The sequence below is a fragment of the Eumetopias jubatus genome, unplaced genomic scaffold (assembly GCF_037043125.1).
Source record: "Eumetopias jubatus isolate StellerSeaLion01/CBP00866 unplaced genomic scaffold, mEumJub1_p1.0 scaffold_32, whole genome shotgun sequence".
Lineage (NCBI taxonomy): Eukaryota > Metazoa > Chordata > Mammalia > Carnivora > Otariidae > Eumetopias > Eumetopias jubatus.
The window spans coordinates 467,690-528,637 of NW_028274838.1; the positions used below are offsets into that span (position 1 = coordinate 467,690).

Consider the following 60,948-nt stretch of genomic DNA (forward strand, 5'->3'; position numbering starts at 1 on the left):
ATGTGACAGGAGGATGCTTGTTAGTGTGCAAGGATCCCTGCACTAAGTGGGAGGTTCCCAGAGTCAGCGTGGTCTGTATTAATTGTGGGTGAGAAAGTGAGTTTTACTTTCTCCATATCTGTCTCCTCATCTGGAAAGTATATCAAATAACCTGTTGATACTGTAGTGATCAGATAGGGAAAATTCATGAATGCATGTCAGGAAAAAATAATGCTCCTGACTGTGTGGAGTTGGATGAGGTCCTTGATGCAGTAGGACTTGGAGGTGGGAGTGCTGTTTAGACGGGACCGCTTTTCGTAGACGGATGTCCCCTTGATAACACTGAAGCCCACGTGGGGGCCCTTGAAGTCCCCGGTGGAGGGATGTGGGACAGGGTGGTTGTCCTGTCGTGAGGGCAAGGAGGCGGCTCTATGTGAGAGCTGTGAACCCACAGAGAGTCTGTGGCTATGGTGGGACCTGTGGCACTCTGCAAGACACGGTGCAGAAATGAAGCTGACAAGCATTCCCTGATATGGACAACAAGAGCCGGTAGAACGTGTTGCCCAGGTTCAGTGATGCTGATCCTCAGAATCAGAGACACACTGCCTGACGCATCAGAAATCCATGCCACAGCAGTTCTTAAAGACAGTGCCCTAAACTCAGTAGAATACCTAGTCATTCATAGACCCTTAGGTCTCCAGGGACATAGAAGCCGCTGTGTTTATAGTGGTGATGTGGGAAATAGCTGATGGGACATTTCTGAATTTATTTGCAGAAAATTATGAGGATGAGGAGGATGAAGAAGAACAAGGAACCCTCACTCCCAGGTGACAATGAAAATTCTGGAACCAATAATGTGTGGGTCAAAATGGACAGGGTCTCAGAAAGTAAAGTAAGTGAGGTCAAGAGAGTGACAGATGTCAGATGCAAGGTTAAGCAAAACTGCAGATGGTCCCCAAAGGATGGCCGTTTTGGCTTGGTTGCCTGTTGTCTCTGTGGTGTTGTAAGACCGAGATGAATTCACCAGCCTTAGGATTCCCCGTGGGGACAAAAATACCCATTCTTTCCTGTAAATGGACACCGGGAGGAGATGCATATCTACTTCCTACACAGTTCTCTAAGGTCCTTGGTAGGAAGGTAACTCACCAAGGAATTGGTAAACAGACAACTAGCAAAATTAAAACCAAGAGAAGTACCTAACCAAACTCCAAAAACTTGGGGTGTCATGTGACACTATTAATGACAAAGTGCCTAGAAGGCACACATTTCTGCAGTCTGCAGGTACTCCAGAGCTGTAAGTAATTGACCAATCTATGTAAAAATCATCCTGACTCAGGCCCGTGGTGGTTGCCCCTGGTCTGGTCTCCACTGTGCTTCTTGTTGTGACCGCATCCTGCTGGGAGGGTGGAGTCTCATTCCTAGTCAGTGCTTCTGTGGCCAGTGCTCTGAGGATCAGCTCCTGCTCTCCCAGCCCCGGGCAGCCACACTCTGCCTCTTATAGGTTGGTGTGCTTGTTCCCTCTCCAGCCGGTGCCCTGTGCCTCTTGTGACCACTCCATATAACTCCCATCCAACCAGCTAGGAAGCCACAGTGTCTGATCCTCCTGGTTTGATCTCTTGTCATTCCTGTCCTACCCGGCACAGCATGGAGCAGCAGCAAGTTGAAAAGAAGGAAGCCCTACAGGACACAGTGGATGAGTTTGTTTTGACTCCTTCAACTCTGCAAGAAGAGTGTGACAACGACCAGTCCTACAGTGCTGGCGAATTCCCATTAGATGAACAGGAATTCGGCTCTGCTCTGGATTTCGCCTGTGAATGCTCCCACACCCAAGGGGATGAAACGTCACGTGGTCCCCCAGGTAGTGTCCATGTTGTTTGTTCTGCACACCTTGTCTACACTGAGGAAGGTCATCTCTATACACGGGCGTTACAGACACACTTTGCTTTAAATCAGGACATAATGGATGTGGAGACACAGACATCAGGTGGGTCAGGGAGCCTTCAACCATCCTAGGCAGCGGCCATGCCTCTGTCAACCTGGCCCCCGTGTCAGGCCATTGAACCTATGTCATGGGTGACAAGCTCTACCCACCTCAGTAGGACATCCACAAAGTCTTGTCAGATACCCTACGTGGATCAACTGTCTTTTGTTCCATGCAATGACACTTTCTTTTTAGGATCAATATCTCTCGAGGGCCTAGACCTGTCCAATGTTTTTGGCTCACATACCTGCATATCAAGGAAAGGTGCTTTCCCTGGTTTCACTGCTCTCAGGCCCAGGCACAATCTTCTCTATGTGGGTTCAACTTAGCCAAGTGGTCATCTGAAAACAACTGTGTCATTACCTTGCCTGGATGTTCCTATGAAGCCAAGCTGGGCTCTGGCATCACTCAGACCAAATGGCTTTTGTGTCGGTAGAACACCAAAGATTCTTTTTGATTTGAGGTTTTCTACAGTTGATTCATTAGTCTAGTTTCAAGAATAAATTCCTGGGAAGCATCAAGAGCCATGGTATGTCATGGAATAACCCCATTTTGCAGCAACACTTCAAGAAAGTGCTTGGACTCCTCCGCAGGACCTCTGGGGAAAATATATTCGGAACTCTTTTTACAGACTCCCATCAGAGGAGGATATTGGGATAATTTGTGGGGGAGAAGAAAGTGAATTTCTGCAGCAGGTTAGGGAGCAGTCCTGTGCACTGCTCGTAAGACTTAACCTTGGCCATCCTGGAATATCCCTGCCAGAGCACTAGGGTCTTGCCCTGAGAATCTTAATGTCCTTGCAGTGTGGGTGGTCACTGTGTTGGTAATATGGGAAGTATGATTTCCTTAGTGTCACCTGCTGTCTTGGAACTGATTTTCAGAAAGTCAAGATGATCGAAGGGAAAGAAATGGACAACAGCCAATGTGCCCCAGGTAAGTGTGAAGACTGTGGACTACGAATTTTCCTGGTGACCTCTGGAGACCTCACATCGGGGATAGAGAGAAAGTGCTGCCTAGAAGTATTCCATCCATTCAGTCAATAGCAGAATATGGCCTTTAACCATGTCATCTATTTTCATGTGGTAGTTGTGTAGGTGTCACTTTCTTACTCCCTTTCATGTTGAATAACCTACAGAGAGTGGACACACATGAATTGACCAAAGCCAGGGATTCCGGTAATCAGCTGTTGTCTCCTGTGTGGTTAAAACCAAAGTGAGATGCGTATTAACTTTGTGTCTGTTTGACATCATCATGTTGGAGGAGTTTGGATAGCAAGAGAGGAAGTTGAAGAATAAATGCATGTCCCATCAGAATATTGAGAAAATATTCCTTGGAGTCAGAATGTCTGAGAGGCAGTAAGGCCTCAGGATATTTAGTCCCTTGGACACTGCATGTACAAGTCAATGCAACGTATGCAGAAGGGTTGAAGCCACTTGTTTTGATAACCTCTGTGTGCTGGGAGTCATAATTATGACATGAGTATGACAGGGATGTTTTAGTCTCCTCCTCCGTCACCTGGTTGTGAGGCCAGTACACAGAATATCTCCTGCTCTGTCTCCCACTGCTCCTCATATCGGAGGCCACACTCTGCTCCTTACATAGGGGGATAGTATTTTCCCTCCAAGGGGACAGCCCCATTGCTTTCTGGGACCACTCGCTATCACACCCATCAACACCAGCTAGGAAGCCATGGTGTCTGATCCTCCTGGTTTGATCTTCTATCATTGTTGTCTCCCCCGGCATAGCATGGAGCCCCAGGATGTTGAAAAGAAGGAATTCCTACAGGACACAGTGGATGAATGTGTTTTCGCTCCTTCAACTGAGCAAGAAAGGCATGACAGCGGCCAGTCTTACCGTGATGGCAAATTCCTGTTTGATGAACCTGAAATTGGGTCTACTCTGGATATGGCCTATGAATGCTCCCATTCCAAAGGGGCTATAACTCCACGTGGTCCCCCAGGTGGTGTCCATATTCCTTGTTCCTCACACCCTGCCAGACTCATACACCTCTCCAGCCCAGGCCCACGAGGTCACTGCCAGACCTCCTAATTATGAATTCAGCTCGTGTCCTCTCTTGCAAGGCTCTAATTTCCATTCTTGAAACATGCCCCTGAATTTGGATGCCTGCCAAGGCTGTTGGCAGCCTTTTCTATATCTCTGGAGATGGCACTCCCCTGGTTCACGCTCTTCACTTCGTCTATGTCTTCATTTGTCTTATCTCATCTCAAGTCAGCTGAGAACCCGAACTGGACCACTGCTATGGGACAGTGTATGTTTCTCTGGAGCAATGCAGGGTCCTGAAACTTCCCTACCCCATGAGTGTCCCCTGTTTCTTTGTAGCTTTCAAGATTGTTCTGATTTGATGGCGTGTAGAATCCATTCATTGGTTTAATCTGCATGGCTGATTCCTCTAAACCATTCACCTGTTGGAATTTCAGATGGAAAAAGCCTCAATATTGCAGCAACTGTCTAGGAAGCAGCCAGGGAGTTCCCCCAGGATCTCTGAGAAACAGAATCGGTTTGTTTGCCTAGACTCAAGATTTAGGATGCTATGAGGATGGCTTGTTTTATCAGGGATATTGGTTTAATGACTCAAGAGTACCATCCCAATTTTTGCCCGCGAGGCCTTACCTAAGCGCTCCTGGATGTTTACACTCACAGTTGCCTGGTATTGCTGTGCTTATATGTCAGTCCTGTGCTATGCAGGATATAGGAGTGGGCATCTGTGAAGGCGAATGTGCTTAACGTAATTGTTTCTCTTCATTATTTGCAGAAGACCGAACTGATCAGGAGGGTCTGGGAAGACAAGAGCCGGCTGCCCCCAGGTAATTCTGGACACTCGGGGGCTGGGGATTCAAAAGTGGCACCCGGGGAGAAGCAGAAAGTGCTGACGAGCACGGTATTATCCATGCGGTCCAGGACAAATTACCAGTTTCACAATGTTCTCTGTCTTCACCGTTGTACTGGGATTGTTTCCCATTTCTTAATGACTTCTCGAGTTGAGTAAGCCACAGTCCGCTGACCCGGGTGAACGAATATGTCACAGGGACCACGGTGCTTGCTCATTCTTGTGTGCTTTAGAGAGCCATGCACATCTGCTCTCTGTCTTTAGATTTCGTGTGGACAAGTGTTCATAACATTAAAATATCATAGCAAGTAGACAAACATGTTCTATGATGCCACAAGGTTGAGAGAAAGAGGGCTTCCTGGCATGAGATTTCTGTGACAGTCCACTGCCCCCAGAGCTGCCCGTGCTTGGCCACTACATGCAGAACTCAATGCCATTTGCATGGAAGGGGAAAGGCCACCATTGTGGGACTCGTGTGGTATGAGTCATAAGTGGACGGCACAGAGATAATTCAGTCTCTTTCGCCAGAAGCTTGCTATTTGGCCCGTGCACGAGCACTTATTTTCCTTTCGAACAGCTGCCCCTGTGTGAAACACAACGTGTCCCACGAAAACAAGAATCGTTTCTCTTCTTAATGGGTCCTTCCCCTCTTTGCTTTCTTGACCACTCCCTTCCGCCTTGCATCAAAGCCTGACAGGACTTATGACTTCAGATCCCTCTTAGGTTAATCTTCACTTGTCCCTACCCTGCAGGCTCAGCAGACAGCTGGTAGAGGTGGTACAGCAGGACGTCTCAAGGGACTCTCAGGATGAACACTACTTGACATACTCAGTTCTTCCCGACCTGTCTGACTCCTACTGGCCTTACAGGAGCACCAACATCTTCCTACCCGAGGAACTGGAAGTCTGTTCCTCTCTGGAAGTGACCAGTGAGTACTCCATTGTCCAGGTGATCAAGCTCCACCTGGACACCCACAAAGATCTCCTGTTCTTTGTACCCCAGACCTCTGCTGTGCCGAGAGAGGTCATCCCTGTGGGCAGGCCCTGTAGAGACAAACTGATCTGCACTGGGCTCTAGGATTGAGTTTTAAGCACAGACATCAGGTGGGCGAGGCACATTTGCTCTCTTCTTAGTCCCAGGGCATGCCCATGTTACCTTGAATTCTCTGTCACTTCGTTGTTGGGCCAAGGCAGGCACGACAAGCTCAACTCACCTCAGCAACACGACCATAAAACCTGTCTGTCAGACCTAATTTGGATGAAATGTCTCTTTTCACCTCTAATAAGCTCTATGTTTCATCTCGGAGGTGGGTCCGTTAAGAATCTGTGCCTGCCGCAGTCACTTGGCATTCTTGTCCAGGGTTAACTGGTTTTGCTATTCTTAGCCCCATTCTCTGTCTCCTTTAGGTTGGCTTGTCTTCCTAAACAGTTGTCTGAAAACCCACCCTAAGTGTCTCTACTGATAGCTTGATTGTGTGTTTCCAGAAGCAGAGCTGTGCCTTGGCATTCTCCCACCACATGAATCAGGCCAATGTTCTGAGTAGCACCAAAGACTCACTTGAATTTCAGTGTCTGTAGTTGCATTCCATCTGTTCAGTCTCAGTGTACAAATTCCACGGAGCCTTCAACAACCAGGCTATCTGACGAGAGAAGGGTGAATGCTGCAGCGATCCTTTTAGAATGCAGGGAGGCTGGCTCCCCAGAATCTGTGTCAAAGAGAGAAGTTCAAGTGCTTGCACAGACGACAGGGGAGACTGTGATGTTAATCTCCTAGATAGAATAAATTTTTCCAAATGGCTCAGGCCGGAAATCAAGCCAGTTATCACATGACAATATTGGAGGCACCCTGACATATTCTTCTGACTGAACCTGTTCTCACATGGAACGTATCTGAGTGTGTGGGTAACATGAGACCCTGGATTATTAACGTACCGAGAAGGATCTCATTCATGACCAGCCCTGTCTCTATATAATTACAGAAAATCAATTCCACCATGAGGAGGAAGAAGACCAGGACCAGGCATGCCCCAGGTAACTCTGATGAATCATGGGTTGTTATTTCAGTGGTTAAACTGAAGGATTGCATCTCGAGGAAAAAATAGAAATGGCCGAACATATCTATTGCATCCATTCTTCAATTACAAAGTATCTCTTTTAACTTTGATGTATGTCTTCACCGTGTAACACGGTTACGTTCCTTTTATTGACCCCTCCGTTTCAATAACCTGCAGTCAGTTGAACTTTGTGAACTAATCCTTCACAGGGATTCTCCGCATTCCCCTCTTCTCTTTTTGGTAAAACCAGAGTGAGAGGCATATCTGCCTCTAACTCTTTGGTGTTACCACATTGAGGATATATTATAGGAAAAGAACACCTCCTGTCACAGTAGTTAGAGAAAGAGACACTGAAGACACAAGATGTCTCCATTTTGAAGATGCCTTTTAACACCCGCGTTCACTTGGTCAGTGAAGGTAGTATCGACAACATTTACGTAAATGTGTTGAAGTCACCTTTAGGATTATCCATGCAGGCTGTGAGTCATGACTTCCTTTCCACACTAGTTCAGGTTGTTGCTCAGAAGCTTAGTTCTGTGGCCACTGCCCTGAGCACCTTCCGTTCTCTATATCTACTGCCCCCACAGCACCACACTGCCGCCTGAAACAGGAGCAGAGTTGTTGCTGTCAAAAATTGGTGTGCCCCTTTTTTATGAGTGTAATTCCCAGCTGCCCATCAAAACGGTTAGGATGGTGGGAGGTCCACCTTTCTTGTCTTAATATTCAGATCTCCCCACCCTACCAGGTTCAGCAGGGAGCTGCCAGTGGTGGAAGTGCAGGACAACCCATGGGACTCAATGGATGAATGCTGTATGATTTCCTCAGCATTTCCTGGCCTGTCTGACCCCCACGGGAATTCTAGGAGGGCTGACATTCACTCTTTCCAAGATCTGGACATCTGTTCTCCTCTGGAAGCCGCTCGTGAGTCCTCCACTGTCCATGTGATAAAGCTCCAACTGGCCTCCCAAGTTGCCCCGCTATTTTTGGTATCCAACCTCTGGTTCCGCTGAGATGTGTCATCGCTGTGTAGAAGCCCGCTAGACATAGGGATCTGAGTCAGGCCCCAGGATAGACTTTTCACCATAGACATCAGGTGAGTCAGGGACCTACCGTTTGTTCCGCATCTCCGGCCATGCTTACGGCTCCTGACAGAAGTTAGGACATTGGAGTCAAGGCAGATATGACGAACTCACTCTCAGTTGAGCTGCATATGCAGAGGTGTCTGTCTTTGTTCCTGATTTCCTTTAAATGCCTCTCCTCATCTGCACTGCTCTCCTTTGTAGACCCGAAAAACATCCCTTGAATTTTTGTGCCTGTCCAAAGATGTTGTCAGCCTTACCTGTATCTTTGGATTTGTCATTTCCCTGCTTTCACTGCACCGATCCCCAGTGTCTGTATCCTCTGTGTTGTCTGTCTACACTGAGTCATCGTCGGAGTATTGCACATCAACGCTTCTACCATCAGCCTCCTTGTATGTTTTCCTCGAAGCAAAGCTGAGCCTGGGCATCGCCCCTCCCCATGCATGGCTCATATGTCTGTGTAGCACAAAGGACTGTACACAATAGATTCCTTTTGCTGTGAGGGTTTGCAGATTCCATCCATCAGCCTGGTCTTTGTGTCTAAATTCCCTTAAACCCTCACACCTAGAGCATCTCATACTATACTATAAGGGAATGAGAGTTTGTTCCAGTAAGGTTTTAGAATGCATGTAAGCTGTTCCCCAGAATCTGTGGTAAAACAGATGTTTCACTCTGTACACAGACACTTGAGATGTGGCCCTATCACATTAGGGAGCTCATGCCCAATGGTATAGGAAAGCAAACCAAGGCACAATCCCAAGGTACTACCTGAGGCCTCCAGGAGGATTTCTCTCAGAGTATCCTGCTGCCCCACTAAGGGTAATTATGCCCATGCACTAGTTGTATTGGATACTTAATTTTAACGTACAAATGTTCTGTTTATGTGACTGGACCGGTCTGTATTTGTTTGTAGAAAATCATAATGATCTTTTGGAGGAAGACCAAGACCGGATATGCCCCAGGTAACTCTGAAGAATCATGGGCTTTAATTCAATGGTGACATCTCGTGATCTCAGATCTAGGCAAATCTAGAAAGTGCTAAACGTACCTATTTTACCCATTCAGCCACCCACAAAATCTTCCGTTAGCAGTGTTCTCTGTTTCACTGTGGTACTTCTAGAGGCCCCTTTCTTAATCCCCCCCCAAAAGCAGGAACCTCTTGTCCATTGATGCAGGTATCCTAAGCAGTCACAGGGACACTTTGTATTGGATCCATCCAAAATGCCCATCTGTCGCTGCGGGTTTCGCATTATGATGATGGCAGGAATTCATGGCAAGGGAAGTGTTTAGGAAAACGAAAATTCATGTCTCAGTATTTAGACAAGTAGGCCTTGGACATACGAGCTTTCTAGGAATCTACAATGCTGCCAATCTGGGGTTGTCTTGGTGATTTCTGTAAATTTCAACAAAATGTATGCAAAAGTGTTGATGCCGGTTTTATTGTTTTCTGAGTGTGCTATGTGTTGTGACTGTTGTGCACAGGGCTGGTTCAGGCTCCTTCCCTTAAGCTCCCATTCTGTCCATGCTCTGAGCACCTCCTGCTCTCGCTCCCTCCCCGCCTCCGTGATCTCTCCCCAGTGCAGCCACACTCTGGCCCCAGATAGAGGCAGAATGGTTCATCTCCCTTGATGGGGACTTCCCATTGGTTTCCTGTGACCAGTCCCTCCTCCCTGCCACCAAAACCAGCTGGGACTCCGTGTTGACTCAACCTTCTCGTTGCATCTCCTGTCCTCCCTGTAACACCAGGTTCCCCAGGGAGCTGCCAGTAGCAGAAGAGAATGAAGTCCCACAGGACTCACTGGACGAATGTTGTTTGACTTCTTCAGTTGGCCATGACCTGCCAGACACCTGGAGGCCGTATGCAAGTGCCTCATCCATATTTGATACTCTGGAAACTTTCTTGGGTCTGGATGTAGATGGTAAGTACTCCCACGTGAGGGGCACAAGGTTCCTGGGGCGGGGGCTCCAAGGAAGCCTGTCTTCTCTGTATCCAACACCCTAAATAGGCTGAGACATGCACCCGTGGCAACAGGCCCTGTAGACTCAAACTGGTTTGAACTTTGCCCTTGGAGTTAATTTTGAAAACACTGGGACACCTGGGTGTTTCAGTTGGTTATGCATCCAGCTCTTGATGTCCACTCAGATCTTCATCTCAGGGTTGTGAGTTCAAGCCCCAGGTTAAGCTCCACACTGGTTGTGGAGCCTACTTCAAAAAAAAAAAAGTGTGTTTTGAATCAGACAAATTTCCTTTCCTTCTGTCTCAGACTACCCTCTGTCACCCGGCCCCCTCACAAGTGCAGGCTGTTGGTACCAAGTCAGGTTGGAGAGGAGAAATGGAGGGAAAAGGGCAAAAACTCAGCCACCACTATCTCACCTGGAGACATCTGGGTCACAGACCTCTTTTTATTTCTTGCAAGAAGAATTCTGTGCTACCCATGAAATTCTGTTGCCAGTTCTATTTCCTGTGTGCTTCCTGCAAAGTCTCTGGCTCTCCACACAGGTTTCCAGTCAGCTCCATATTTGTAGCATCGGAAATCAGCATTTGTTGCTGATTTTAAAGTTTTTGCTCCTGGGGTGCCTACGTTCCTCTGGAGCATATAGATCGAAAATCCTCAGCCTCGAATCCTGTCTGTACACCATGGTTTCAGTGAAGCCAGAGCCCTAGCCCCGGTTTTCCATCCTCCACGGATGGCGTGCTTTTTACCCTTCCTGCAGCGTCAGTGACTTTTCCCCCATGTGGATATGTTTTCAGTCAAGTGTCTGCTCAGTGGCATAATGTCCTATCAATGATCAATGGCCCGTGCACCTGACGTGGGCGTGGCCTCATTCAGGAGCAAAGCAGAGTTGTTCCCCTCTCCAGATTCTTCAGAAAATGCTGCCTGCTGAGCCAGACCCCCTTGGGGCCACACTCTCAGAGGAGTGCAGGCTAAAACCCAATTTCCCTTTCTTCCCACTCAGGGTATTTTTCGGCCTTCCCTTCTGGGAGAAGCATTGGCATCGTTAGGAGTCTTTCTTTGCTCATCAAATCACTTTGAAGGAGCAGCAAGGAGTATAAGATGTTCCTTGCCGTGTCAATGTTGTATAGTGAAATTGGCCGTGAAACGATTTGTCCCTCAACTTATTTGGTCAGTAACATCCTTTCCACACTAGGACCACTTTCTCCCCTGTTTCCTATCCCTCTCCGAGGGGTAAGGAAGCCAAGGCTTCCTAGGGGTTACAGCAATTCAGGAAGCAGAAATGAAACACAGAGTTATTTACTCTTGTGCTCTACCATGCCCCTCCCCGTGCCCACTCAGCAGCACCTCTATTTCTCTGGAAGCATCGGGTCCTCACAGGGACACTCTCGAGTCCATGTGGCATCTCCTGTGACAGCTGAGGGTGCTGAGGCTCAGCAAGGTCACGTCACTTGCTCAAGACTTCTGGCCAGTGGGTGGTGGGACATCAGACTCACCAGATCAGGCTGTCCATTGATCTCAACTCAGTCCTGTCAGGGAGTAGGTGGGGAGGAGCTCACACTTTCATCTCTGCTTTTGTACCAAATTATTTGAAACAGTTGTGAATGTAAACAAAAATGTTGCAAGACTGCCCCAAAGACCCCTGTGACTCAGCCATGCATCTGCCAACCCCTACCCTGTGTGTCACTCTGTGGTGTAAGCAGAACCAGCGGCTCGTCCAGCCCCTCTGCGAGATCAAGGTCTCAAAGAGGCTCTCCATCCCAAAGCAATCAGGGCTGAGAGGTCCCCAGGCTTTTCTGTTTTCACCAGGGGTCCCATGGAGGCTCCTCACTTGGCTGCCTGTCACCCTTGTAAGGCTGCACATTCCCTCAGAGATGCTGACGGCCAAGTGTGGGTTCCCATGGGCAGTGGGATGAGAAAGGTTCAGACACATGTCTCAGAAGGCAGGTGTGTGTGATACGGCCTTCCATTCACCCTGGACCATGGGGGCAACGTTCAGCCACGTGGATGGGCTGAGATGAGTGAATGCAGCGTCTATATTATACACGGCCCGTCCAGGGTAGGGGTTCTGACGGCAGCGTGTGATCAGTGTGCATAGGCTGTGATTCCAGCAACAGGGCCGCAGGAGGGCTACTCAGGCCCATCCTGCCTGCACAGGGAGAACCCTTGTAGAAACAGGCCAATCTCATGGAAGTGCCAACCTTAGCTTTCATCCAGGGCTTTTCCCCACTAGCCAAACTAAAAATAGTGGACGGTCCTTCAGAGTTTGATAAAATATTTTCCCTTTCTTCTGCATGTGCAAAGCACATTGTTTGAGTAGATTAAATGAACCCTAGTAGTTGAGAAAAGAGTCATAAAAGAACGTGAGGAAATTAGGAGTCATAACTTTAAGCACACTTAGACCTTCATTCAAGATAACATTTGAGAATGGGGAACCTGGTTTTGACAACTCCTTCTCCAACCAGATTTGCTAATTGCAGATGATTTAGCCTTTCCCCCAGTAGGAAGTATCATAAAGTCATATGACATGTCCTAAATTGTGCTTAACAATGACTGGTGACAGTGTGCCTCGAGGAATGATGGAAGGCCTACCCATCTGAGAGACGGCTTGGGGCAGAAGCCCTGGGAGCTGGGGAGGCACCTGGTGTGGGGTGGGGAGAAGTGATTCTGGAGGACAGAGAGGGACCAGAGGACCAAGCGACCCCAGAGGCAGGGTGAGGAGTGGAGAGTATGTGCAGCAGAGAGGAGACTGAGCGTTCCCCAGCACGGTGGGCGTTTGGGAGGACAGGACTTGGGGGCGTTGCTAGCGCAGGCAGGAAAGAGCAGATAGAAGGAGGTGGGAGAACGCACGGTGAGAGGAGATACAGGGCGTTGCCAGGGAGGCTAAACAGTCATAGACTCATGGAATCGTTTGTAGTGACAGATGAAAAGACTAGGGAGAATGAGATGCACACAAGGGACCAGGAATCATGGCAGGGAGCCGCCAGGCCCCGCTGAGGCTGACCTGCTCTGGCGAGAGGCTGTGGCACGTCTCTGGTTAGCCCCCTTTCTGAGAACACGGACTCCCTTCACAGTAGCAATCTGAGTGGGTTTGATTACGGAGTGCGGTCCACACCTCACTGAGGGGTGTGTGATGCGAGGACTGGGTGCTGTATGCCCTCCCTGAAGACCCACAAGTCTGATCCTGTAGTACTTCTGGCCTGGAAGTTTCCAAAGGGACTCAGACCGCTGCTACGTTACTCAGAGCTCTTAGCCCCTCCTCCAATGGCAATAGAATATATCGCATACAGATGTGTGGGTGGGGGGAAAGCAATCAGATATTGCAGATAAGAAACCTCAAAAGGCTCCAGAGCTGTGAAATGTTCCCATAAATTGGTCCGTGGTCCCGTCTCTAGTGGTACCTAAAGCATCTAGAGGTACCCTTCGCAACTCCCTTCTCTAGTGGTACCTGAAGCCTGGAGGTCGAACTTGTTTCCCTGTTCGTTTTCTTGAGGGGGAAACAACCGACAACTCCTTCTCCACATGCCCTGAGGCCTCTCTAGGATCTTCTCCCTAGGCTGTAGGACCAAGGTTACTACTAACTGAATGATAGGCATGAACTCATGTGCCCATCCAAAGGCCCGGTGGCGTCAAGGGGGTATTTTCACCTCAGGGACTTTGCCGGCTTGGAACCTGCCATCCCAGCATCCCCAGGCTGGGGCATAATGGTGACATCTCCTTCATACATATCATGTGTGCCTTTGTGCTTGCTCACAGTGTGGTCTTAAAGGCAGACGGGGACATCAGACATGGGTGGTCTGGGAGTGCTCAGCTAAGGAGCCCGGGGATTGAGCCCATTGAGATCTCTTCTTGCTTCAGCTCCGATGCAGGCTCCCTGTCACCAAGGGCCATCAAGCGGAAACTGGACTTTCCAAAGGGCAGAGGTGCAGACTTCAGGAGCACGGACACAGCCAAGCACCCAGGTGGCCAATATTCTGCCACTGCAGTTGGACCAGCAGTTGGATTGTGGTGACAACAGAGCCAGGCTCGGGCTCTCCTGCACCCTCGGGAGCCTGGACGCCGAGTTGGGTCCTGGGAACCAATGGCCGCCCTTCCAAGGTGAGTGGGGACAGGAGTAGGCCGTTCTGGTCCCCGCATTGGTCATCACCGGCTCATGGCTGGAGGCCACAGTGGGGTGAGGTCAAACCCCACGATGCTCCAATACAGCGAGGTGAGCAAGAGCCTGTGTTTAGTGGCAGCTGTGTCCCAGGGCCTGGGCTTGCGACTTCCTGGCTGTTTAACTTAGTCATCTTCTTACGTATTGTCCCCTCGGTCCCCTCATCAGAACCTGTGCAGATGGTATCTCCGTTCCATCAATGCTGGGAGCATGAAACCACATCGTTTCTAGGGGGGCTGATTCAACAACAATTGCTTGATAACATCTGTGAATTTGTCATGTCTAATTTTGGGGTCTCTGTGGTGCTTGCACACTTGGAAAATGGTGTCAGGGCATGATTCATGGGGCTGGAGCGGTTCCTACTGGCCCCACTTCCACGGACCCCATCTCCCCTGGCTTTCTCAGGAAGGCTCCTGTGCCCGGTTTTCTCTCCGTCAGCATCTCCAAGCCCATCTTCCCTATTTGGCGCTCACATTCACAATAGAAATACTGGTCTCCGGCTTATTTCTGTTTTTTCCCTTTTCTAAACAAATAAGGGGCCACTTTCTTACATAAAGTGCACACGTCACTCTCTCCTCTGATCCTCCGTCTAGTTCGTCATCTCCCCTCATCTCTGGGGCCTCGTTCCCAGCTTCCTGCTCATCAGAATCCGCCTCTGCTCGGATTTCCTGACGTCTGAGCTTTTCCACCCTCCCCTGGGTCGTGTCTTCCTTACCCTCCCGCACTCAGTGTCCCTTCCTGGAGCCTGGGGTGGCCCGGGACTCCTCTGTCAGGCGCCGAACTACCTGAGAAATGGGGAGGCGCCGTTCCCACGTGGCGGAGACATAAGCAGCAGCTCGGTGGCACCGGGGAGAGGCCCCCGAGAAAGAGCTCAGTGAGTTTTCGGGGATGCACAGCCCCAACAATGGCCTTTGAACGGGACCTACTTACCGTCTTCCCCCTTGAGCCTCTCTGTCACTTCTCCTTGTCGCCCACGGTCCGGGTCCCGACTCACCTTGCTGGCTCAGTCCCTCTCTCGGTGACTCACCTTCCACGGAGGCCTGAGCAGGAAACCAGGCTCCATGCGAGATTCTTTGTCCTTTCCGGCGATTATAACAGAAATGCCACAGACAGGCTGAGTTGTCAACAGCAGAAATCAATAGCTCACAGTTCTGCAGGCGCGGTAGATCCACAATCCACCTAGGTGCATATTCGGTGCTGTTGACACTGCCTTCCTGGTTCAGAGGTGGCCACCTTCTTGCTCTGTCCTCACAGGGCGGAGGGGACAGAGAGCTCTGTGGGGCCTTTTTGTAGGGCATGAGTCCCGTTTATGGGATGATCTGTCTCCCAAAGTCTCACCCCACAACACCATCCCATTACAATCACATCACATAGGTTTCAACTCATGAAATGGGGGTGAATACAAACTATCTCTCTGTGGCAGGTGGTTTTACTCTCTTTTGTTCCCACCTGCTCCCCCTGAAATCCATCCATGGTGTTGAACAGGTCACCTGTTTCTTACCACTGCTTTTCTCATTCTTCTTGAATTTGTGTATTTTTTCCACTTTCAGCTGACCAGGAAGGGGGTTAGAATGTCATGTTCCATGTCCCCCAACCCCTATTTAATCATTTTCTCCATTAGATACATACGTGCATACAGACACACACCTTTATATCTTTAGTCACATACATGACATATATTATACCTGGTGTTCCTATAGGAAATATACCACACGTTGGGGCGTGCTGTGTAAATTCCCCAGCTTTCTCTTCCCTGGTTGCTCCCCAAAGGCTTCCTTTCAACTTGGTCTTTGGATGGTCTCTATAATCTCTTCCCTCCAATTGTACAGCCTCGTTCCAGCATGATTTCCTTGCCTTTGTCTTCTCTTCCCCGGAACTACTTCTCTTTACCAATTCTGTTTCGCTCGATTTCACTTTTGTCGATTGTGAGCACGTTGGCCTCGTGGCACTCTTATCCTTACAGACTAGTGTGAGAGAGAAGAAGAAAACAGGAAATAATCAAAGTCTGTCCACTGGCTTCTCCTTTCTTCTGTCCTGTCGGATGGCCTTTCTCATTCTGCCCACCGTCCTTCTTTGGCATCATTGCAGGTGGAGGCTCAGAAAGATCATGAATAACAGCGCATCCTGTTAATGTGCTTTTCTTTTCAGAGCTGGGTTTGGAAGCTTCCATCTGCATGAAGAACCCTCCCATGCCGGACGGTGATACTACAGAGGGATCGAAGGACAGCCAGTGTGCGTGTCAAGTCTTTAGCCCAATGAAAGCCCTCGGTGCCATGAAACGGAAGATTATCAAGAGAAAAGTGCAGTTTCGCAAGTGGAGGCTCGCATGCATATTCCGTGGCCTTCACGCTAGGGCACAGAGGTAATCACACATTTGTAGCTCTGGGGCATGGATTCCTATTGCTCTCCTTCTGATTCTACCTCCACCCACCCCCAAACACACACACTGTTCTCTTCCTCGATTGGACACTCTCACAGCTGGTGCCACCTCTGTTTCCCACGGGGCTGCCTCCTCGCCTTTGAGCCCCCTTCATCAGAAACCAGTGGCCCGAAGGCCCTTCCATCTCCATCACCTGGTTGCAGCTGGCCGTCCTCAGCCGAGCGGCATCATTGACACAGGTCGCCGCGCAAGTGGGACTTTGCGGGAAATCGCATAATTCCTTGGCCTCTGCCTTCCTTCCCTGCTTCCCCAACTCCAAGGCCCTGTTCTCCCAGGAGCATTGTCTTAATGAATGCCTTGCACAAGGATTCTCCTCGGGGGTCTATCGGGAAATCTGACCTAGGAGGACAAATAACCCTCAACTTCTCCATGTGAATAAGAAGTGTTAAAGCTGAGGAGAAAGAGCCCCCCTTACAAAGTCTAAATGAGAACCCAAGTCACAGCTGGGAGTGCCACACTGGACCCGCTGGAGTCAGGTTTCTCCTCAGCCCCTCTAATATAGGATACAGGAGAATTACATATTGCATAAAAAGCCACTGTCCAAAACCTAATCCCTTCCCTGATCAAAGGTGAAGGAATTGAGTGCTTTCTTTCCTCCTACGACAATGCAAACGACAGTTCCCTGGTCACTGAGTGGATTGCACAGCCCCTGACAGGTTCAGTGCAGACTGAAAGACAATATTTTATTCCAAATTTGTCCTTTTCCACCATCTCAGTAAAGAAGCTTAGGTCTCACTCCCCTATTAATCCATTTGCAGGCCCTTCTTTACACTAGTGAACACTGAGAGGCTCTTTCCTTCGGAAAAGTTTGGAAAAGAAGGGATGAGGCCCTAGAGAGCTCAAACTAATGCTTTCTCATTTTCACTTCCGCGTTTGCGAGTCTAGGTAACGAGCATATTCCTAGAAATGCCCTGAGGTCTATCCTGCTGAGATTACCTTCCGAGGATGTGGGTGTCGCTGAGTGAAAATGACTAGGGCCATGGTTACACCCCTGCTCTCTTTTTGTGGATTCGCCCTTGAGTTTCTCATTCTTGGGTTCTTCCCTCAGCCCCTCTGGCCTTGTTCCTGTCCAGCCAAGTGACCAACAGTGTCTCCTGCCGACCCACGACTCCAGATCAGAGGCTTTGCTCTCCCTTCACCCACATGTTTGCACAGGGCCTGAGCCTGAGTTCCAGTCCAGGGGTTTCAGTCACAGGTCACATGGCTTTAGGGGGTCCTTAGTCCTTGGACCACGGCTCCTCATCTGCACATGGCAGAAAGGAACTTGGAGATATTCAGAGGCCCCTATTGGCTCTCACAGTCTGGGACTCATTCCGTAGCCTGGACTTCTTCTCAGGAGACCGGGACAAGGGTGAGAAGGGGGTGTGTTTGTCTGCCAAGGGTCTCCTCCTTCCTACAGCACTCTGTGTTTGAACGTATGTGTGGGTGCTAGGTGCATCCCTCCCTGGGAGGCGTGAGAAAGCCATCACTTGGCTTCTGATGAAGGGGGCTCAAGAGTGAAGTGGCTGCTGAGGGAGAGGTACTTGGGATCTGGCAAAAGCTCACAGCAGCCTTGAGCTGTGATATCACCAGGCTCCCGCTGGGGGAGCACAGGGGTCCCTGGATCCTGCAACACAGGCTGCCTGTCAGTTTGGTGAGGTATTGCTTCTGACCTGTGGCTCTCACTCTCCCGCTCAGCCTACCTGCGGCTCCCCCTTCAGCTTCTTCTCTGGACAAGGGTTCAAGTTGCACCTGGCCTCTGTCACCATGTAGCCACCCCTCCAGGCTCAGCTATCAGCAGGATCTGAGCAAGACTCACAGTTGAGTTCTCTCTCTCTTCCTCTCTCAGATACCAAGTACTTCAGAAATGAAGAAAAGAGATTCTTCACTTGAATGGAACCCCATTATAAAACCCCATCATAAAACCCCATATTTTCCACTTGATGAAGTAAATCTAGAGCAGCACATCAAGTTAAAGGCCAAACAGAGCACAGGAGGGATCCTTTGCTGAGAATCAACAGCACGATCACAAGCCATTCTGTATGACGTTGGCTACAAAAGACCGCTTTGAGGAGAGAAGTTCTAGCCCTTCAGCTGCAGTTGCGATCGATAGCGAAGGAGACCAATGCCTGAGTAGATCACACACAGTTTTGAGAGACCATAAGTCTCGCTGCTCTAAATTTCATCCTACAGAGAATCAGAGTCAGGAGCACCATGGAAAAAGACCACATGTCAGACTGGACACTCTGGGCCACCAGATGGGCTGCGCTATGAGGAGCCAGCGTGAACGATGCAGTGTTCTTGCTGGAGAGCTTTAGCTTGAATTTGAGCACGAGGTAGTTATCAGACAAGTTCAGAATGTAGACCACTGAACAAGATGACCGGCCTGTGTCTTCAAACAGTCAATGTCACCACAAATAAGAAACAACCAAAAGGAGAAGAGATATTTTGGGTTTCAAAGGAGTAAAAAGAACGTGTGACTGTATTTATTTAGTCCTTTTGAACGCAAAACATCTCCTCACCTTTAGGTGGCTGTCTGTGGTGATGGTGACATTCCCTTGTTTGTAGGGGACAGGCCAAAAGTCCAGCTTAATGGCCTACATCCTGAAGTTGTCTGATCATGTCCTCCTGATTAAATTCAGCCTAACCCTTTGGCCAGGACACTGCATAGTTCCCGCTGTGTGTGTCCTAGCTCAGCCTACCCCGAGAGCACGAGTGTCCCGTGGGCCCACCACCATTCTTGTGATAGCAGCACTGCTTACTTTGCTAGGGAAGGGCCTATCAGATCTGTGCAGAGCGAGACACCTGATTTTCTTTATAAAATTAGTGATTTGGTAAGTGATACTCTGAGAATGTATGCAGACCCTCTTCTCTACAGTCTTTCTCTAAAACGTCGCCATCCTTTAAGGATCCTGACGGTGTGTCCTAACCCTGTGTGTGTTTGTACATTGGAAGAATTCTAACTGTGCCGTTCCTATACAACGCGTATTTGCTGGCAATGTGATGTGGAAAAGAACATTCCCTCCCTGTTCATTATCATTAAAGTTTTTGTTTTGACAATCCCATGGACTCATGATTTTTTTACATTGGATGCTCTAATCTGTTCCTATCGTGGTGATTTGGTGGATCTGGATACACAGTAATGGAAATATTCTTGGTTCTCTTCGTCATATTTAATGCTGAGTCTCCGTCTCTTTTCGGCTAAACGTACCCTACGGGGAACTAATTTTGGCTGTGTTTGTCTCTCTGTGGTACGGGGTTTCTTTCCTGTGTGTGCACCTATGTGTGTCTATATGTGAGTCTGGGGTTTAGGAAGGTTGTGTAGGTAGGGCTGAGCCCTGCACCCAAAGGTTTTGGACATGTCTGGTTCCTTATTAGCTTCTGAAACTTTTCACATTCAGTCTCTAAGTTTTAAGTGATCTCTTAACCTCAAACCGTTGACATTATTCTATTTTCTCTTTCCTTCTGTCTTCACCTGCCTCTTCTTATGCTCTTGTTTTCACTGGGTGGAAACCAGCCAAACAGATGCCATTTACATCCTATTTTTCCCACACGCTCCACCCCCAGATTTTGGTTTTAGATCCACAGTTAAGTAGCTTCAACAGTGATCAGCTGTTTGAAAGTCGAAATTTCCTCAGTCATCTCTCGTCAGGTGAAGTTCACCTTCGAAGGTCTCCTAGGGATGGAATCAGGACTCCTTGGGGGTTGCGTATCGGACACTGTTTCTCCTGCCTGTGTACATGGACATCTAGCTGATTAGAAAGTACTGGCACAATGAGTTTTGACTGAGCTTTAAAAATAGAGTGCTTTCTCAGGGAAATTCAAGTCAAAACCACAGTGAGATACCACCTCACAGCAGTCAGAATGGCTAAAATGGCCAACTCAGGAAACAACAGATGTTGGCAAGAAGAGGGAGAGAGGGGAACCCTCTCACACTGTTGGTGGGAATGCAAACTGGGGCAGCCACTCTGGGAAACACTTTGAAGTTTCCTCCAGCAGTGAAAAATAGGAATGCCTGGGTGGCTCAGTTGGTCAAGCATCTGCTTTTTGCTCAGGTCATGATCCCTGGGTCCCGAGGGGAAGCCCCCCATCAGGTTCCCTGCTCAGCGGGAAGCCTGCTGTACCTTGTGCCTGCCATCCCCTCTGCTTGTGCACCCGTGCTCTCTGTCTGGCAAGTAAATAAATAAAATATTTTAAAAAATTAAAAAGTTAAAAATAGAGCTACCTATTAAGCTGCAATTTATTTATTTAAAAAAAAGGTATTTATCCAAAGGATACAAACATGGTGTTTTTTTTTAATTTTTTTATTGTTATGTTAATCACCTTATATTACATCATTAGTTTTTGATGCAGTGTTCCATGATTCATTGTTTATTCACAACACCCAGTGCTCCATGCAGAACGTGCCCTCCTCAATACCCATCACCAGGCTAACCCATCCCCCTACCCCCCTCCCCTCTAGAACCCTCAGTTTCTTTTTCAGAGTCCATCAGCTCTCATGGTTCGTCTCCCCCTCTGCCATACTCACCTTTTCTTCCAAACATGGTGTTTTGAAGGGGCACCTGCACCCCAATGTTCATAGGAACAATGTCCACAACAAACTATGGATAGAGTTGCGATGTCCATCGACAGGTGAATGGATAAACAATATGTGGCGTATATACGTACAATGGAATATTACTCAGCCACCAAAAAATGAAATTTTGCCATTTGCGACGACGTGGTTGGAACTAGAGGGTATTATACTAAGTGAAATAAGTCAGCCAGAAAAAGACAAAATACCATATGATTTCACTCATAGATGGAATTTAAGAAACAAAACAGAGGAATATAGGGAAAGACAAGGAAAAATAAAAGAGGAAAACAAGAGAGGGAGACAAAGCATAAGAGACTCAACTATAGAATAGAAACTGAGGGTTGCAGGAGGGGAGGTGGGTAGGGGATGGCGTAAACTGGGTGATGGGCATTAAGGAGGGCATTCGATGTCATGAACCCTGGGTGTTATGTGCAACTGACAAATCACGGAATTCTTTTGTAAATTATTTCTTTATTTGAGAAAGAGAGCATGAGAGAGTGAGAACACAAGCAGGTGAGGGGGTAGAGGGAGAGGGAGAAGCAGACTCTTTGTGGAGCAGGGAGCCAGATATGAGCCTTGATCCCAGGATGACCTGAGCCCAAGGCAGACTGACTGAGCCACCCAGGTGCCCTGAATCACTGAATTCTACCTCTGAAACTAATAATACAGTATATGGTAATTAAATGGAATTTAAATACAAAATTTTAAAAGAAAAATATATATATTGCCTTGTTTTGTATGTTTGATTGGGATATAGAATGTAAACTGTTTTTCTTTCCAGTGGATATAAATTGGGGTTTTTTGGTGGTTGGCGGGGGGCAAGTCTGTAGCTTCAGAGGAGATTTCTTCTTTTTCTTTAAAATCTATTAGTTCTGGGGTGCCTGGGTGGCTCAGTTGGTTAAGCAACTGCCTTCAGCTCAGGTCATGATCCTGGAGTCCCGGGTTCGAGTCCCGCATCGGGCTCCCTGCTCAGTAGGGAGTCTGCTTCTCCCTCTGACCCTCGTCCCTCTCATGCTCTCTCTCTCTCATTCTCTCTCTGTCAAATAAATCAATAAAATCTTAAAAAATATCTTTAAAAAACAATAAAATAAATAAAATAATATCTATTAGTTCTATGAGGATAGGTCTTATTGTTGACTCCTTTGTTTCCGTCTCCCGCAGGCATCCAGGACTTTCTCTCTGATCCTGTCTCACTATCTTCTGTTCATTTTCTGTTCTCTTGGCTGCTTTCTTTTCAGTATTCAAAGTCCACTCTAATTTTGCACCAATGTTGCCCTTATGAATCTTGTGGATCAGCCTCTTTCCCGAGAAATTTTCTTCAATTTTTTCCCAGTTTTGACAATTCTCGTTTCCCATTTCTTGTTTCTTGCCCACTTCTCTTTGGAGTCGTGTGTTTAAGGGAACTTTTACCTTTTCACGGCTACAAATGCTTGTTCGCACATTTCATTCAGGTCGGGGTGTCATTTTAACCATTTTAGTTTTCCTATGTTTTGTGATTGATTTCAGGGGGGATCTTTACTGAGCTGAAATGTTTGACTCTCTATTTCTGCTTGTTTGTTTTCTTCTGTCACCTTGGAACACCGGTCTGCTCTATCATTTTCCCTTTAACACACCTGGGTTTGCTGGAATGAGAAACAAAAGTTCCATGTAGGAAGGAATGAGTGCTCTGAGTAGCTTTGTGGATTCCTGAGGTCTGGATCCCTCTCTTTGGTGTAATTGTTCTAATAGATGTAAATAGCTGGGGATGGGGCCATTTGTCTTCTGCTCCGGGATCCTGTTTGCTTCCAGTATGTCCTTTCATTTCTACCAGTGGCTTCATTGTCTTTACCACAAGCCTCCAAAGGACACTACTTTCATCCAGGTCTGGCCCTCCCCCGAGGGCCACCTCTGTCCTGCACACCATGCAGCCCCTTCCTTCGGATCCAAGTAGCCGAAGCTGGAGTCAGCAGGTCTCAGGCACCCTCTGAGCTCTTCCCACTCTCTTTCTGCCATCATTCACCTGTGTTCCCCGCTGAGAAGCCCTCCCTGAAGTCCTCTCCTCTAAGTGCCTGCCTGGTCTGTGCTGACTGCCCTGCTGTCTCTGGCTCCCAGACCCGGCTAAGTACTAACCATCTGGAGTCCACACTTCTCTCTGGCCCCTGGCTGTTCGGGGACAGGGTTATGAGCTGTGTTACTGACTCTCTAGGTTAATCCCTAACCCTTTAAAGTCATGTGTTGAGAGATTCAGCTGCCATTATTCTCAGTGGACTGGTACTCTTTATCTCTCTTTTCTAGATGCAGACTGTCAGTAGCACACACACGTAGACAGAATTGTAGAACAGAACATCCCCGTCCTCATCAGCCAGGTTCAACAGTTATCAACTTAGGGCTGACCTTGTTTTAATACAATCCCATCCACTTACTTTGTCCTGTATTATTATTTTTTTAAAGGTTGGGGTTTCTTTCTTTTTTTTTTTCTAAGATTTTATTTATTCATTTGAGACACAGAGATAGAGAGAGAGAGAAAGCATGAGCAGGGAGAGAGGCAGAGGGAGACGCAGGCTCCTCGCTGAGCCAGGAACCCGATGTGGGGCTCGATCCCGTGACTCTGGGATCATGACCTGAGCCGAAGGCAGACGCTTAACCATCTGAGCCACCCAGGCGCCCCTGTCCTTTATTATTTAAAGCAAATCGCAGACACCATATTTCATTTGCAGTTGTATCTGTATGTTTCCCTAAATGAGAACCCTTTTAAAGTATTATCATCATAACCTTGTAAATATTCATAAATTAATTTAAAATATGTAATGTAAAATACATAGTGTTCAAATTTCCCATTGTTGTTTTTAAGTTGTTTTCTCTGTATCAGGATCCAAATAAAATGCACACGCTCCCATGAGTAGGACCTGTATTCAAGCCTCCTAGCAATGTGTAGATTTCTTCTCAGTTTCTCCCTTTCCTTCCTCCTCCCTCGTTCCCTCCCCCTCCCTCTGGCTCTCACTCTCTGCTTCGCCCTCTCCAGCTCTTGTTCTCTCCTTTTTTGTTAATCATTTTTGAAAATACTGAGGTGTTTGTGGGGGAGCATGGCCACGGAATGCATTATAGCCAGATATACTTTAACACAGTCCATCATACTTCCTCTTACTTCGTGGTGGAATCTCCACTGTTCGTGGAGAACAGTGCTATTACAAAGAAAAGGCAAGCCACACATGGAATTTAACATTTTCTGGCAGGAACGTTGAAAAGTAAAAAGTATAAGCGCACAACAATCCAAAATAATCTTGCATCTTGCCGCTTAATGCTTCACATTAAGGGAAACCGAATTCTGCCAGAGTAATAAAGATGCGATTAATAGAAAAATCGTCTGTATTTCTTCAGGTTTTAAGTTTACATTTAAGGGAGCTGTAAATGAAATATAATTAAAATGCATTTCTAAGGAAAGAGGTCCTGCTAACTGCATTCCAAATATTATCGGAACGACTGCTCTGTCGGACCTGGCAGACGTAGAAACTGATCAGTTTCAGGTTTGAATTGTTGGCAAGACTTCCTCTCAAGTGCTGTGTGCGCTTCCATCAGGAAGCACCTCAGGTCCCCTTATGTTCAAGGCCCATCCATCCATTGATTCTGTGGAGCAAAATGATGATCCTTCATCATCATGGTTTGGATCCTAGAAGCCTTGTATGAACACCTGCAGGAAAAGAAATTTCCCCCCAATACTATATACCTGGCGGTACATTTTGTAAGGAAAACTCTGGTCCCCTAGCATCTCTAACGGGAACCTGTAAGTTCCGTTCTTTTCCTCTTCATTTTCTTTTATTACTGTGTTAATATGAAAGCAAGGCTTCAGTCATATCGAAGTGTTTCAAACCACTGTATTATGGACTTATGAGTGCTCCATTTATCCTCTCTTTTAGCAGTGAAAGTGATTTCAGGTTGGCTTTCATATCCTTTTGATAAGACCCTCATAGTTTTGAGAACTTTCCTAATATCAGTATGATGAGGTGTTTGTGTCTCATATAGAAGATTTGTTGCGTCTGGCCTGGTCTCGGTCATTTCTCTAAGAATCTGTGGTTTTGTTTCCTGGGAAACCATACTCCCAGATCAAAATGTGTCTCCTCGGGCACTCATTGCAATTGGTTTATTTTTAGGCATTTCCAGTGGACAGAGCTGGAAAATGGCTTATTTGTATTCATATATATTCATACATTCACATACACTCACATACACTGCCAATTCCAGACTGTCATGATGTTCCTCTTTGGGTCTTCTTTATTTTTTTTTTCTCTATCCATAAAAAGTATAGGGCAAGAGGCAGAGTATTAAACTAAGTGAATAAAATACTAATTTTTCAAAATGTTTTGTCCTGACTCTCAATATTCTTCTGGCTGTACACCTATGTTATGAGACGTCTTATGCCTTACTGGGACACCATTTGTGGCTTTTCATTAAACTGATATTGACATCCCTATGTCCCAGACTCCTCCACTATGTGTGAACTGTTTTCTTTGTTGTTTTTGTAATGTCACTGAACACCACATTACATGTCACTTACGGATTCATTCACCTCTCACAAGAGATCTTTTGAAATTGTCAAAGGATTAATTTGTGCATTAGTAAGATGCATAATATATATAGTGACCACTAAGTTTGGAAAGATTGTAACCTCGATGCCATATTGTGTTTATTTGGTTCACCCTCATATTTAACAGAAGAGAGATAAAGAGCCATTTTATGACAATCAACCAAAGTAGAAGGGAACGTACTGAATGGGAGAAGATATTTGCAAATGACATATCCAATGAATGGTTAGTATCCAACATATATAAAGAGCTTATACAACTCAACACCAAAAGCCACAAATAATCCAATTTAAAAAGAGGCAGAAGAAATGAACAGACATTACTCCAAAGAAGACATCCAGATGGCCAACAGACACATGAAGAGATGCTTGACAACACTCATCATCAGGAAAAAGCAAATCGAAACAATTGGATAGGGCACCAGGGTGGCTCGGTCCGTTACCCGTCTGCCTTTGGCTCGGGTGGTGACCTTGGGGTCCTGGGATCTAGTCCCACATCGGGCTACCTGCTCAGTGGGGAGCCTGCTTCTCCCTCTCCGCCTCCCCCCACTTGTGCTCTCTCCCCTTCATTCTCAAATAAATAGGTAAAATCAGGAAATAGAAAAAAAGAACCAACGAGCTATCACCTCACACCTGTCAGAATGGCTAAAATCAAAAACACAAGAAACAACAAGTGTGGGCAAGGATGTGGAGGAAAAGGAACCCTCTTACAGTATTGGTGGGAATACAAACTGGTGTAGCCATTGTGGAAAGCAGTATGGAGGGTCCTCAAAAAGGAACGATTAAGATCCATTAATCCTACCACTGGATATTTATCCCCAAAATACAGAAACACTAATTTGCAGGAATACATGGGCCCTTTGTACAGCAGCATAGCCAAATTATGGAAAGAGCCCAGACGTCCATCAACAGATGAATGATAAAGACAATGTAGTGTGTGTGTGTGTATATATATATATATATATACACACACATCTATATCTATCTATCATCTATCTATCTATCTATCTATCTATTTATACCATGGAATATTATTCAGCCAAAAAAAAGAATGAAATCTTGCCATTAGCAAGGACACAGATGGAGCCAGAGTGTATTCTGCTAAGTGAAATAAGTCAGTGAGAGAAAGATAAATACCCCATGATCTCACTCCTATGTGGAATTTAAGAAACAAAACATGTAAGCAAAGGAAATAGAAAAGGGAGAGAGACAAACCAGGAAAGAGACCCTTAACTATAGAGAACTAACTGATGGTTGCCGAGGGTAGGGGGGCTTGGGGGATGGGTGAGGTGATGGGGATTAAGAAGTGTACTTGTGGTAATGAGCACTGGGCAATGTATGGAAATGTTCAATCACCATGTTATATACTGGAAACTCATGGAACTGTATGTTAACTATACTGGAAAAATATTTTTTAAAAATTTGGAACAATTTTAAAAAGGTGGACCATGGCTTGCTAGATTTCTTTGAGTTGACCTCATGCCATTGACCTGTGGTTGTATTCCTGGAAGCAAACATGGGCAGTTCGAGGTCATGGGTCAATGATGGATGATGTCCACAGTAGATGTGTGCAGTGGTGTTCAGTGGCATAGAAGCTGAGGTTGAGGAGAGAGAAACAGGCAGGCAGGGGAAGTGGTGCCCTGAAGCACCTCTTCACTTCTTCAGCACAGGTTCCCCCCTAGATCTTAGGAGCCAGAGACTTAGGAGGTCGCTGTAGCACTGATAAAGGCAATTGTCCACCTTTAATGTTTGTGGGTCCTGCCCCTGGGCTCCCAAGGAAGCGATGCTTTCACATTTACCAAGGTCAAAATGAATCCACAAAACCTCAATGCATGGGCTCTATTTCACCCCAAGCACACATTGGACATCTGCTTTATGAAAGAAAAGAACCCAAAAGGAGCATTCTGGAAAAGATAAGAAAAAGGAAGACACTTCCCTGGTTCCCATAACATTAAAGCCATACAGCCCTACATGTACTAGAAATTTAAGACCGGGAAATGCAGTGACTTTCTACAATGTCTTTTGTATAAAAATTTGTCACTTTTTATGTAAAAAATATATTTTGGTATATAACCCTTTATCAAAATTTCCTTTGTCATGACACTCTCTCCTGGTAAAGATTCCCTGTCCCATGCAGCTGTACTAATCAGTGCTCAGGTAAAACTCACAACCTTTTATTTTTTTTTTTTTTGAGTTTGAGCGCCATGTGGGATGCAGAGATTACTTAAAAAGAAAATAATTGAAAAGAAGTAAAATTAAAAGAAAAATTTTAAAAATGTATATGCGTATCAGGAAATTTTATTACTCTCTGCTCTCTCACATTGATATATTTACATTGTGTTACTTACACCATTAAGAGCACCTTAATTACTGTAGCTTTACGGTGAGTTTTAAAATTTAGTAAATTTCTCCAATTTAATTCTTCAAGGTTGTCTTGGCTGTTTAGGTATGTTGATTTCCAAATACATTTGAGAATTAGCTTGTAAATTTGCCCCCAAATTGCCTTCTCCAGTATGAATCAGAATAATGCTGATTTGATGTTCCAACAAATTTGAGTGGTCTAGTCCATGAATGTGATATATTTTTTCCTAATTATTTAGTATCCTTTAATTTATTTCAGCAAGAGTTTTCAGGCATCTTTGTTACATGTGTTCTCATACATTTAATGAAGGTGGACATGAATCTCCACTCTGTTTATTGAATTTCATTTCCTTTTTTTAAAAATTTCATTTTCTAAATGCTCACTGCTAGTATAGAGAAATATAGTAGATTATTACATGAATGTTGCTGAGGTATAATTTAGGTACAGTAGACGGCATCCCTTTAAAGTGTACAATTAAGGCTGTACTTTCAGAGATCATTTCTTTCTTTCTTTCTTTTAATTTTATTTTATTATGTTATGTTAATCACCATACATTACATCAATAGTTTTTGATGTAGTGTTCCATGATTCATTGTTTGCCTATAACAGCCAGTGCTCCCTTCAATGCTGCCCTCTTTAATACCCACCACCAGGCTAACCCATCCCCCCACCCCCTCCCCTCTAGAACCCTCTGTCTGTTTCTCAGAGTCCATCGTCTCTCATGGTTCGTCTCCCCCTCTGATTTCCTCCCCTTCATTTTTCCCTTCCTACTAGCTTCTCTCTCTCTTTTTTATTATTTTTTAAAATTTTTTATTGTTATGTTAATCAACATACATTACATCATTAGTTTTTCATGTAGAGTTCCATGATTCATTGTTTGTGCATAACACCCAGTGCTCCATGCAGAATGTGCCCTCTTTAATACCCATCACCAGGTAACCCATCCCCCCACCCCTCCCCTCTAGAACCCTCAGTTTGTTTCTCAGAGTCCATCTTCTCTCATGGCTTATCTCCCCCTCCGATTTCCTCCCCTTCATTTTTCCCTTCCTACTAGCTTCTCTCTCTCTCTCTTTTTTTAAACATATAATATATTATTTGTTTCAGAGGTACAGGTCTGTGATTCATCAGTCTTACACAATTCACAGCGCTCACCATAGCACATACCCTCCCCAATGCCCATCACCCAGGCACCCCATCCCTCCCACCCCCACCACTCCAGCAACCCTCAATTTGTTTCCTAAGATTAAGAATTCCTCCTATCAGTGAGGTCATAGGATACATGTCTTTCTCTGATTGACTTAATTTCACTTAGCATAATACCCTCCAGTTCATTTCTACAGTTTGTTACTAGAGAATTTTCTCTGAACGTGTAGAGGACCTGAAACCTCAAGGAGGAGGCACATTGTTCTCTCCTGAGCATGAACGTGATTTTAGGTGTTGTTTCCACAGCTGCCCATTGCCACTGATGATCGTTCTTCTCCTCCTTTGGACGGTAAGAGAGAGAGGACGCAGTGTGAGTGCTTTCTCAACAAATAAAAATTTAAAAAGATAAACTGTACAACTAAATGCATTTTCACAGATGTACATACAATTGAAACTACTGCTCCATTCAGGACACAGGGCATTTCTTCTACCTCACAGCTTCCCTTGGGTGGATCCATTGAAGTCTCTCACTGCCTTCACCCTCAGCCCCAGGCAACCACTGGCATCAAAGACGGCTTGATTTTTAACCACGTTATGGAAATGGAACTCTTTTATGCCTACATTCCTCCGTGCAGCCTAAGGATTCTTATATCTATCCATATTACTAATGGATCACCAGTTCAGAATTTTTCATTGCTAAGGAGTATTCCTCTGTATGGATATATTTGGTCTGTACATTCACCTATTTATGGCCATCTATGCAGTTTCCTGGGTTTGGCCATGGGGAATAAAGCTATGATGAATATTCATGTGCAGTTTGCTGTGTGGCCATATTGTGTAAATCCTTAGGAGAGGAATGGCCGTTCACGTGATTGGTAAATGTTTATCTGTGGTTCAGCTTTTCTCGGTGGTTGGACCATTTTTCATTCCCACAAGTGTATGAAACGTCTAGTTACTTTACATCCTCACCACATATGTTTTCGGTCTTCGTAATTTTAGCCACGGGGATGGTTGTGTAATGGTAACTCACTGTAGTATTAATTTATCTTCCCAATGGCTGAGTGTACCGTCGAAAACTGACCTCTGTGCTTCAGAGCCAAAATATAAGACGAAGACAGAGTTTGGAATATTGAGGAACAATAGCTTTATTGCTTTTCGGGGCACAGGGGGCTAGAACAGGCCAAGGCCCTCAAAAACTCTAAGTCCCCTCCCCCTGAAGGAAGGGGCGGGGGGGTGTTTTATTTTGACAGAAATTGTGTGCATGCTGCCAGCCTCCCTCAACCTGTCTTTAGGGTGGTACCAGGCTCCTGAAACAAAAGGCTTAGAAGGGAGGAGCAGAGGTTTGCAGAAGACAAGGAAAAGGTTACTTAGTTTAAGATGGAGCCTTGCAGAGACATTAGTGAATCCCTTTTGATTTATGTTCAACTTCATGCTTTTCAATGGTTTCAAGTGGAGCATCTTTTCAAGTGCTTTTTGGCCATTTGTGTATCTTCTTTTGTGAAGCATTTCTTCTTCAAGTCTTTTGACCAGTTTTCCTATTGCATTGTCTTATCAGACACAATATGTGTCAGAACATTACACTGAAAACTGCAGAGCACTACTTCCAGAAATTAAAGAACTAAATACATGGGGAGATAAAATTTGTGGTGGATTGGAAGACTCATTATGGTTAGAGGACAACTCTTCCCAAATTGATCAAAAGATCTAATACAATGCCAATCAACCTTCTAGCAGACATTTTAGTAAGTATTTCTAAGCTGATCCAAATGTTTATATGGAAATGGAAATGATCTTAAATTATCAAAGCAATGTTAAGAAGAAGGAGAAAGCGACAGACTTACATTGTCTATTCCAGAATTACTGTATAAACCTTTTGTGCAATTTAAAAGTGATTTGTCCGATTATTATTCAGTATAAGAGTTTCTGCACATTCTCACTGCAGCTTGGAAGTTGCTTTACCCCTTTTTCACTGTAGCTACTTGATCTATACTTTAGCCAATAGTTCCAAAGTTTTTAAGTGGAGAGAGAATACTGAAGCTAGAAAGTATTTCACTTAACAGAGAGAAAGACTAATCCCTGATCATTAGGGCAAGGATGACCCTACAAGACTTAATGAACTCGCCTCTATTTTCCAGTTGGCCAAGACAAAGTGGGGAGCTACTGATACCAGCAGTTTCCTCTGCAGACCTTCATAGTGTTGACTGCTTTGGGTTTACATGGAACCTAGGTGTTGGCTGTGTCCTGAGAGGCTGAAATTGAGTTGAGGCCCAGGGTCCCTGGGTCAGGACAGGTCATCCAGCTGTTGGAAAACACGGAGGGAGACCAGGCCATCCCCAGGCAGCACTGGCCACTTCCTCCAAGGAATCCACCACCACTACACTTTTCATGACTTCTGGTAACTAGACTGAGAGCCCCACGACAATTGGGATAATGTTTTACTCATCTCTGTACTCATGACTCCTAGGACCAAACCAAGCACTGAGGAAGCTCTCAGAGACATTCCTTCATGGATCTGATAAAGGGGGTGGCAAATTTCTAATCTCAACTACATTCCTGTCCCAAATACATGCACGAATGCTCTCTGCTTTCTTCCAGGAGGCAACAAATACCCTTCCTTCCAGAGGAGCCTGCCCTACACTCTCAATGCCCCATGACACTCCCCTGTGGTGAGCTCTGGTGAAGAGGGACTGTCCTCTTGGATTCCTCTCAATGGTTCTCTCAGTAGGAAGAGATGTCTTCGGCCTAGCCCCCTCCCCCCTCCATCCTCTGCACTGCCACCATACCCCAGGTTAGGACAGCTACAACAGTTTTTAAAATGATTTTATATATTTATTTGAGAGACAGCGTGAGGGAGAAAGCAAGAGTGAGAGAGAGACAGAGAGAAAGATAGAGAACAGCTGGGGAAGGGACAGGGGGAAGCAGACTCCACTGCTGAGCAGGGAGCCACCCCCCTCAATGGGGCTTGATCCCTGGAGCCTGGGATCATGACCTGAGCTGAAGGCAGGCTCTCGATGAACTGAGCCACCCAGGGGCGCTGAGCTACAAGATTTTGTTTGCATTCTTCCTCTCACTGCTTTGACCTCCTCTGTGAAATCTTATTGATGTCAGAATTCCAAGTTCATAACAGAGACTAAGGAAAATGAAACACTCAACACACGGTCAAGACAAAGGTGTGTAAAGTCTTTGACAACCATAAATTCAGAAGAATATAATTGGTATCACTGCCTCAGAGGCAAGGGTCTCCTAACCTGGCCCTTCCTGACCTTAGGGTAGAACTCTTTGTGGTAAGAATGGACAAGTCCAACCTTTATCCAAACATAACTGATCCCTCTAAGCCCACACTTACTTGGAGAACATCGACCGTGAGGGAGCTCCAAGGTCAAAGCTAGGGGTCTGGGGCAGAACCTCATGGTCACATCGTCCACCTCTTTTTTTTTTTAAGATTTTCTTTATTTATTTGACAGAGAGAGACATAGCGAGAGAGGGAACACAAGCAGGGGGAGCGGGAGAGGGAGAAGCAGGCTTCCCGCCGAGCAGAGAGCCCCATGCGGGGCTCGATCCCAGGACCCTTAGATTATGACCTGAGCTGAAGGCAGACGCTTAAAGATGTAGCCACCCAGGTGCCCCTCCTCCTCCTCCTCCTCTTGGAACTGGTGCTTCCCTGCAGTACAAACCAACCCCGATCCATTCCGTGGGGCTCCTCGGGAGGTGCACAGGTTCACTGTGGACAAAGTTACTCTCCTCGTTCTCCTTGCTCAGCTCAGGCTGCTCCTTGCAGAGTTGGATGCCGCTGTATGCATTCCTCAGTTTCCCCTGATTTTTCTGGACCCAACTTGTCCTTCTTCTTACCTCCTTTGGGCAACCACCTGCTCCACCATTGCCTTGTCCTTCTTTGCGTTATTCTCATCCTCCAAACCTGCTGATTTTCTGTCTCCCAAATGCTCCCTCTGTTCTCTGTTTTCAGTGTGGGCTCAGCTCAGGCTCCTGCAAGAGACACACAGTGAAGGGACCAAGTCAGGTCTCAGCTGCAGTCCCCAGGGCTGCTTCAAAGGCACCGCAGACCCTTGTGCACTCACAGAAACTGAGCAGGAAGGGACCGTGGAGAATTTGAATAACAACCTTATCTTACATATGAGGAAGCTGAGCGCAGAGAGATGAAGAGATTTTCCCAAACTCCTTCAGCACTTGATGGCAGCACGGCCCCCACACAGGACTTGGCTGCGAGCTTCCCTGTGGAGTCTCCTAACGTACCCTCTGGGAAGGCACATCTGAATTTCAGGGGACACTTAAATTAGAAGTTCAACTTAAAAATAAATACTTTTTAGGAGACTTTGGATCAAATGTAGATATTTCCACTGTTAAAAATACCAGAAATTCCTTCCTGGGGACAAATCTTTTTCCCAGGTATATAATTCTGTTACTTCTTTCCTTTACAAATCATTGGCTAAGATATTAGGATCACAAAAAAGGTATGCAGGGAAGGAGAAGTTCCTCTGTTACCTGTCCTGGTCTCCCAGCTTAAGTAAGAATTAAGTTTCACTGAGACATTGAATACGCATGGAGAACGGATATTGAAATGGAGACCCTTAAAGAAATATAAAGTATTAAGGCAGACAGTTTTTATGCATTTTAGACAAGGAGAAAATACATTTCTCAGGGATTTGGGGGAGTTTTAATTTAGAGAGTGTCTAGACCGAATTTAGAAACCCTGGTGAGAAGGATGTCTTTTTACTTCTTAGTACAGTGGGTGCCTTTTTCATATGGGAGATTGGTTTCCTGCTTTCAGGGAGACAGAGGAGGGTTTGAGTGTCCTGGTACCAGTTTCTTTTTGGGTAGCTTCAATTCAAAATAATCAATATTGTCGACCTCAGAGAGTCGGGGACCTGGGGTGGCGAAGGAAATGAGAAAAAGAGACTACCGCGGCGCCTGGGTGGCTCAGTTGGTTAAGCGGCTGCCTTCCGCTCAGGTCATGATCCTGGATTCCAGGGATCGAGTCCCGCATCGGGCTCCCTGCTCAGCAGGGAGTCTGCTTCTCCCTCTGACCCTCCCCCCCCTCATGCTCACTCTCTCTCTATCTCATTCTCTCTCTCAAATAAATAAATAAAATCTTTTAAAAAAAGAAAAAGAGACGACAGTATAGCAAGGCACAGGGGACCCCAAGCAAACAGCCCGAGGTCCTGAGGTTTATTTTCCATAATCTAATATACCTTCTACAGTGATATAGTACTATAATGATTTACAGCAGGGGCTTAGTAAGGCGCATCTTCCACGTACACAGGGTTAGTCAAGTGAAGCAATGGCAGTGGAGAAGGAATAAAGAAATCTGCAACTGGCTGTGATCAATTAATTGTAAACAGCATTGTACTCGGTCTTTAACACAGGATAAGAAAACAAAAAAGGGAATGCACAGTGTGCTGTTTACAGCTGGCTTCCTATCTACAAAACATCTTCTGCTGTGTACTTTAGATCAGACCACACACATCCCAAGGGCATTTCACTCTGATCCTTTCAGGTTATTTTTAACCCTGCAATCTCGAGTTTTCTCAGAGATCTTGGAGTCTGAATGAACATGCACCAGTGGTCGTTGTGGCATTCTGTTTCCCCCAAATATGCCATTGTGGTACATTTTGGGCAATCTGACCTTGGCGCCTATGGGTACTATGGTTTCTCTCCGCCTTGCTCATTACTCAGTGCCTATTTCAGAGAGAAGGCTAAACATATCATTCTTAGAAATACCAAGGTGGCTCTCTCGGTTCAGCGTCTGACTCTTGATTTCAGCTCAGGTCATGATCTCAGGGTCATGCGATTGAGCCCCAGTTTAGTCTTCATGCTCAGTGCAGAGTCAGCTTGGGATTCTTTCTTCCTCTCCGTCTGCCCATCACCCCTGCTCTAAATAAATAAATAATATTTAAAAAAGAAATACAAAATAAATCCCATGACCTTATGTGAAACTAATACAATGCCTATGTTAAGTGGACCAGATTAGTTTAAAAATTATTTTAAAACGCACCTGGGTGGCTCAGTTGTTTAAGTGTCAGTCTTTGGCTCAGGTCAGAATCCCGGGGTCCTGGGATAAGCCCGTATGTCCAGCTCCCTGTTCAGTGGTGAGTCAGCTTCTCTCTGTTCCTCTTCCACTACCCCCAACACCGCTCCTGATATCTCAAGTACTCTCTCTCAAATAAGTAAATTAAAAAATTTTAAAAAGAAATGCAATGGTCCTCTCTGGAATCAACCCACACATAAGCATGCTTTCTTTTTGCTGCACCCCAGTCCCCCTTTCTCTTTATTACCTATTTGACCTACATCCTTCCCCCAGCGATGGAGACAGCTCAGATGCACTGCTTCACCTGGTGGTGGGGCCAAAGAGAAGTGCACACATGGTTAGAATGGGCTGCCTTGAGAGTCAGCCGAAACGTAGCTACAGGCAGTTAGAAACAAGCCTAAAGTACCATTAGGAATAAGCACTACAACATTTAGCGGTACAGATTTTAGGTGTGGTATTGATATCACCTTCCTTGTACAAATGTGTTTAGACTCAAGCATGAGACTATGGGATCAGACAAAATGAAAGAAAACTGTGTCAAGTGTGAAGATACTAAGTTACCAAAGTTATTCTGAGTTGTATAATTAGTTTGTCCCTTAGCCCCTCATTTCCACCTGCAGAACCTAGAAGACGTGCAACAGAGTCTCCACTTGCCATCAAAGTCAATCTGAGGACACAATAATTTAAACTGTTAACCCAAACTTTCCATTTTTTCTTAACCTGTGTTGAATACCAGGCATTTCGATTGCCCATTCCCATTTCCAGGGAGACTGCAGTGAGGACGGAGAATAATGTGGTGCATCCAGGTAATAGTCTGTTTCTTGGTCCGCTTCTGTGCTCAGCATATCAACTTTTGTCTGCCAGTGGACCTCTAACCACACAGGGGAAACCCAACAAATATTAAAAGTGTAGGTTCTCTAGGTTAATCTACATTTAGGATTCTGTAGTGCTCAGAATGGCTCTTGAACTGCAAGGACCAAGGTAGATGCCCCCTCCTTACCTTAGGGGGAGTAATTCTGATTCCTGAAGCATGCACCTCTTCGTTTTCTATTTATTATTATTTTTTTTAAAATTTCAGCTAGGCTCCATCACCTACGTGGGACTCTAATGCATGACCCTGAGATGAAAGTTGCACGCTCTACTGACCGAGGCAGCATGCGTCCCCCCAGCACCTTTGATGCAGGCAAATACCATGATTTTCATGTTGGAAAAATACTGCAAACTGTGGGACATGCCTTCAATCCGCTCCACTCCTTCTGGGCATGTTTCCTGAGTTCCGACTGTGTGCGAGTCCTCTTTCCCACCCACCCATAGAAGGGCATATACATGGAAAATGTGCCCGTCCATAGAAGACCCTCTAGGATCCCAACCCAGATCCGCTGGGATCCCTGGGGTCTTTTCTGTGTTATGCTCTCCTGCTCTCAGTGTGTTTCTGCCTCTAAAGGCACCTGTGAGCAGGACTGCCCTGGGGCTCCTGGAGCTCCTTTGTACCCAGTCCCAGAGAACGGGGAGTACATGCCGTATATGACCACAGCCCCCATGTATCTCCCCTCCCCAAAGGCACTCAGCCTTTCACTAACAGGTGCAGCAGGGTGAAATCTCCATTCCTGGCCCAGGGGAGACTAACTCTGAAACACAAGTGTCCCCTAGGCTCTCCTAAACCTGTCAGGACAAAGCTCCCCCACAGCTGTTGCTGGAAATCACAACTTACACAGCAATGAACTCAAAATGGTCACAGATCTAAGTATAAGAGCCAAAACTATTGTGCAAGAGGACTACATGGGAGAAAATGGTCAGGAATTCACAGTAAGCAAAGAGTTCTAAGTCACTACGGCAAGAGCACGATACGTAAGAGAAAATTGAAGATGAAGAAGTTTTTTGCATCAAACATTGCCACTGAGAAAAGGAACAGAGAAGCCACTGATTAGGAGAAAATATTTGTGGATTAAATACCCAATGGGGACTCACGTTCACGAGAGACAAGAGGACTTTGAACTCACTCAATGGGCAGAAGCAACACACTCGTTTAAGCCAGTATAAGAGTCGAATACACATGTACCAAAGGAGACACATAAAAAGGTAATCAATGTTATTAGTAATATGTTATTATTTCTCAAAGAAATGCAAGGAAAACCAGGTACCATTTTACACCAACTAGTGTGCTTACGTCCCAAAGACGATACCAAGTGTTGCTAAGGATGAGCAGAAACTGGACCCTCCTATATTGCTGGTCGCAACGTAAAATATAACAGCTCCTGCAGAAGCCACTTTGAGAGTTCTTAAGAGTTCAGCACAAGCTTGCCATAGGACCCAGCCATTCCACAACTAGGAATCTATCTGAGAGAATAAAAACATATGTCCGCTCAAGTCTCGGTCAGAAATGTTCCGGGCAGCGTTATTCACAATGGGCAAAAACTGACAGCAACACAAAGGGCCATCGGCTGGTGAATGGACAAACCAAATGTTTCCTATGTGTACCATGGCATCTATTCCGCAACAAAAGGCACAGAAATCTGATCCAAGCTACAGCATGGAGGAACCTCAAAAGGATGCTAAGTGAAAGAAGCCAGTCACCAAGAACTACAGACTGTCTCATTCGGCTTATGTAAAATGTGCAGAAAGGAGCAATGCACAGAGACAGAAAGCAAATCAGTGCTGCTTGGGGCTGGAGGAGGGAGCGGAGACTGTCTGCAGAGGGGCTGGAGGGAGTGTGGGAAGGTGAAGGAAGCCTCTGAAACAAACTAGGGCACTAGCTGAACAACTCTGTCATTGTTGACAATGGGTGAAATTTATTGTATGTCAATTTCACCTAAAAAAAAAAGAAAGAAGGCGACCCTCGCACATCAGTGGGTCCTGGGGTCCCCAGGCAAACACTGCCTGGTGAGGGGCCACATCCTGGAGTCCCAGCAGGTGGTGGCTCAGAGCCTGGTTTCTGACCTCCCAGCTGGAGTCAGGGGTTCAGTGACTGTGCCTTCAGCCTCAGGCCCTGGCAGTTCCCCTGGAATCCACCAGGCGGCAGACTACTTAAGGGAACAGACCTTCAGGTGGCCCAAGGACACCAGGGGGAAGCAAGCAAAGATAGGGCACCAGCTGGCTGGAGATTCCTAAAGGAAGTGAAGGCTGCAGGACCCATGGAAGCTGCTGGCAAGATCTGGATGGATCTTAAGTAGGTTTGGTCCCCTGGGTGGGCTCTAAGCACTAAGCTTTAGGTTAACATCCAAAGGTTCCCTTTGATGCTCCCTCCTGCAGTGGCACTGAGGCTCCCCCCGTGGAAGCTCAGCATAGGGAAAAGAACCTGTGCTGCTATTCACCTTCTTCTGAGTCGAAATGGAACACTTGGTCTGCGTTTAGGGGAATCTGCCCTTTTCTGGCCCTCTATGTAGGGCCAGCTCCTGGGTGCTGAACCATCCCTGCAGGAGGCTAGAAGAGGCACTCTGGTCCTTCACATTGGAGCTGGGCTTGCAAAGAAGGGTTCCTGCTAATCCATATTTCCCTGGCCCTGGCTGAGCATCCTGGTCCAAGATCAGGGGCTGCAGTGGCCTAAAATAGGGACTTCCTACATGTCAGTGCTCCTCTCTGGAAAGTCCAAAGGCGGCCCATGGTAGTGGTGGGGGGAGGGGAGGGCATAGAAACCTATACTCTGTCAAAACATCATCCACAGTGAAGATTTAAAAACAATGTTAGAGGACAGATCTCATATTATGTAGTCGGTGGTGCAGTAACAGCTCTGCGAGGTGAAAGAGGGTAGCTACACTAGTAATCAGCCTAACATAATTTATAGAGTCGTCCAATCCCTGTGTTGCCATGTGAAACTGATCTCACATGGGGAATCAGTTATGACTCAATTGTTTAAAAACCTGAAGGTGAGGGGAAAACATTTGAAAACGAAGCAATAAAACTATAGTTGACTGGGGAACAACATGGCTTTGAATTTTAGTGAACAATGTCGGTCCACTCATGGGTTGATTATTTTTTTTTTTTTTTACAAATACAGTCTAGTACAAATGTAGAAATACATTTTCTCTTCCTTATGATTTTCTCAATGATATTTTCACTCTAACTCACTGTATCAAAAGAATAAAGTACATAATTCAAGTAACCCACAAAATATGTATTAATCAACCGTTTTTGTTATCTGTAAGACTTCAGTAGGCTATTAGTAGCTATGTTTTCTGGGACTCAAATGTTATACAAAGATTTTCAATTGTGGGACTCTGTACCCCTAACCCCCAGGTTCTTCAAGGGACAATTTGTATCTGGATTTGCAAATGACATACTCCTGTATACAGAAAAATACCAAATACACACACACAGAAACCACGACTATTAGAGTCCATAACCTATTTCAGCAGAGTTGCAGCGTACAAGGCAGACAAATCAGGTGTTTCTATAACCTAGGAATGGACACCGGGAAAGTCAATTAAGAAAACGATTCCATGGACAACAGCACCCACCCGAATGGTATCGAAGAATAATTGAGTCAAGGAGGCACAAAACCTGTACACTGAAAACTACACAATATTGCTGCAAGAGATTAAGGAAGACCTCAACAAGTGGAAAGACATCCTGTGTTCATGGATTGGAATGGTTAAGGTGGTTCAGAAGGCAACAGCAGGATCTGCAGATTCTTTTGGATTCCTATTGAACGTTTTTCTTCTGCCTTCCCTAATCACCATCAGCCCCTTGCAGTACATTTCCTTTCAGACATTGTGGTTTTCATCTCTTCATGTGAGATTGGGTCCTTTTTTTTTTTTTTTTTTTTAACATTTTCCATGTATCTGCTGAATGTTTTCACCAATGGGATGCAGTTAGAACAAATGCTTTCTTGTGCTCTGGTGATTCCCATCTTGCTGTCAGCTCTGGGTCATTTTCAGATGAGTGATCCATCTCTTCAGGAGGGCTCATTTCCCCCCTTTGTCTGCATACCTCAAACTGTTGGATGGAACGCCAGACACTGTGAATGTTACCTTGCTGTTTGCTGGATATTTTTGTGTTTTCTATAATATTGAGCTTTGTTCAGGGATGCACTGAAGTTACTTGGAAACATTTCTGCTGTTGCTTCAATGCATAGTTCAGTGGCCCAGAGCAGGGCTCCGTGGAGGACTCACCATGAGTTCCAGGTACTGTAGCAAGCCCTCCCCCTGTCTTCCACCCTATTCGTCACAAATTAAGAGGGTTACTTTTGCTTAGTCTATCTGTTGGACACAGGCACTATTCCCAGCACCGTGTGAGCACCAGGCCCTGTGCAAAGGATTACCCCCTGACTTGCTGTCCATGCCTCCCCAGGGCCCCTCCACAGCTCTGGCTAGGTGACTTCCTGCAGCTCTGTCCTCCCTGAGACTCAGTCCTGGGTTCTCTCAGATCAGTGTCCTCAATTCCAGGAGCTCCATGGGGCTCCTATTCAAGTTCCCCTCCCCCCAGTGCCTTGCTTGGAAACTCTCTAGAGCCAGTACCTCTGAGCAGCTCTAGGGCTCTGCTCACCATTGTGTTGCCATGTGTCCGGGATGGCTGTCCCCTTTGCCTGATGCCCAGGATCTTGGAAATCTCCACTTCGCGCATCTTGTGTGACGCTGTTGCTCTTTTGTTTAATTGTTTCTGGCAGAAGAGTAACCCGTTGCTGAGTCCCAGTTGGTGTGGCTCCCCTAAGTGAAAATCAAAGTTGGAAGACCCTCAGTTGTAGATTCTGAATAGAGGCCTTTAGGGAGTAGAGAAAAAAAACACCAGCTCTGGTGAAAGCCTGAAGCCAGAAACCCCTTCAAGCTCAGTTTGACAAAGCAATGCAGGTACATCAGTAGGGACAGTTTTGGCTTGAGCCCAAGAGCTGCAGAAGGCCCACGGCCCTTTGTCCTAGAGCTAACCTGCTGTTTGGGAAAGGTCTGTGGTGCCAAACCCAGCGGGTTCTTTGTGAGTACACAGAGGTGCCTCTTTAAAAGCCTGTCAGGGGGCATCTGGCTGGCTCAGTCAGGAGAGCAGGGGAGTCTCCATCTGGCTTCATGAGCCCTATCCCTACTTTGGGTGTAGGGATTACTTCAACAAATAAACTTACAATAAATAAACAGTACATCAAGCCAGACCCTCTCTAGTCTCGGAAGGGTCCTCTGGAGCAAGGCTATACTAGGTAGGCTACCAAGTGGCCTAATCAAGGGTACTGAGTCTGGGGATTGGGTGAGGCTTTGCAGGGTGCCTGGGGGGATAGGTGGGGAGGGGAGGGAGGAAGGAGAAGGGATGCAAACCCCTGTTCCCTGGGGAATGAAAAGAAAGCACCTTTGCTGGATCAGGGACTGCAAACCACATACTGAAATATAAGCAGAGAAATTGCTCTGCGAAAAACAGAAAAAACCCCGACAGCCAAGGTGGGATGTATGACCAGTGGACAGAAACTGTCCTGCATGCTTTTGATTGAGAAACAGCCAAACCCAGATTCTCAAGAAAGCAGCCCTTAAAAGCAGAGGTGTTTTCTTCAGGGTCCTGGTGTCCCCTGAGTGAGCTTCCTCTTCAGCCCATGTCATCAGCCAAAGTCATGGAAAAGACAAAACAAACAAACAGAAAAATGAATAAGAAAACAAAGGCTATTCTTAAACAACCAACAACAGGTGAAAGAGCAAAAGCAGCCCCCCACTGCCACTGCCACAAATAATGCAGAGGAGTTGTCCATACTCGGGGAAATCGCGGGGGTCAGCATGTCCCTGGTATGATGGAAGGGCCTCCCCTGGGAAAACCACCTGCTTGATCCCGGAGTCTCCCCTGCCGGGTAAGTGTGACTCCCTCCGCCTCCGCCCCACACCAGTCTCACCCCCCTTCCACCGGACACACAGGCTCACTCGCCTAGGCGCACCCCAACACCCTCGGCACCCACTCCTGTCGCAAGCATCCTCACCCTCCACACGACGCTTCCGAATAGGATGGACGCAACAGCGCTGCTACCTCCTCAGCCCCACGAATTCTAAGTTGCAGAACCCCACCGCCATGTTGCCTGGTTTGCATCAGACACGCCCCGTCCGTGAAGTCAAGGGCTTCGCCTCAGTCCCCAACCCCACCCCATCTCCCTGCCCCCCAGCTCCCCTCCCAACTTGGATTTCAGTACTGGTGTTCCTCCTTCTCCTCCTCCAGTCCCCCTTCCCCTTCTCCCTTCCCGTGCCCTGGCTTCCTTCCTCACCTGCCCAGTCTCCTCTGTCTCCTGAATTGGTTACCACTCTTTCCTCTCCCTGCAGCTATGGCCCCCCAAACCCTACACAACCCCCCCCACCCAGCCCAGGGAAGGCTGTGCCAGCCAGAGAGAAACATGAGGGAGGACTTTCCAACAGCCCGCGAAGAGCAGATACAACTCTCTCTTGCTCTCTCTAGCTCTCTCTCTCTTTCCCTTCGGACCCTGGTTGGAGGACACCGAGTGCCATGGCTGCACCTGTACAGTTCAAACCAGTCCCCACAGCCTCCCCCAGGCCTGGACACTGCGGGGGGGAGGGGAGGACCAAAAGTCCGCAACCCCTGGGCCCTCGGGCTGACACCAGCCCACAACACTCCACACGCTGAACACATCCCAGGGCCTGCTTCTTCCCCAGGAGGGCTCCTAGGACAGGGACGGCGCGCCCCCTCGTGGCTTCGCGGGGAGACGCCCAAGGATCCCGCTGTTGAGGGCAGGGCCAAAGGGGACCACTGCTTCTGCTCCCTTAAACCAGGCTCAGAGTTCTCAGCAGGGGGTTAGTGGGGTCCCAGGCTCCCCACTCTGCCACCGCCTGCCCTCCCTCCACCGCTGGGCGCTTCCCCCTGGAGGGGATTTCTGCAGTCAGGTCGGCCTTTGGAGGGAAAATAGCCAGGTCTGGAAAACTAAACAGACTACTTTGAAGAGATTTGGGCAATTGTATGGTCATGGATGGAGCGCCCTAGGGTTCTGATTTGCCTTGTCTTGCTTGCACCTTGAGGTAGTGGTTTACTTTTCCCGGAATGTTTAAATTAGAAAAGATTGGAGGGTGGAGAGGGGGCGTCCAACTTTAGTTGTCACCTGAGATCAATAGTGTGCTGCTGGGTAGAATAATGCCCCCTCCCTAGGAGCTGCCCAGGCTAATGCCAGGAACCTGTGCACATGTTCCATCCTGCAGCAAAAGGGACCCTGCACAGGTGCTTATGTTAAGGACCTTGAGATGGGGAGATGATCCTGGATTATCCAGGCGGCGCCCTGCAATGACAAGGGGGTCTTAAAACACAAAGAGGCAGAGAAGAGGTCAGAAGGAGGCTGTGTGAGGAGGACTCTGCCTGCTGGGGCTGGGGCTGGGGCTGAGCATGGAGGAGGGGCCTCTAGGAGCTGGAACAGGGAAAGAGACACACTGCCTGCTTAACCTAAAAAATAGAAAGCGCCAGGTATTTTACCAGCCAAATTGGGATTCCTGGGGAATAAAAGGGAAAGGTGATGTGGGACAACCAGCTGGTCTGAGGAAAGTCACCTAACCAGAGCTGTGCAGGGTCCCTGGTGTGGCTTGCAGTGAGGTCCTGCTCAGGGCCTCCATGGGAGGAAAGGCCAGCAAGTCAGGGGGCAATCATTTGAAAGCAGTAGAGGGAACAGGACCTGGAGCTCTTCCAGGCAAAATGACCCCTAATCAGGAGCCAGATCCGTCATCGGAAAATAATCCAGAGCTGACACATGTGAGAACCGCCAGAGAAGGATATGAAAGCTTTTAGTATAAGTTTTCCATCAGTTGTAAATGTTAAACTGAGAAATAGAAAATATAAACAACACCCTCTCTATCTTTAAGAGATGAAAACTACAACGTCTGAAAGGAAATATACTACAAGGTATTGACAGAATTTAGAAAATGCAGAAGAAAAATTTTTGATAGAATTGTATTGACTCTGTAGATCTATTTGCATAGTATTGCCATATGAATTATATTAAATCTTCCAGTGCATGCATACAGTTGTTTTTTTCCCCCCATTTGGTCTTTCATCTCTCGCAGAACCATTGCTTCTTATGCTTTTCAGTGAACAAGTCTTGCTCTCCTTGAATGAATTTACACCTGACACTTTTACTGTGTTGTGTGCCATTGTAAATAGAATTGCTTTCTAAATTTCCTTCTCAGATTGTTCATTGCTAGTGCATAGAAACACAACTGATTTTGTATATATGGTACCCTGCAACTTTACGGAATGAGTCTATGGACTCTAATATTTTTGTGTGTGGATGATTTGAGGTTTTTCTATCTTTAGGAGCATGTCCTCTGTAAATAGAGATACAGGTTGACCCTTGACCAATGCGGAGTAAGGATGGTGACTCTCAAGATCAAAAACCTGTGTATAGAGGCGCCGTGAGGGGCGGTAGCAGCGGCGGTGGTGGTGATAGTGGCGGTAGCTGTGAGGGGATTCCGGGAAGATGGTGCTGATTAAGGAATTCCGTGTGGTTTTGCCATGTTCTGTTCAGGAGCAAAGTTCCTGCATTCGTCAGGATGATTGCTCCGGAGGGCTCCTTGCTGTTTCACGAGGAAGCCTGGAACGCATACCCCTACTGTAGAACAAACCATTATGCCTCAGTTGTAACGAGTGTATATATGAAAGATGATTTCTTCATTAAAATTGAAACATGGCACAAACCAGACTTGGGAACATTAGAAAATGTACACGGTTTAGATCCGAACGCATGGAAAACTGTTGAAATTGTCCGCATAGATATTGCAGATCGAAGTCAAGTTGAACCAGCAGACTACAAAGCTGATGAAGACCCAGCATTATTCCAGTCAGTCAAGACCAAGAGAGGGCCTTTGGGACCCAACTGGAAGAAGGAGCTGGCAAACAACTCTGACTGTCCTCAGATGTGTGCCTACAAGCTGGTGACCATCAAATTCAAGTGGTGGGGACTGCAAAGCAAAGTAGAAAACTTCATTCAGAAGCAAGAGAAAAGGATATTTACAAACTTCATCGCCAGCTTTTTTGTTGGATTGACAAGTGGAATGATCTGACAATGGAAGACATTAGGAGAATGGAGGATGAAACTCAGAAAGAACTAGAAACAATGCGTAAGAAGGGTTCCGTCCGAGGCACGTCGGCTGCTGATGTCTAGATGAGTCCCCTGTAGGGTCAGAGACAATATCAAACTGTTTACGTAATCAAGGTCAAGTGAGGGGAACAAGTGCAGCCAGTGATGAGTGAAGAAGGATCTGACCAGTATCTGGCAGTGCTGACGTTTCCCAGATGTGTGCTTGTGATGACATACTCACAGGTTCCCAACCACCTGTGTGTGTGTGTGTGTGTGTGTGTGTGTGTGTGTGTGTCTGTGGCTGCATATAAAACACATGTAGAGCTACAGATCAAGATACACACACTTGTGTATATATGTACATACAAACATACTGAAAGGATTAGTACAATTTCTCCAAAGTACTGTACCTATCTTCAAGAATGTTTGGTTGTCTGACTCAGTTGCCTTAGGAGACAATGGCTCCGACTCCAAATCGGAAGTAGGTGTCCACTCCCATCAGTCTGTAAGCCTCCGGTCCTGATTCTGCAACAGAATCTGTAGTCCTTTGTGTCAGCTTCATACCCCCAACAGAGAGTAAATGATCTTTGGTTAAAGTAAAGATTGGTGTGTGTAGCATATTTATGTTAACTCTTTAGGCACTGAACTTAACATCCTGTCAGGTAAAGCTCGCGCAGCTGTGTGACTCACAAGGTCACATTCCCAGTGGCTCAGGTGACATGTCTCAAAGAAACCAAAGCATCCACTCAGTATTAGGTGTCTCTCCTAAAGTTCACTCTTGAAGGGCAAAAATGTGGCTCACAAACAGCTTGAAATGTGTTTGATAAATGTTTGTCTAATAGTTTTTTAAAGTCCAATTACCCAAATGACTTTCAGGACGGTTTGTTGTTTTTGTTTTTCCCAATGCTCTGCCTTTTTGACAGGACCCACGAGTCAATATACACATAGATTTATTCCAATTTGTTTATAATGAACCAGTCATTGTGTACATGACATATAATTCTATACATTCCTTCTTTTACCTGTTTACTTTCAGATGTTGAGATGATGGGAGGTTACTTGCCTCTTCCACTGACATCCTGAATTACAATTCTGCTCTCTGTTTAAAAAAAAAAAAAGGCTGCTTTACCTTGTTATTCATCAAAGTCATCATAGGAGGTGTTTAAATCTGCATTTGGGGGCGCATCATTCCTTTTGAAAGATTTTATTTATTTTGGAGATAGTAAGTGTGAGCTGGGAGAACAGAGAGGAGGGAAAGGTAGAAAGAAACTAAGTAGACCCTGTGCTGAGCATGGAGCCGAATATGGGTCTTGACCCCACTACCACGACATCATGACCCGAGCTAAAACCAAGAGTCAGACCCTTAAGTGCCCGAGCCACTCACGCACCCTTGGTGTTTCTAAGAATAGAAAAGTCATTTTTCGCTCAAGCAAATAGAGGGTAATCTGTGAAGAATGATTGCAGATCATGGACCAAATATTTAGTGTCCAATGAATCCAAAATTTTGCTAGACATGTTTTCCCAAGATTGTGTAAAGTTACTATGAGCCAGCTCACTGGCAACTTCCAAAGCCCCAAACCTTTTTCTCCAAGACCTAGGGCATACTGTCACAAACTCAACCCAGCCCCTTCTTGAAACACATTTCAAGTGATCAGTTTTCTTGCATGACCCAACAGGCAGAGCAACTTTCCAGCTTGTTATGGGCATTAAGGGTCTCCCGTTTCTGTTACCAATGGAAGTAAGTGGTTTGCTTCATTATTTGGCATCTAGAGCCATGATTAGGGTCAAGTTTGTCTCCCCAGAAGTCATTAGGTGCTGTTAAATGCAGTAACTTTCCTCCCACTACACTACACTTGACCCCACTCATGTATTATATTCCCTAAAACTTCACTTTCTGAGTAGATCGTTACTCTTTTTATTCAAGGCCCACCCAGGCAGCATTATTAAGATTATTATTAAAATCATGTGGCTTCAGATGCAAGGGTCCCCTACCCTGGCCCTTCCTGACCTTAGGGCACAACTATCTGCAGTAAGAATGGACAACTCCAACCCTTATCCAAACATCACTGATCCCTCTCAGTACACACTTTCTTGGAGGACACCTACAGTGTGGGTAGCTCCAAGTCGGAGCTAGGTGTCTGGGGCAGAGCCTCGTGGTAACATCCTCCTCCTCTTGGAACCGGTGCTTCCCAGCAGCATAAACCACCACAATCCATCCTCTGGGGCTCCTCGGCAGGTGCACAGTTTCACCATGGACGAAGTTACTCTTCCAACCTCTTTGCCTAGCTCAGGCTGCTCCTTGCAGAGTTGGATGCTGCTGTATACATTCCTCAGTTTCCCTGGATTTTTCTGAAATCAACTTGTCCTTATTTTTACCTCCTTTGGCAACCACCTGCTCCACCATTGTCTTGTCCTTCCTAGGGTTATTCTCATCCTCCAAACCTGCTGATTTTCTATCTTCCATCTGCTCCCTCCGTTCTCTGTTTTCAGTGTGGGCTCAGCTCAGGCTCCTGCAGGAGACACACAGGGAAGGGACCAAGTCAGGTTTCAGCTGCAGTCCCCAGGGCTGCTTAACAGGCACCTCAGACCCTCCTACACTCACAGAAACTGAGCAGGAAGGCACTTTGGAGAATTTGAATAACAACCTCACCATACAGGAGAGGAAGCTGAGGCCCAGAGACTTGAAGAGATTTGCCCAAACACCTTCAACACCTAGTGGCAACGGTGCCCCCACACAGGCATTGGCTGCAAGCTTCCCTGTGGAGGCTCCGGAACACACCCTCGAGAACCCCACATTTGAAATTCAGGGAACACTAAAATTAAAAGTTCAGCTTAAAAATAAAAAATTCATTTTCAGGAGACTTTGGATCAAATGTTGGTATTTCCACTGTTAAAAACAAGGCCTTTCTGGGGTGCCTGGGTGACTCAGTCATAAAGCCTCTGCCTTTGGTTCAGGTCAGGATCCGCAGGGTCCTGGGATCGAGTCCTGGATCGGGCTCCTGCTTGGCGGGAAGCCTGCTTCTCCCTCTCCCACTCCCCCTGCTTGTGTTTTCTCTCTCGCTGTGTCTCTCTTGGTCAAATAAATAAATAAAATCTTAAAAAAAAGGCCTTTCTGGGGACCAATCTTTTCTCCCAATTATATAATTCTGTTACTTATATTAGCTTTTCCATCACTGGCTCAGGGATTAGGATCACAGAACACAAAAGTATTAAATAATACTTACCATAGTCACAAATAAAAGGCACTTCAATGATTATCTATAAAATATCTGACTCCTGTGCTAAAGTTCTCTTTCCTGAGAGCTGGCACTGGGTCTGCCTGCTCACCCCATGTCCCCCGTGCGTCCGAGAGACTGCCAGGTGAAACATTCAGTAAATACTTGTGAAGCAGATAGATAAAATTTACCAGCAATAACGAGCTTTTACTGATCTCCAGTCCCAACCATCTTTCCATTCAAACCCAATCCCGGTTCTGGGCTGAAGCAATAGAAGCACAGCCTTCAGAAAAGCAGTCCAAGATGCCAATAGCAGCTTCACCACATGTCCCATATGCTTTTGTGGATCACTTAATTATCTCTTTGAGCATATTTATCTCGTGTATGATAGAGAATGTAGAATATAACTTCGAGAAGGCAGCATGGACCACTGGAATGTTAGACGGGAAATGGGGTATCATGCAGCAGACAGGGGTCCCATCCCTGGGCACCAGCTGCAGAGCTAAAGAACACCTCCATCAGAGTCACTGTGTGCCTCTTAGAATGCCCTGGGGATAAGGCCCACAAATCTGCATTTCTGACAAAAGCTCCAAGGAGATTCTCACGTATGGATAAAGCCTGTTTTAAACAAAGAGCCGAGGATGGAGACTCTGAAAGACCCAGTGCTCACACCCTTCATCCAAAGTGGCTTTCAATGGAGAATGGGGACATTTCTGGGAAGGGCTCCTACTTGATCTGTGTCCTGCTTCCATGATTTGGGTTTTTAGGCCCTCCGTTTGCCTGTAGGTTTCCTCCTCTGCTCTAATTGCTGGGGAATGTCAGCCCTCATGGGGGTCATTTCTTTATGAAGACCTCTGTCATTTATTCTCCTCCTGGAGAAGGGACAGCGGAGATCAGGTCTGGGGTTCCACAGTTCTAGCATTCCTCCTAAGCTACCTGGCTAAGCTGAAAGCATCATGACAGATCGAAATGAGGTCAGAGAAGAGGATCCCAGAGGAGTGAGATGCTGAGGGCAGGCCCTCTTCGGAGAGAGAACCACTACAAGGTCACTATCAGACCTGTTCAGGTGGGGGACGACTTACTGACCAATTCCGTGAGCAGAGAACCCACCCTCGTCATTCCAAACTCCTGAGCCAAAGGACTGCAAGATAACACATGTTGGTTGCTTTAAACCACTGCTTTTCTAATTGTTAATATGCATCAATAGAGAACTAGTTCAGATGCTTATCTCTACTTCCCCGGGTTTTTAATGTTTAGAAACATGTATGCTAATCTCTACCAAGGAAAAAAATTTGAGAATGCACTGGGAGGGCGGGTAGGCGGGTGGGGGCGGAGCCACGGCCAGAAGTAGAATAGTGGAGGCAGTGGAAGCTCTGGCAGCTCAGGACTGAGAGCAAGTCAGAATTACCCTGATGCTTCAGATTCTCTTCAGTTTCTCCTCTCATTCGGTCTGCAGTCTCAGTTCATTTGAGGAGCAACACTGGTGTTACCGCGGGGGCATTTAATAAAGAACTTGGTCCCGTACAGAAACTCATCGTGGACAAGATTAGAGAATACAGAACTAAGCTACGGGCATCTGGAGGACCCATTGATACTGGCCCAGAGCACCAGCAAGACCTAGGGAGGGAGCTTCTGAAGCTTAAATACACATATGGTAAATCAGACATGAATACGTTCCCGGAATTCACATTTGAATATCCTAAATTTGAAGTCATCGAGAAGCCGCAGTCCTGGAAAACCCATGTAAAATTTATTTGGAAATTTCACCTAGATTAGTTGTACAACTGGATCAGAATAAACAGTTCTCAACTGTCAAATGTTCTTTTGAATTCTGATTCCAAATAAATTATTTGGTGATGTTGGATGTAGAAAAAAAAAAACACAAAAACCCAATAACCACAGTAAACATCTGTTCCTCACCTTCACGTAATGTTCGTTAGCCCTTGTCACATGAAGGACACCGTGAAGGGCATTTCCTATCTACAAGAGGTTCTTTCTAACACCCTCTTCCTGAGACCATGAGGTGTGTTCTTTCTGGCCGCAAGGAATAAAAACCCCAACTTGCTTCATGGGAGGTATGTTCCTATTGATTTAGCTTAAGGGAATTACCGTCAGCTAAGGTTATGCTAGGTCTCAGGGTTCAATTTTTCACTCATGTGTGGTGGCGGATTTCCCAAAAATGACGTACTTTTTCAAGGTAAGATTGCCCCCTGTACTTCATCTTTTCTTATCCCTGCTGTCTTCCTAACTATGGGAAATTGTATAAAACAAAATAGTGATATAAAACAATATACACAATATACACAAAACAATAGTGTATAAAACAAAAACAAGATAGACAGGGTTTGGGATTTAATAAGAGCTGTTGGGGCACCTGGGTGCCTCAGTAGGTTAAGCAACTTCCTTCAGCTCAGGTCATGATCCCAGAGTCCTGGAATCCAGCCCCACATTGGGTTCCCTGCTCGGTAGGAAGCCTGCTTCTTCCCCACCCTCTGCTGCTCCCCCTGCTTGTGTTCTCTCTCTGTGTCTCTGTCAAATAAGTAAGTAAAATCTTAAAAAAGATAATGAGAGCTGTTATAATCCTGAACTTCTGGGGAATTGATGACAAGGACCCCAGGGTAGCAGGGAACAATGGCTTTGGGCTTTTGGAGTTGCAAATGGGCATGTGCCAAAGAACAATACATGGTTTTGGGAGATACCTTAGCAACAATTTTGGCCATAATGGCCACAAAATCCATCATCCACCAGTCACTCTGTACACAGGTTATCCAGGTTTAATTTTGGCGAATGGCAACTATTTCAAGAAAGACCAGATAATTGCATAAGAGCACATCCAACAAATATGGGGATGATGTAAAAGGTTGCATTGCCAAATCAGGCGCCACTAATCATAAGTCTTACCCAGGATCAAGTTTTACTCACATTTTCAAAGGGAAATTGTGAGGTACCTGCAAAGCAACTGAGACCACTAACACTAACTGCAAGAACCGATTTCCCACATGAGGACACGCTCTGACCCAGGCAAAACATACATGGTCTCTAAATGTTGTGTGAGGTTACCACACAAAGTGGAACTCTTTGGGTTGATTTCCCATGGCTATGCTTACATAGCTGAGGTGACTTTTTCTAGCGAATAAGGCCATATTAATCCACAGATTCTTAGTTTGTTTCCCTAAATAGTTCTATACACGCCAAATCACCCTCCTGAAAGCATGCCAGGGACGGGCCTTCCCAACATTCACCACCATTTGGGTGTTCACCAACAGATTCGTCACGAGATGTTTACAAGGAAAATTGACCACGACACTTTCTTCCCTCCCTCCTTCCCCCTTTCTTTTTTGTCTGTCTTTCTTTCTCTCTTTTTCTTTCTTTCTTTCTCTCTTTCTTTCTTTCTTTCTTTCTTTCTTTCTTTCTTTCTTTCTTTCTTTCTTTCTTTCTTTCTTTCTTTCTTTTTCTTTTCTTTCTTTCTTTCTTTCTTCTTTCTTTCTTTCCGTCCTCTCTTCCTTCCTTCCTTCCTTCCTTTTTCCTTCCTTCCTTCCTTCCTTCCTTCCTTCCTTCCTTCCTTCCTTCTTTCTTTCTCTTTCTTTCTTTCTTCCTTCCTTCCGTTCTTTTCCTTCTTTCCTTTTTTTTCCTTCCTTTCTTCTTTCTTTCTTTCTTATTTCCAGGCCAGATCCACTGAAGGGAAATGCCCAAATGAAAGAACACAGTTTCCCTTCTTTTCCACACATTGTTTAGGTGGAGCTTGTAAATCAGCAAGAATCCAATAATTTCCCTAGGAAAATATATGCAGGGAAGGACAAGTTCCTCCATTACCCTTCAAGGTCTTCCGCTTAACTAAGAATTAAGTTTACCTGAGATATTGAATATGCATGAAGAACTGATATTGAAATTCAGACCTTTAAAGAAATAGAAACTATTAAGGCAGACATTTCTTATACATTTTAGACAAGGAGACAATACATTTCCAAGGGACGTTTGGGAGCTCTAATTTGGAGTGAGTTCTATGCAGAATTCAGTCCCTCTGCTTTAAAGGCCTTGGTGAGAAGGATGTCTTTTTACTTTTTAGTACAGGGGATGACTTTTTCATAGGGGAGATGGGTTTCCTGCTTTCAGGGAGACAGAGGAGGGTTTGAGTGTCCTTGCAGCAGTTGCTATTCAAATAGCTACAATTCAAAATAAACAATATGCCATTGTGGTACATATTGGGCAATCTGACCTTGGCCCCTATGGGTACCATGGTTTCTCTTAGCCTTGCTCATTACTCAGTACCTCTTTCAGAGAGAAAGCTAAACATATTATTCTTAGAAATACCAAGGGGCATCCAGGTGGCTACGTCGGATAAGCATCTGACTCTTGATTTTGGCTCAGGTCATGATCTCAGGGTCGTGGGAACCCCACGTTTGGGCTCTATGCTCAATGCAGAATCTCCTTGGGATTCTTTCTCCCTCTCCCTCTGCCCGTAATCCCTGCTCTAAATAAATAAATAAATAAATAAATAAATAAATAAATAAATAAAATCTTTAAAGAAAAAAAATAAAAAATAAATACCATGATCTTACCTGAAACTAATGTAACGCTGTATGTTAAGTATTCCAGAAATTTTTTAAAATTATTTTAAGGGTCACCTGGGTGGCTCAATTGGTTAAGTGTCAGTCTTTGGCTCAGGTCAGGATCCCAGGGTCCTGGGATAAGCCCCATGTCCAGCTCCCTGCTCAGGGGTGAGTCTGCTTCTCTCTCACTCTCCCCCTCCCTCCACCACTCTGCTCTCCCAATCGCTCTCTCTCAAAGAAGTAAAGAAAATAGTTTTTAAAAAGCAATATAATGGTCCTCTCTGGAATCAATGCACTGATAATTATGCTTTCTTTTTGCTGACTCCCAGTCCCCCCATTTCTCTTTATTACCTGTCTGACCTACGTCCTTCCCCCAGTGATAGAGCCCTCTCAGGTGCACTGCTTAACCTGGAGGTGGGGCCAAAGAGAAGTGCACACATGGCTAGAATGGGCTGCCTTCAGAGTCAGTCATAACGAAACTACAGGCAGTTAGAAACGAGCCTAAAGTACCATTAGGAATAAGCACTGTGATATTTAGTGGTATGGATTTTAGGTTTGCTATTGATATCAACTTCCTTGTACAAATATGGTTAGAATCAAACATGACAGCAGGGCATCAGACAAAATGAAAGAAAACTGTGTCAAGTGTGAAGGTACTAAGTTACCAAAGTTACTCTCAGTTGTAAATTTCTTTGTCCCTCAGCCCCTCATTTCCACCTGCAGAACCTAGAAGACGTTCAACAGAGTCTCCACTTGCCATCAGATTCAATCTGGGGACACAATAATTTAAACTGTTAACCCAAACTTTCCATTTTTTCCTAATGTGTGTTGAATACCAGGTATTTCGATTGCCCATTCTCATTTTCAGTGAGACCGCAGTGAGGACAGAGACTAATGTGGTGCATCCAGGTACTATTCTGTGTTTTGGTCTACTCTGTACTCCGTGTGTCAACTTTTGTCTGCCAGTGGACCTCTGACCATACACGGGAAACCCAACAAATACTAAAAGTGTAGAATCTCTGGGTTGATCTGAGGAAATATCAAGCAACTTTTAGGATTCTCTAAGGCGCAGAATGGCTCTTGACCTGCAAGGACTAAGGGAGCTGCCCCATCCTTTCCTTAGGGGGAGTAATTCCAGATTCCTGACGCATGCACCTGTGTATTTTTTATTTATTATTATTATTTTTTTAATTTCAGCTAGGCTCCATGACCAACGTGGAGCTCTAACGCAGGACCTTGAGATAAAGAGTTGCACGCTCTACCAACTGAGGCAGCATGGGTCCCCCGAGCACCTTTCATGCAGGCACACACCATGATTTTCATGTTGGAAAAATAGTGCAAACTCTGGGAAATGTCTTCAATCTGCTCCACTCCTTCTGGGTATGTTTCCTGAGTTCCAATTGTGTGGGAGTCCTCTTTCCCACCCACCCACAGAAGACCCTCTCGGATCCCAACCCAGATCCCCTGGGATCCCTGGGGTCCTTTCTGTGTTAGCCTCTCCTGCTCTCAGTGTGTTTGTGCTTCTAAAGACACCTGTGAGCAGGACTGCCCTGGGACTCCAGGAGCTACTTTTAACCCAGTCCCAGAGAACGGGGAGTACATGCCATATATGACCCCAGCCCCATGTATCTCCCCTCCCCAAAGGCACTCAGCCTTTCACTAACAGGTGCAGCAGGGTGAAATCTCCATTCCTGGCCCAGGGGAGACTAACTCTGAAACAAAGTTGTCCCCCAGGCTCTCCTGTACCTGTCAGGACAAAGCTCCCCCACTGCTGTTGCAGGAAATCACACCTTACACAGCAATGAACTCAAAATGGTCACAGATCTAAGTATAAGAGCCAAAACTATTGTGTAAGAGGACTACATGGGAGAAAATGGTCAGGAATTCACAGTAAGCAAAGAGTTCTAAGTCACTGCGGCAAGAGCACGATACGTAAGAGAAAATTGAAGATGAAGAAGTTTTTTGCATCAAACTTTGCCACTGAGAAAAGAAACAGAGAAGCCACTGATTAGGAGGAAATATTTGTGGATTAAATACCCAGTGAGGACTCACATTCACGAGGGACAAGAGGACTTTGAACTCACTCAATGGGCCGAAGCAACACACTCGTTTAAGCCAGTATAAGAGTTGAATACACATGTACCAAAGGAGACACATAAAAAGGTAATCAAGGTTATTATTAATATGTTATTAGTGCTCAAGGAAATGCAAGGACAACCACGTACCATTTTACATCAACTAGTGTGCTTATGTTCCAAAGACGATACCAAGTGTTGCTGAGGATGTGGAGAAACTGGACCCTCTTATATTGCCGGTGGCAACGTAAAATATAAGAGCCACTGCGGAAGCCACTTTGAGAGTTCTTAAGAGTTCAGCACAAGCTTGCCATAGGACCCAACCATTCCACAACTAGGAATCTATCTGAGAGAAGTAAAAGCATATGTCTGCTCAAGTCTTGGTCAGAAATGTTCCGGGCAGCGTTATTCACAATAGGGAAAACCTGACAGCAACACAAAGGGCCATCGGCTGGTGAATGGACAAACCCAATGAGGCCTATCTGTACCATGGCATCTATTGGGCAACAAAAGGCACAGAAATCTGATCCAAGCTACAGCATGGAGGAACCTCAAAAGGATGCTAAGTGAAAGAAGCCAGTCACCAAGAACTACAAACCTTCTCATTGTGCTTATGTAAAATGAGCAGAAAGGAGCAATGCACAGAGACAGAAAGCAGATCAGTGCTGCTTGGGGCTGGAGGAGGGAGCGGAGACTGTCTGCAGAGGGGCTGGAGGGAGTGTGGGAAGGTGAAGGAAGCCTCTGAAACACACTAGGGCACTAGCTGAACAACTCTGTCATTGTTGACAATGGGTGAAATTTATTGTATGTCATTTTCACCTAAAAAAAAGAAAGAAGGTGACCTTCGCACATCAGTGGGTCCTGGGACCCCCAGGCAAACACTGCCTGGTGAGGGGCCACATCCTGGAGTCTCAGCAGGTGGTGGCTCAGAGCCTGGTTTCTGACCTCTCAGCTGGAGTCAGGGATTCAGTGCCTGTGCCTTCAGCCTCAGGCCCCGGCAGTTCCCCTGGAATCCACCAGGCGGCAGACTACTTAAGGGAACAGACCTTCAGGTTGCCCAAGGACACCAGGGGGAAGCAGGCAAAGACAGGGGCAGTAGCTGGCTGGAGATACCTAGAGGAAGTCAGGGCTGCAGGACCCACGGAAGCCGCTGGCAAGATCTGGATGGATCTTAAGTAGGTTTGGTCCCCTGGGTGGGCTCTAGCCACGAAACTTTAGGTTAACATCCAAAGGTTCCCTTTGATGCTCCCTCCTGCACTGGCACTGAGGCTCCCCCCAGTCCCCCCACTCAGCATAGGGAAAAGAGCCTGTGCTGCTATTCACCTTCTTCTGAGTCTAAATGGAACACTTTGGGCTGGGTTTAGGGGAATCTGCCCTTTTCTGGCCCTCTATGTAGGGCCAGCTCCTGGGTGCTGAACCATTCCTGCGGGGGCCTAGAAGAGGCACTGTGGTCCTTCACATTGGAGCTGGGCTTGCAAAGAAGGGTTCCTGCTAATCCATATTTCCCTGGCCCTGGCTGAGCATCCTGGTCCAAGATCAGGGGCTGCAGTGACCTAAAATAGGGAACCTCCTATATGTCACTGCTCCTCTCTGGGAAAGTCCAAAGAAGGCCCATGGTAGTGGTGGGGGAAGGGGAGGGCATAGAAACCTACACTCTGACAAAACATCGTCCACAGTGAAGATTTAAAAAAAAATGTTAGAGGACAGATCTCATATTATGTAGTCGGTGGTGCAGTAACAGCTCTGCGTGGTGACAGAGGGTAGCTACACTAGTAGTCAGCCTAACATAATTTATAGAGTCGTCCAATCCCTGTGTTGCCACGTGAAACTGATGCCACACGGGAATCCGTTATGAATCAATTTTTAAAAGACCTGAAGTTGAGGGGAAAACTTACTCTCCTAGTTCTCCTTGCTCAGCTCAGGCTGCTCCTTGCAGAGTTGGATGCTGCTGTATGCATTCCTCAGGTTCCCCTGAGTTTTCTGGACTCAACTTGTCCTTATTCTTACCTCCTTTGGCAATCACCTGCTCCACCATTGCCTTGTCCTTCCTCGGGTTATGCTCATCCTCCAAATCTGCTGATTTTCTGTCTCCCAAATGCTCCCTCTGTTCTCTGTTTCCAGTGTGGGCTCAGATCAGGCTCCTGAAAAGGACACACAGTGAAGGGACCAAGTCAGGTCTCAGCTGCAGTCCCTAGGGCTGCTTAAAAGGCACCGCAGACCCACATGCACTCACAGAAACTGAGCAGGAAGGGACCGTGGAGGATTTGAATAACAACCTTATCTTACACATGAGGAAAGTGAGGCCCAGAGAGAAGAAGAGATTTTCCCAAACTCCTTCAACAGTTGATGGCAGTACGGCCGTCACACAGGCCTTGGCTGCGAGCTTCCCTGTCGAGGATCCTAACATATCCTCCGGGAACCCACATCTGAATGTCAGGGGACAGTGGTCAATCCGTATCCCCACTGTTCAAACAACAATGTCCAGAAGGACTTTTCCTGGGAATACTCTTGTTCACAATTGTACAGTCCCACTTGTATACTCAGTTGGTTTACACTCCTGGTTGAACTTCAGTCCACTCTCAAGATGGGAGAGCAGACAGGCCCCGGGGTGGAGCTGCACCGGCGTTAGGGGTGTCTTTTCTTTTTATGTCTCATAGATTATGGGTCACAGCCAGGGTGGTCTCCAACTGAAGATGTTTCCAATCATCTAAGGGACTCAGCCTACTGGTTGATAGGGGGAGATTTGGGCCCTAACAAAGGTCTTCCTGGAACTGTCAAGGCCATCTTCCCCTACTGGGGGATGGAAACCGCAATGTAAATATATTATAAGGAAGCCATACGTTATTGTAGGACACACGCTGGAAAGGAGAGCACATGCTCTGTCCCTGCTGGTCTGGATCTGACAGTCCAGCAGGTGGGAAACCACGAAAGCACTGTGTACCACCCTCCTTGCCTCCAGCTCAGATCTAGCTGCCTACTCTACCAATTTAACACCTGGGACAACCCATGCAGGAACAATTCCTTTTGACCCATTTTGAAATGGGAAATGGAGCCACAGGAAATTCAAGATACTTAGTCCAAGTCTCAGTTTCCCACTCAGGTTTGCAGCTACAGCTTGGGAGACCAGAGGGCTCTCTTTCCTTGTTCTCTGTTTTAGGGATTTCCAGGGACAAAGAACAATCCCAGCCTCCGATGCCCTGAACTGCTCTGGCACTCCCAGCCTGACTGTTTTGTTTCCATGATTGAAATAAATAATCTTACATGTAGAATATCAACCTCAGACAAGATTGCTTTGAGACCTTGATGAAATGAGACAAAACAAGGCTACTCACAATACTGTTCAGACCGACATCCAAACATCAACCTCCCTCCCTAAGGAAACGCCTATGACTTCTTTACCACAATCACAGAATTGTCAGTGCTGCCAGTGTTCAATATAGAACAAACCCTGCCTCTTCCCATCCTTTCCCACATCTCACAACTAAAGCCCGTATCCTATAAGCGATCCTCTCACTGAGACCTTGGCGTGTGTTCTTTTTGGCTGTGAGGAATAAAAAAGCCAATTCCTTTAAACTGGCTTAGAGGAATTGATGCCAACTTTCCAGGAACAAACAGGTGTAAAAACCCATTCTCAGGAAGAAAGGTCATATTGTCTATGAGATACCTAGGCTCTGGAACTCCAGAACTTGTTTTTATCCTAAAAAAAGAAAGAAAAAGAAAAGACTCTTTCTACCAACCCCCTTAGTAATTAACATGAACTTTAGGTGTTCAGGCAGGATCTTCCCACCTCTGATTTAAACTAGGGATTGCTGGGGCACCTGGGAGGCTCAGCCAGTTGAGCGTCTGCTTTGGCTCAGGTCATGATTCCAAGGTCTGGGAATCGAGCCCCACATCGGGCTCCCTGCTCAGCGAGGAGTCTCCTTCTCCCTGTGTCTCCCACCATGCTCTCCTGCTCGCTCTCTCACTCTCTCTCAAATAATTAAATAAAATATTTTAAAAAAATAAACAAAAATAAACTAGATATTGCTCCTGATCTCGGTATTGTGAGATCGAGCCTCACAAAGCATGTAGAGATTCCTTAAAAATAAAATCCCTGAAACATTTAAAACATATGGGGCACCTGGGTGGCTCAGTTGGTTAAGCCTTCAACTCTTGGTTTTGGCTCAGGTCATGATCTCAGGGTCCTGAAATTGAACCCCAGGCTCAGTGCAGAGACCTCTTCAGATTCTCTCCCTTTGCCTCTCCCTCTGCCCCTCCACACCGTTTATAGGCTTGCAGGGGCGTGCTCTCTCTCTCCTAAATAAATAAATAAATAAATAAATAAATAAATAAATAAATACATACATACATAAAACTTTTAAAGCTTAAAAAACAAAAATAAAATAGATACTGAGGATAAGTCAGGGAAGAAGCTAGGTAAGAAAGAATGTTTCGCACAGTATAGCTTAGTAAGGCCTCGGATCAGTTATAACCCAGTATTCCCAGCTGGGCTGGAAGCTCCAACCTTCAGTTCACAGGGGAGCAAGCTCTCTGATTACCCAGCCAGAGGCAAGCGCGGGTCCTCTCTGGGGGCTCTCTAGCCCCAAGCTGACACTCTGGATTCTTCGGCCTTGTCTAACTGCATCGGCTCGGAACACATTGAGGCCGAAAATCATGTCACGGTATCCACAACGATGTGGTGTCATAGAATTGAAATCTTGTGTTGCCGACAAAATGACAGGACTCTCGCATGCCACATTCAGAAGGAAATGCTACATTTCTTGTCATGGAACATGTCATCACCCCCCCCCCAAACACACACACACTTAAATGTTAGCTGCTGGGAATGTATTTCTTTGGAATCTGTGGCAAAGGCCGAGCTCCCAGTTTTGGTGCCCGGCGGTCTCCGCCAAATGCATCCAGGACTTGGCCGGCTCTGTCGGGTCTCCTTTCACAGCGGTGCCTGGCCCTGCCCTCCCTCGCTCTTCCCACGACCCTGTGGGGCGTTGATCCCCACGCCTTCCCGCTGCTGAGCGGGACACTCGCCTAACATCTCTTGCTCCGCTCGAAATCCTGTTCCGCACATCTGGCCTTACCAGACACACCTTTTGGGTCTAGCTTCTCCTTTTGTTCTCTTACAGTTTTTTTTTTTAAAGATTTTATTTATTTATTAGAGAGAGAGAATGAGAGATAGAGAGCACAAGAGGGAAGAGGGTCAGAGGGAGAAGCAGACTCCCCGCCGAGCAGGGAGCCCGATGCGGGACTTGATCCCGGGACTCCAGGATCATGACCTGAGCCGAAGGCAGTCGCTTAACCGACTGAGCCACCCAGGTGCCCGTTCTCTTACAGTTTTGGCTCTGATTTCCAGTACAGATCCTTCGCATGATTCTGCGAATCTATTTATTGTTGTTCTTAGTCCTACGATGATAGTTTTCATTTTCAAGAGCTATTTTGCTGCACTGCTCTCCCAACCAGGCCTGAGAACCCACAGGAGGCCTAAACCCAGGGGGCGTGGACGTCACTTCCTGTCCGGTCACAGGCTGGCCAATGGCCAGGAGGGTAGGGTGGGTGGGGAAAGACATGGCGGGGCGTGGATCAGAGGGCACGTGACAAGGAAGGGCGCCGCGCAACAGGCGTGTCTTCTGTAGAAAAAGCAGGGACAGTGGCTCCTGTTTAGGCATCTGTTGCTCACGGGCTCTGGGCCCTACTACTCGAGGACTGGCTCCTGATTTGATCACAAGTCCTACGGAGATGGACTGGAGGAGTGTGTGTGTGAGTGTGTGTGTGTGCGTCTGTGTGTGCGCGTGCACGTGCGTGTTCTAGAAACACTGAATGTGCAGTGTAAAGCTTACAAGGCTCCAGGGCAGCCCAGGCTAGATTTCTGCATATGCTACCGTGAGTATTCAAAATGGCCATGTTTTTTCAAGGTAAGATGACTCTGTTGCACTTCATATTTTCTTGTTCAGTCCTCTCCACATGTTATCAAAGCTATGGTAGGACCATGTTTGGTATAAAG

General features: G+C 46.3%; 1 protein-coding gene and 2 non-coding genes across 3 annotated transcripts in view; 2 read left to right on the forward strand and 1 right to left on the reverse strand.

Moving 5' to 3' along the window:
- LOC148161948 (putative NBPF family member NBPF5) overlaps positions 1-810 on the forward strand; it is a 4,125-nt gene extending 3,315 nt beyond the window's left edge. The window contains exon 4 of the mRNA XM_088020495.1: positions 755-810. Coding sequence (XP_087876621.1) covers positions 755-810 — 56 coding nt within the window. The remainder of the gene's footprint in view (positions 1-754) is intronic.
- Positions 811-29,275: 28,465 nt separating this feature from the next.
- Positions 29,276-29,488, forward strand: LOC114203950 (small nucleolar RNA U3). The gene has a single exon (XR_003608081.2). It is a non-coding gene; the product is annotated as a small nucleolar RNA U3 (small nucleolar RNA).
- Positions 29,489-41,748: 12,260 nt separating this feature from the next.
- Positions 41,749-41,911, reverse strand: LOC148161949 (U1 spliceosomal RNA). Its single transcript, XR_015767261.1, has one exon. It is a non-coding gene; the product is annotated as a U1 spliceosomal RNA (small nuclear RNA).
- Between the last annotated feature and the right edge of the window lie 19,037 nt (positions 41,912-60,948).